The sequence below is a fragment of the Gossypium hirsutum genome, chromosome A01 (genome assembly GCF_007990345.1).
Source record: "Gossypium hirsutum isolate 1008001.06 chromosome A01, Gossypium_hirsutum_v2.1, whole genome shotgun sequence".
NCBI classification, from domain to species: domain Eukaryota; kingdom Viridiplantae; phylum Streptophyta; class Magnoliopsida; order Malvales; family Malvaceae; genus Gossypium; species Gossypium hirsutum.
In genome coordinates, this window is record NC_053424.1 from 54,975,799 (window position 1) to 55,047,887 (window position 72,089).

At 34.0% G+C, this 72,089-nt stretch overlaps 1 protein-coding gene and 3 non-coding genes across 4 annotated transcripts; all 4 read right to left on the reverse strand.

Annotated features, from left to right (window-relative positions):
• Window positions 1-9,203: 9,203 nt before the first annotated feature.
• Window positions 9,204-10,938, reverse strand: LOC107893403 (40S ribosomal protein S14-3). The gene is made up of 6 exons (XM_016818415.2): window positions 10,742-10,938; window positions 10,200-10,319; window positions 10,067-10,112; window positions 9,770-9,855; window positions 9,550-9,679; window positions 9,204-9,456 (listed from the first exon to the last, which is right to left on the reverse strand). The coding sequence occupies exons 1-6, from the start codon at window positions 10,742-10,744 to the stop codon at window positions 9,389-9,391; spliced, it is 453 nt and encodes a 150-aa protein (XP_016673904.1). The 5' UTR covers window positions 10,745-10,938; the 3' UTR covers window positions 9,204-9,388.
• Window positions 10,939-18,640: 7,702 nt separating this feature from the next.
• TRNAN-AUU (transfer RNA asparagine (anticodon AUU)) lies at window positions 18,641-18,714 on the reverse strand. Its single transcript has one exon. It is a non-coding gene; the product is annotated as a tRNA-Asn (tRNA).
• A 1,356-nt stretch (window positions 18,715-20,070) lies between these two features.
• Window positions 20,071-20,144, reverse strand: TRNAN-GUU (transfer RNA asparagine (anticodon GUU)). Its single transcript has one exon. It is a non-coding gene; the product is annotated as a tRNA-Asn (tRNA).
• Window positions 20,145-26,926: 6,782 nt separating this feature from the next.
• Window positions 26,927-27,000, reverse strand: TRNAN-GUU (transfer RNA asparagine (anticodon GUU)). Its single transcript has one exon. It is a non-coding gene; the product is annotated as a tRNA-Asn (tRNA).
• Window positions 27,001-72,089: the final 45,089 nt, after the last annotated feature.

The following is a 72,089-nucleotide window of genomic DNA, read 5'->3' on the forward strand; positions in this document are numbered from 1 at the left end:
GGCTCTAACCAAGGCTGAAATGTGTAAACACTTTGAAGAAGGCCTATGTAACACCCCAAACTTGGCCTGATCGTTATGGCTGAATCTGATAGTGTCACATGTTAATGTGTTTGAAAACTGTAACTTGGGTTGAAAACTGTAACTTTACCTCAAACATTTTCTATTTAAAATCTTTTCATTATTACTTATTAATTCTATTATCATGTAATTAATCATTCGAAAGCTTTCAAAATGTTTATTCTATATGGAAGCTTTTAAAACAGCTTACGTATTCGTAAGTAATTTGTTAAAACGTTTGGTTCTTTTTAAAACTCGAGTTTTCCTAAAACTAGGAGTTATAATCCATAACTAATAAAAATACCAAATTTAAGAAAAATCCATAAAGGTCATATTTACAATAAAATTCCCCAAACAAAATTTAAAATCATAATTAAGTACGAAACAGAGTCAAATAAGGTTGTGTGGCCATTGCTGAGTCCTCTGCCTCACCGGTCCGCCCACTCCTAGGGATTACCTGTATAGATAAATTAGAGGGGTGAGTTTACAAAAACTCATTGTGTAATCCCCATATAAAACAAGCAGACAAAATACAATCACAGTCTAGGCTTAAGCCCTTTCAGTATCAGATTCAGTTTCAGTTAAGGCCTTAGCCCATTTCAGTATCAGCAATCGGTACAATAACAGATATACAATCACAAAATCCTACCCAGCAAGCCTCTACACACCATCTCCGTCCAAACTTATACTCTATGTGGGGATATAATCAACCCACCCATCCCTACACTCCAAAAAGTACTGAATGTGGCACTAAACAGTGGTTTGCAGCTAAGCTACCAGTAAATTAGGCCCAAGGCCTTTCAGTACACTTCCTCCAAACAATACCAACCCCTAACCCCATGAAATGTAACATACAGTAATAGCATGCTATATCATGGCAACAGTGCATACAATATTAGTTCATTAAACATCATCATGCTTACTAACATGTAAATATATATATCAGTCATATAGTCATTTCAATCAATTAGGGGGCTAGGTAAGCTTATTGACCTTACAGTAGGTTCACAGTCATCTCAGGTGACCCGTGCCACCTTAGCAACAAAACAGTAGAGATAGGCTTACACACCTATATTGTTGGCCTGTGGGACCTACAAGCCCGTGTGGCCCACAGGCCCAAAGTGGCCTTGGCCATGTGGATCACACGGCTTGACCCAAAATCCCACACGCCCGTGTGGCACACACGGGCTAATTCGGTCTGGCCCATGTATCGCACACGACTTGTCCCGTCGATCACACGTCCGTGTTCCATTACACAGCCTACCACATGAGCGGCCACATACCCGTAAGCCGTCGACAACCCTTAAGCCGTCGACAACCCTATTTTTCGTCTTTTTATCGATTACCATTTTCAGTGTTGTGGTTACACACACCTGGTTTCATTTCACAACCAACGCAATTCTGAGAACACTAGCACATTAAATGATTCGATGCATCCTAACACTTATCACGTTGAAAGACTAAATGCTTAACAAGATTCACCTAAACTAACTAAAGAACTAACAGTCAATCCCACTTGATTACTATCGAATTTAATCGGCCAAAGTAGATAATACGAATAATAAAAATCAAACTACAATGGTACTTACGAAATCCATGATAGCATATTGATTAAAAAGAACAATCCATAACGAACTCACATTAAGGCTTCACCCACAAGCGACTAACCTCTCACCTTCAATCAATGAACAGAATTTTCCACACGATATAGAACTCCAATTGGTGACCACAGATGCTTGAAAACCTCCCTCTAACATCATATACGAAACATATCAAAAGGGGAGTTATCAAAAAGAAACAAATTTCCTACTAAGACTTACCGAAACCTTGACAATCAAAAATTGGAAGACTTGATTTCGGCAAAACTTAATGCGATGAACGAAGAAGAAAAAGGAACAACGACAGAAAGGGAGGAATTCTTAGTGTAACTCCAGCAAATGAAAAGAGAAAAGGTAAACCAAAGGCCAAAATCAGCAAGAATGGAGAAGAAAAAGAAACTTCGGCAGAGGTTCGGCAGAGCTGGGGAAAAAACGGCAGAATAATGGAGGAACTTTGGGAATTTGAAAATAACACAATAAAAAAATAAATATTCGGCCCTATTATCTCTAAATCCCTCAAATTTCTCCTAAAAATCGTCTAACCACTCCCACTATCCAAATCCTTAAATTTTCTCTCCACACTTCCCACTTCACCTCTACCACTTGGCATTTCAGTCCATTCAAACACTTCACGGCACCACTAGCAAAAATAATACTCAAGCAACAGCTCGAACCCAAGACCTCTAGCATAATGGCGCTCCACTTATCCACCAGACTAACAAGCCCATTCTGACATGTTTTTACAAACAATTAATTAAAAGCCTACTGTCTAGAGATAGGGCTTTATTCATATAAAACAAAAAATCTGCCAAGGTTAAGGCTTAAACCTAGGACTTCTCAGACATTCTTAGAACACTTAACCACTAAAGCAGACAAGTATTTGTGTCATTCGATAATAGAAACATATATAGAAAATTTTGGGGCGTTACAATACTACCCCCTAAAAGAAAATTTTGGCCTCAAAATTTTACCTGATCAGAACAGATGAGGATACTGTTTACGCATTGTATCTTCAGGCTCCCACATGGCCTCCTCAGAGCTATGATTACGCCATAGAACCTTATCTAGTGGGGTGGATCTTCTCCTCAGAATCTTTACATCACAATCCAATATCTAAATCAGCTCCTCCTCGAAAGTTAGATCTGGCCTAACCTCAATCTCTTCCATTGGAACAATGTGCATTGGATCAGAGTGGTAGTGCCTCAACATCGAGACATGGAAAACATCATGAATCTAATCCAACTCTAGAGGTAGCTCTAACTGGTAGGCAACTGGTCCCACTCGTTTCAGTATGCGATAGGGTCCAATAAACCTAGGGCTCAACTTGCTGTTATGACCAAATCTCAGTACCTTCTTCCATGGCGAGACCTTAAGAAAAATAGAGTCTCCCATTGAATACTCGATCTCACATCGCTTCAAGTCCGCATAAGACTTTTGTCTATCGGATGCCATTTTCAATCGATCCCGTATCAATCTGACCTTATCCTCAATATCAGAAACTAGTTCAGGACCCAGAACTCGTCGGTCACCCAACTCAGTCCAACATAAATGAGTGCGACACTTACGACCATAAAGTGCCTCGTAAGGTGCCATCTGTATACTAGACTAGTAACCTATTATTGTAAGCAAACTCTGACAACGGCAAATACTCCTTCCAATTGCTTTAGAAGTCAATCACACAGCTCCTCAACATATCTTCTAGTATCTGAATCACCCTCTCAGATTGACCATCTATCTAAGGATAAAAAGCAGTATTGAAGTCTAAAATTGAACCCAAAGCCTTATGTAGTTTTTTCTAGAACTGAGACGTGAAGCGAGGATCCCTATCAGAGATGATAGAGACCGGTACCCCATGTATTTTCACTATCTCAGACACATACAGTTTAGCAAGCTTCTGCAACGAGTAGTTAGTACGAACCGGTATGAAATGGGTGGACTTGGTCAATCGATAGGTGTGAGGGGTAACCCACTAACAAAGTCCATAGTCACCTGCTCCCACTTCCAAAGTGGAATCTTAATTGGCTGCAACAAACCTGAAGGTAACTAAAGCTCAGCCTTAATCTGTTGGCAAGTCAGACATTTAACCATAAAATCGGGTATAAAACACTAGCTCACCAACACCTATACACCTCAGCAGAATGGTTTCAATGAGAGAAAGAATAGAACTTTGATGGATATAGCCAGATGCTTGATGTTTGAAAGGAATTTGCCTAAGAATTTTTAGGCTGAGGTAGTTAATACTGCAATATACCTTCAAAATAGGCTACCAACTAAATCACTACTTGAAAAAACACCATTTGAAGCTTGGTTTGGGTTCAAGCCATCACGTGCTCACTTGAAGGTCTTTGGATACATATGTTATGCACATATTTCTTTAGTCAAAAGGGAAATGTTGGTTAAGAAGGTTCAGCCTAGTATTCTAGAAGGCTATAGCAGTGTCAAGAAAGGCTATAGCATTTTGGATCCTACAACCAACAGTCTTTATGAGAAGAGATGTTGTATTTGATGAGAAGTCAAGCTACAATCGGGATAAAAGTGAACCAGAATGTACTGCTGAAGACTTGGTGACAGATCAGACTGAAGTTGATCAAAATGATCCTGAAATAGACATTGATCATGAGCCAGTTAGGGGAACCACACCATCATGTGAAATATATGAGAAGGCTGATGTGGCTACTATTGAACCAACATGTTTTGAAGAAGCTCAAACTTAACAAGGATGAAGGTAAGCCATGCTGGATGAGATGAGCATGATTCACAAAAATCAAACCTAGGAGTTAGTTGCAAGACCAATTCACAAGAAGGTTATAGGAGTAAAATGGGTGTTTCGAGCCAAACACAATGCTGATGGAACTTTGAACAAGCTAAAAGCAAGGTTGGTTGTGAAGGGGTTTAGTCAGAAATATAGGATTGACTACCTTGAAACATTTTCACCAGTGGCAAGACTTGATACAATCAGACTACTAATTATATTGGCTACACAAAGCTAGTGGAAAATACATCAACTTGATGTAAAGTCTGCCTTCCTCATTGGCTTTCTTGATTAGGAGATCTATGTTGAACACCTTGAAGGTTTTAAAGTTGCTGGTGAAAAAGACAATGTTTGCAAGCTGAGAAAAGCCTTGTATGGCTTGAAACAGACACCAAGGGTCTAGTATGATAGAATTGACTCCTACCTGGCAAGCTTGAGGTTCGAGAGAAGCATTAGTGAGCCAACACTGTATGTGAAAAAGGAAGGTGATTAAACACTGCTCATAGTGTCCTTGTATGTGGATGACTTGCTGGTAACAGGAGGAAACAATGCTTTGCTAACTGACTTCAAAGGCAAGATAGTGAGCATGTTTGAAATGTCAGATTTGGGTGAAATGTCTTACTTTATTGGCATGGAAGTGTCTCAGACTCAGCAAGGAATTTTCCTAAGTCAAAAGGCATTTGCCTTGAAAATTCTGAACGAATTCTCCATGCAAAATTGCAAGGCAACTAACACTCTAGTTGCTGTTGGAGAAAAATTGTCAAGCCAAGGTGATTTTGAGAAAGTGAGTGAATCAACCTATAGAAGCTTGGTGGGATGTTTGTTCAACTTAATAGCCGCAAGGCCAGACATAATGTATGTAGTTAGTCCCTTATCCAGGTTCATGCATTGCTGCAACATTAACCATTTTCAAGTTGCAAAGAGAGTACTGAGGTACATCAAGGGAACTCTGTACTTTGGAGTCATGTTCACCAGAGTTGAAAGCATGAAGCTTCTTAGTTTTGCAGAAAATTACTGGGCAGGATCGATAGATAACATGAAAAGCACCTCAGGGCATCTGTTTACCCTTCGTTCAACTGTTTTCTTTTGGAGCTCAAAGAAACAATCCATTGCAACTCAATCAACAGTTAAAGCAAAATATGTAGCAGATCTAGGAGTTGTTAACCAAGCAATTTGGCTAAGGAAGATGATGGCTGACTTCAATTTACACCAAAGGGAAGGAACAGTGATCAGAAGTGATAATCAATCTACTGTTGCAATTGCAAAGAACCCAGTGTTTCATAGGAAAGGAAAGCATTTTAAGATCAAATTTCATTTTGTTAGAGAAATGGAACAATCTCAAGAAATCAATCTGGTTCATTGCAGTTCAGAAGACCAATTGGCCTATATATTGACAAAGGCTCTTGATGTGTCAAGGTTCAAGAATTTGAGAGCTAGATTGGGTGTTCGAAGTATATAAGCCAAGGAGGAGTGTTAGAAGTTGGCTTACATGCAACCCTTGGGATCGAGCCATGCAGTCAGCAGATGAAGCACATGCAGCTGTCATTTTGATGTTTTGGTGATGTCTTGATTTAGTTACAATTGAGCTAAGTTTGTAATGAACTTGTTGTAAGTTAGTGCTGATAGATTTGATAAATCAGCATAACCAAGTGTGCAAGCAATGTTTCATAAGTTTCAAGACATTGTTAATGGAGTTAGGTGTGATTAGGTGACTTTTTTTTTAACTAATTTCCACAAGTTAATCACTTGATATATGTAATGTTTTGCTTTTCAAAAATCTAATGAATCTTTTTCATCAAATTTTCTACTTGTTTATGCTTAAATTCAGCTATCTTTTTTGTTCTTCAAGCCCAATTTTTCTTGTTTGTTCAGCAAGTCAATATTGCTTGAAGCTTAGGACTTTGCTGTAACTGCTTAGCTTTGTGTCTTAACTCCAACATATAGATTTGTTTAACCAGGCCTGATATTGCTTTTTCAGTTAACAAGGTTAGTCAATACATGCAAGCTCATTCAATCAAACACTGGCAAGCTGTTAAATGAATACTTAGATATTTGCAAGGCACAATGACTCATGGACTATTGTTTATACCAGTAAACCAGTTTACTCTTCCTACTTTCTCTGGTTCTGATTGGGGCAGCTCCCTTGAGGATAAACAATCTACTCCTGGATTTTGTATCTATCTCGAAGGGAACTTAGTTGATTGGTCATCCAAGAAACAAACAGTTGTTTCACAATCCACCTCAGAAGCAGAATACCGTAGCATAGCTAATGCTGCAGCTGACTTGACTTGGTTTGGTTATTTGCTAAATGAACTTGGATAAGAAATTGTTGGCATTCCTAAAATCTAGTGTTATAATATGGGTGCAATGCAAATCTCAACCAACCCTATTTTTCATGCTAAAATGAAGCATGTTAAAGGAAAAGGTTGTGCAAGGTCAATATCAAATCAATCATGTTCTTACTCAAGAACAAGTTGTTGACCTATTAACCAAGCCACTTTTTGAAGTTCTGTTTGTTGGATTGAGATCAAGACTTGGTGGGTGTTTTATAGAGAGATCGAGTTTTAAAAGAAAAGAATGCAGAGGAAATATTAGATAATAAAACACATGTTTAAGCTGGTGTACAGCTGTTAAATAAGCTGATGGAATCAACTAGCTAATAGAGGTGCTCATGGGCTGGGCCAGGCCGGGTTCGGGTCGGGCTCAACTTAAAATTTAGGCCCATTCATTGGACTCGAGCTAGGCCAGGCCTAAAAATGGGCCTAAAGTTTTGCCCAAGCCTGGCCCAAATAAAAATGCTAAAACCCGAGCCCAACCCGGCCCGCCCATATTAATTTTTTATATTATTTTATATAATTTTAAAATATATATAATACATCAAAAATACTAAAAAATTAAAATAAATATTTTCCAACAAATTGAAAATAAATTTTAAAAAATATGTAGACTTAAATAGCACTAAGATAGATGCAACTTAACAAGCAAATACCTCTAAAATAATAACAAAATTAACAAATGCCTTTAAAACAATAACAAAATTAATAATAAAATAAGTTTTATACAATATCCAAACAATAACAACAAAATAGTAGCAATATAATAGTAATATGATAGCAAAATAGGGAGAAAACAACAAGAAAATAACATTAAAAAACAAAAAAAAAAGCAAATTTCTTTTTTCATTTAGTGAATTCGGGCCGGGTCGGGCTGGGCTCGAGCCAAAAATATCTTACTCGAGGCCCGGCCTGTTTTTTAAACGGACCTTATTTTTTTATCTAAGCCCGTTTTTCAGGCCTATATTTTTGCCAAAACCCTCCCACATTTCGGGCGAGCTTTCGGGCCGAGCCGAATAGCCCGACCCATAAGCAGGTCTACTAGCTAACTGTTACTCGTTAGCTATAAGATTGTTACGTTTGTTAGTCTATTAGTCAGCTACTTTTGTGTATATTAGTTGGTGAAGACTCTTATTTTCGTGATTGAAAGTTGATGAATATTATCTCTTATTTTCAATTGCTTTTACTTTGCTATTCATCTTTGCACTATTATATAAAATAATATAAATATTAAGAATACATCACTGGTTTATGTTTATAAATTTAAAAAAATATATATATATATTAAATTATTAAATATTAAATAAAAACTAACATAATTTTATATTAGATCTAAAAATATAATATTAATGAAGTTCAAGTTTAAGATAATTATTTATGAATATAAACTTCAAAAAGGATCGAAAAAACAGTAACCTATAAGCACATTATGAGACCATATGTAAAATCAAGAGTAATAAAAGCTTTTACTTAAATTAAAGAGTTCCATTCAAAAGATATATTAAAAAAAAAGGTTAGAAAAGGTATATTAGTTCTTAAATTTTTCACGAAAAAATCAATTAAGCTCTTCTGTGAAAAATACACTTAATCAAACCTTTGAACTTTAAAATTACATCAATTAAGCTTTCCGATCAACGTTTTTCGTCTTTGACCATTATAGCGTTGACGTAACATTAACAACACTGATATGGTGCTTCATGTCAACGACAGTTACTGACATGACAATATCAAATTTGGACTAGCTCAAGTGCTACCTATCTTATTTATAAATCTTTATATAAAATTTGAAAAATAAATTTATTTTTATTTATTTATTTTCTAAAATATTTATTTATTTTTTACATATCTTAAAAGATACCAATAAAATTTAAAAAATTGATATACATATCATATTTTCAAGGAAAAATAATTTTTAATACTTCTTAAACTATATATACTTTAGAAAAAGTATCTATGAATTTGAACAATTGCCGTGAATTTAGACAATCATATGTCCTATTTCATTTTGGACTTCACTTTTAAATGATTTTTACTAATTTTTAACTTTTTTAAATTTTATTTAATGTTTTTATAAATTATAATGATACATAAATTTATAAAAAAATTTAAAATTATTTTTTTAAAATATTGTTTTAAATTTAAAAAATAGATAAATTTTGAAACAACCATCCAAGTTCATTTCAGTAAAACATTAAAAATATTTCTTTAAAATTCTTTTTAAATTTTTGAAAATTTTTTATTTCTTATGCTAACATGGCAACTAATCTTAACACTGCCACATCAGCAACTGTCACTAACATGGAGTTCCATGTTAGCACCATTAACAGCCACATCAGCACCGTACCAATCAGCGGGCTTAATTGCCGCAATAGATTGAGGACTTAATTAACCGTGTTTTTCGCGGAAGGGCTTTAGTCAAAGTTGAGGGCTTATATACCCCCTTTAGCCAAAAAATTTGAAGAGTTCCACAACATTTTGTCCAATTTAAGATTCAAGGATCAAAATCCATTCAGGAACTACAAGTGTGCAACATAAGAACAGAGCAAAGCATACTTGAATCTAATCAGAAAATTGTTTCAAAAGCAAAGAGAATTCCTAATGTCAAACCGCCAGCAGCAGCGGCTGAGTAGCAGATATGAAGCAAAGAATCACAGCCTTCTTCCGCGTCTGCCACCCTTTCTACGAGTACTATCGGTGGGAATGGGGGTGACATCCTCTAAGGTAATGAAAAGCTTACATGTCAGTTCACAAGAGTTGGAAGTAAATTCACCGAATGTAAAAGAGAAACAAAAGGGTGAAAAATTTGTACCTATGCGTCCAATTTTCATGCCAGAACGAGCGAGGGCTCTAAGTGCTGACTGGGCACCAGGACCAGGTGTCTTGGTTTTGTTCCCTCCAGTAGCTCGAAGCTTTATATGAAGGGCTGTAATACCCAACTCCTGCAGATGACAAACATGAATAAACATAAATTCAAAGCATTTAATCACACATAGCACCATAACTTAAAAGGTAAAGCAATAACTACTCACCTTGCAGCGTTGAGAAACATCTTGTGCTGCAAGCATGGCGGCATAAGGGGAAGACTCATCCCTATCAGCTTTCACCTTCATACCACCTATGGTAGTAAAATATGCAGGGATTAAGTAAGAAAAATACTTTTCATAGAAACACCTCCGAGCAGGGGTATGAATACCAGCACAAATTGCAAAGTCTAACTAACATTTTATTATAGCTTCGCAAATTTCATTACTGTTGCCCAGTAGTTTAATTAATAAAATAAGATGTCAAAAGAACCATTTTTGAAATACAAGCAGCATAAACCATACCCGTAATGCGAACCATTGTTTCCCTTCCAGACAAATCTGTTACATGCTGCGAATTCAATGATATCATTTTAAAAGGGATGAACTACCAGGAAAATAACAAAATCAAGGAGAAGCCAATAAGGCTATTACTTACAATAAATGTGTCATTAAATGAAGCAAAAATGTGAGCCACCCCGAAAACATGTTCGCCGTCTCGTACAGCCGGCCCAAGGGTAGTATTCTCCTCCTTGGGCTCCCTAACCTTTCTCCTCGACTACAAAATATACCAAAAATCATTGAAAATGCCACCTAATCCTGCCTTAATCTAACAAAAAGAAAACTTAAAGAAACCCATTAATCTAAATAAACACCATTGGCAGAGAACACACGGTTAAATCTAATTCCAATATGAACTTTCCCTTTACAAAACTACGACAAAGCTTTGCGCGTTTCCAGTATCTATTTAGCTTCAGTTTTTTTACAAGCATGGAAACATAACAAATACAAAAAAAGAAAAGAAAAGAAAAAGAGAGAGAGACTACATAGTTTATTACATTGTTACAATTAGTATGTAAAATTCCACTTCCTTTAAATTTCTATTTTCTGTATACCCAAATCCTAATTTCTTTTTTCTCAGCTACCAAACAAGACTTAGATTAAGATTGACAATCGAAATACATGGAAAACGAGACTTACCATGGTTTTCAGGCAAAATGAGAGACTGAGAGAGCTGTCAAATTAGGGCTTTTCCAATTTCAGCTTTCGAAGAGATGCTGCGACATTAGGTGCACTTTTTTATAGTTAGGGTTTTGATAACATTGAGAGTGAATGACGAAAAGAGCCTTCAATTAGTTTAATTTTTTATGGCTTTTGCAATTTAATCCCTTTACCATACTCAACTTAAGAATATAGTCCTTATATTTTAAATTCTTATATATTTAAAAATGTTAAAAGTCCCTATACTCTAATCAAATTTAAAATCCAGTCCCTTTACTTTAATTTTAAGAAATTAAGACCCTTTACTTGAAATGATTTAAAATTTTTTATCAATTTAATTGATAGCACTGTCCAAATTTATTACTAGTAACCTTAACATAAAAAAAAAGTAAAGTATTTTTTTTTGACATAATGATATATTTGACCCTCTAACTATACAAAAAAAAATATTTTATTCTTCCATTTAATTTTTTGCATTTTTTGTCCTTGAACCTACGTTGTTTGCTAAATTACCCAATGGAAGGAAAAGTTAACATTTGTTAACTTTGTTAACGTGGCACACACGTGGATTGCCATGCGAATATAATTTTGAGATTTTTTATCGGGGCGCAATTGGTTTCTAAGATCGCTTCCAGCTCTAGGCCTTTTACTAGTTAGTCTCTGTAAAGCCCCCAGACAGTGTATTTTTTTTTGAAACGAGGCCCTCGTTAACGTGACATAAAGACTCCTTATTAATTTGAATTTTATTGAAATTTCATAAACTGAAATTAAAACTGAACTAAATGAAGCGAAATCGATTGAAGGATTATACGTAGGGTCTTCCAAAAGTGGAACAAGTGTTAGAAGTGCGTTCGATTGATTCAATATCGATGAACTTAGAAAAGAGAATTGAGGGTTGGAATGAATGTATAACAAGAATTCTTGGAATTCCTTAGGGATTCATGATTGGTGTTGAGCTAACTATAGTACAAAGTCGTCTCCCTTTGGTTAATAAGATCCAAAAGGTTTATCGATCTTAGGTGTACAAATCCATAATAGGCATATAGAAATTATTGTACGTCAAATAACATCAAAAGTATTGGTTTCAGAAAATGAAATGTCTAATGTTTTTTTACCCAGGGAATTGATTGGATTATTGCAAGCGGAACGAATGGGGCGTGCTTTAGAAGAAGCGATCTGTTATCGAGCTGTTTATTGGGAATAACAAGAGCATATCTAAACACTCAAAGTTTTATATCTAAAGCAAGTTTCAAGAAACTGCTCGAGTTAGCAATTAATAAACTTTTTTAAGATTTAAAAAAATTTATAGAAAATATATATTTTTTTAAAATTTTTAAAAAATTAATTAATTGCTAATGTGGCAATCCACATATATGTCACATCAATAAAGTTAACAAACATTAACTTTTCTATCATTTTTGGATGATTTGACAAATAATGCAAGTTCAATGATTAAAAGATGTGAAAATTTAAATGAATTAAAATGACTTTTTTATAAAGTTGGAGGACCAAAAAATCATTATGCGTGAATCTTTTAACCATCAACTTTTACTATTTTTTTCTCAATTTAGTTCTTACTCTTCAAAAGTATTCAGTTTAAAAAAAAGCACTACAAGTTTTTTCATTTTTCAATAAAAATCCTTAAAATATTTTAAACAATTTATTTATTTTCTTTATAAGTTTTTCAAAACTATGAAAAATATAAAAACCCCTTAAAATTATAAAAATTTAAAAAACTAAAAAAAAAGAAGTATTATTTACTCTTTGAATTGTATCGTCCCCTTGGATATCCATTGGTAGATAATGTGCCTCGTTAAAACCTTATTAGAAAAAACCCTGTGTGATAAAAACCTAACGAGGGAAAAAGAGTACACAATCTATAATACGCATAATATGTTGCCTCATTAAAAACTTACCAGGAAACCCAATGGGACAAAACCTCGGTTAAGGGAAAAAGAGTACAACGCGTATTTATTCCCCCTCATGAAAACATCACATACTTTCTCATATTCTACGTATTCAATCTTGAGTACTAGTTTTTCAAATAACTATTTGAATTTATTGCTAATCATTTATATAATCATTCTTTTAAAAGTCATGAGTAAAGGAAATTTGGGGAAATATATTTTGATATCTTCAGGAGATTCAACAATAACCATAACAAACTTTAATCATGATTCTTTTATAAAAACTCAAATAGGTATTTTGGATCATTTTATAATCCTATTTCAACTACTATTCACTAGGTCAAATTTACTACATATATTCAAATTATTTTAATTCATATAAATGAATAATTTCCCAAGAATTTCAATACGATTCTAGCATTCTAAATCCTTCAAGGATTTTAATATAAACTTTACTATATAGTGATTTATAAAGGTTGTAACAACAACCACTAGACGCAAGTTAAATCTTTTATGAATTGTCAATTTAATAATATATCTAAAGGTTTTTGCATCCACAACAAAAGAATATTATATCTTTTCATAATCAATACCAGGACCAAGCAAAAAACATCATATTTTTATTCTACTTTTGCAAAACTATTTCAATTGCACCCTCATTGGCTTTATACCTTTTAGATATTTGGACTACTAGTCCAAAAACTCTACGAATTTAATTGTACTTGAGTTGCTTCTTTCTATTTTGATCAATTTATTCCATATCTATATTTCTCAATAGATTTATTCAAGATCCTCATTTTATTTCATTATTTCAATAATAATATTGCATGCAAAATCATTGCTGACCACTATTATTATTCAGTTCTACATTTTCGAATTAGCATAACTTATCGGGATCTCTTATTTTCATTATTTTAAAATTTAGTTTCAGGTACCTAAATCTCTTCTGAAGTTTTACTTATTAGTTATGTCTTAGGTCTCTTCTGGAGCACCCGCCTCCACTATATGACAATTTAGAAGAATTTTCATATTTGGAACCGATCAATTTATTATTTATTCCAACTAACTGTCCTACTGGGACTTTGATTCAAATTAAACTATTAGATGGTATATAAAACTTGGTTATTCTCATTAAGTTTGTAAATACATCTAACAGTTAACATGAAATGAGTTATCCTTATTGAACTTCTGGTTCAAATTATTCTCCCCCTAACTCATTACAGGTTATTGTTTCTCTCCCCCTAATGTTGGGAAAACTGACAACTCATGTCACAATTAAATCTCGAATTAATTGCTCAAAAATATTATAAGGAGACTCATATAAATATATATTCCCAATCACTTATTATGATCTGTGCATTGTGGTGGAGTAGTTGGAATATATACCGCACATCTAAAAATTGTAAGATGGAAAATATTTGGCTCTTGACCAAAAATCAATTATAATAAGGAGTATTTATAATTTATTGGGTTGACGTGTACAACATGTAAATCAACACAAGCATGAATCTCATGCTGAAATAGAAAGTTTTGTTTTCATAAGTAATAGTTTAGCTATTAGTTGGAGGCATTTGATAAATAATTCAGCTAAATAATTTTGTGTGTGAACATGAGTTACAGGATGTTCAACTTTTATCCCAATTGACATGCAATAATCATTGAAAACTTGGGATGTAAACTCACCAACATTGGCAAGATGAATTGTTTTAATTGCATAATCTGAAATTAATCATTTAAACAAGCAATCTTGCAAACGACAGGTTGCAAATTGATAACAAATATGTGATTATTTTGTAGATGCATCTACCAAAATCATATAATATCAAAACCATCCACATGGTGGATGAATGAGCCCATATTCATTTTAGAAATGCATGACATTAAATCTCAACTTTAGCTAGTGAGTTTCTAAGAATCAATTTTCATTGAGAACAAACAACAAATGAGAATTCTTTAAATTAAAGAATCCTCTAGTTTTTTAACAAATGTTCATATGAATTCTCAATTAATTTTCACATCATATATGATCCAGGATGGTCTAACTGATCATGTCAAGTAGTAAATGCATTTGTATCAGTAAACTTCTGATTTACTCTAACATGCATTTCAATTGTACTAACAATGTCAATATAAATTGTGACAAATTGATACTTTTACTTTTTTTTTCTTTGTATCCACATATAAGTAATATTGTGACATTTACTATTGGAAATGTCTAAATCAATGTGAAGTCTATAATACCACTAAGTCAATAAATATAATTTCCAAATAATTATATGCAGTATTCGCTTCAGGGAATATGCCAAAATCTTCAAATGCCCAAAAAACTATTAATATCAAACTTTGAGAGTGAATCTTATTTTCCAGGTGTACAACAGGTACATAACCAATGACTTTTCATACATAAGTTTCTCTTGCAAGTTCTCATCGGTAATATTTTTCCATGTAATTTTAATTGAGAACTTATTCTGAGTACTGTAAAGTATAATCAGTTTTTAAAAAATCTTGCAACTTTAGGTGCATCCAACCATAACGAACTTTAGATAGAAGTATCATATTCTATTACTCATAAGTAGATTTTTCACAATCAAATATTTTACTTTCAACCCCTTTAATAGGGATGATGACAAAAGAATATCACAAAGATTATAAATTAATAACCCAATCCCCTTTTTTTATTCATATGAAATATAAAATTTTTCTCATTCACAATCTCCATATGAGATCTATTATGAATATCTTTTAAAACCAATGGATTAACCATCACAAGGTATTAATATATTAGCTCTTCTGGAGCTTTCGACTAATTTTGTACTACCAAATATTAGAATAATATTGGTTTGTTTTAGTACCAAATAAGATAAATATTTTCTATTTGTAATAATAGAATTCATTACTACATTTTTATATCATTCCCCAAAGAATATTAATAGAAACAAGATATTTGGGTATACGCCACATATGTGGCCAATAATCTTTCATATCACATTGATAACATAAGTTACCTTCACCATTTGAAAAGTTATCTTGAGAACTCTCATTGTTCTCTTATTTATTATTATGTTCCCACTTTTAGTGGTCCATTAGTATATATTTTATTTTCTTTATGTTTACATTCGCTTTGGGGAATGCAACAAATATAGTAGGACGGACTTATAAACATCCCAATAGATTCTTTATTTCATAATCAGCATCGCAAACATGCGTGGATTTTAAATTAAAATCTATCTATTCATGTTGTCAAGATTAGTTTCTAATTATAATAAATATGATATAATAAATAAATCATAGTAAAATATACCTGAAGATCTTTAACATCATCGTCATCAATAGAAGGTATTGGATAGTTCGAAAATATTCTTGATTTCATATAGATAACGGTATCAAATCTTTCACCATCCTTAAGAACAAAAAGTAAAATAAGTTAATCAAAATAATGATAACATATAATGAAAGAAGAATGAAAAATAATAATCAGATATGAAATATTAAATAAAAGAAACTTCCTGTAAAAATTTTGCATTTTGCTGTCAAAGAAATTGAAAATCATGGAGGATAAATTTGATCGTCGATAAAAGGAACTATCACTTTGAGCAAGATCGTGCTGATAACTTGTTATAAACTAAAGAGAGATGGGGAGAATAAAGAACAAAGAAAATATGAAAGTAACAGAGAAAATAATTTATTGATCATAAGGGGTGATTACAATGTTTCACCAGAGTCTCTATTTATAGGCATAAAAAGTATAAAAGAAGTAGAGATCTAATTCTGATAGTATACTAAAACTTTATTTTGATCATGATGGACATCTATTTAATAAGATATTCATAACAATTATTTATTTGTTTCAAGAATAGTAGTTAATTATAGGAAACCTCAAAATCCTTTTATTTCTACCATAGTTGGCCATTACCTTTCAAATCTAGAATGGGTTTGCTGTCAAAAGCTCTTCAGTTTTACTCCAAATGACCTTCTATGTTAATTTCTTTACCAAAATTATCTACATTATTTTATATATAATATTACCATTATATATTATTTTCCATTTCTTAATTATCAAATTTTAACCTATTACTCACATAGGAGCTGTAATAGAATAAATAACAATTTCAAACAAATAAATTGATTAATTATTTTTTTACAAAATACCTAAATTGCCCTTATTAAATTTCAATATCTAATTTATCTTTGTTGGCTTCTAGACTAATAAAATATCTGTATTAATTTTTTATAATACCTAAAATGCCCCTATAACTTCTAAAAGCTCCATTAAAAGTTGGCTTTATATAATATATAGATGTAAGTTCATATATCTACCTTAAGTTGTCCTTAATATAAAATAAATTTAAAATAGTAAAATTATTTTCCCTTCAAAATTTATTTCTAATTTTTTTTTAAAATTGTTATGTAATGATTTTTAAATAATTCACTTGTTATCTACAACAGTATCCATATTACAAACAAAAATTAGTCAACTATTTTTTATTTTTTTTTTCATAAGTCAAGTTTATGCTTTTACACTTTTTAGAATAATAAAACTTTACTTTCTAAACACTTATATGTTAAGATTTTGATTCATTAATTATATATATATATATAACCACATTTTATAACAATTTTATCTTTCAAAATTTCTTCCTCATAATGCTTTATTATATTCGTAATATTACAAATTTATTCTATTATATTTCAAAAGTTTAAGTATATATATATTAAATTTGTTTATATCTTCAAATATTGTTTCATCAATAATTTTAATTAATAGGTTATTATTTAAATAATAACAATTTTATAAATCACACGAACAATTCGTGCACCACATAGGATAGAAAATTAGTGTATATATATGTGATGCTCCTTAATTTTATAATTAAGTAAATAGATTTATATATAATTTAAATAACCACAAGTTAAGTAGTTATGTTAACTAAGTTAAGGAAGGGAGAGATTGGAGTTAACACTTTTCTTTGAAAATATACATACTTTTACAGAGAGTTTTGAGAGGTCCCCAATAGACACACTCTTTCAACTAATTTCATCCCTTCCATGATTGTGATTTAATAACAGTATACATGTTGAAAACAACTATATAAAAGTATAGAATTTTTAGTACAATTTTAATCAACTCTAGACCAGCACAAAACTTTTAACAACTTACTACTTTAGATTCTTAGCATATAAAATTATTAATTATGTTTTCATTATTAAATACAACTAGCCCGCATATGAAAACGGTAAGAGACTGTATACATCTTTGTTTCTTACGACAGGGAGTTCAACTTTTAATTCTACATTTTTTGTAATTGGGGTATTTAGGTTTATTTATAAATATTTTTACTTTTAATTAAAATCAAGATTTTTTACAAATGAAAAAAAAAAGCTTATATACTTATAGGAAAAAGCATAAGAGGTTACTTCAACAAAATTTACTAGTTTAAAAAAAATTGTTTGCATTTATATTTTGTTTAACACGGTAGATTCAAGTCAACCATACAGTAGGTATCCATGTTAGATTTGATCTTAAAGCCTACAATAATAGTTAGGTTGATGAAAATACTCGATTGATACGATAGTATTACACTGTGAAGACTCAATTAGAATGTTTTGAAGTTTATGAACTAATTTAGAGTAATTTAGATCTATAGGCTGAGGAAAAGACTTGCTTGATACGATACTATTACTTTGAAGACCCAATCTAAACATTTTAAACTTTAGGTATTTAAAGCCTAAGCTTACAAATAGGCTGACGAAAATACCTAATAGAAACAATAATATTAATTTAAGGACTGAATTAAAATGGTTTGAAGCTTAGTAAGCAATTTAGAGAGACCATTGATGCAACTTTTAATAGGTTTGGAAATTTAGAAACCAATATAAAACGACCATACAGAATTCAACGCTAGAGAGCAATGAAATTAAAGCAAAAGGCAATTTAGAGGGACCAAAGATGAAATTGAACCAAAAGTAAAAACACTAGAAGGAGGGCTTGAACCTCCGACCTTGTGGTTAATAGCCACACGCTCTAACCAACTGAACTATTCTAGATGTGCTATTAAATTTTTCAATAAAAACAATTTTCAACATTGAAAAGCATATTCATGGAACCTGGCTCTGAACAGTCGAGTCTCTTTTGTAGCTATATTAACTCAAATCTTGAGAACTAATGCTTGATTTGTTAAGCAGATGAGGAGCATGTTTGAAGCTACTTGGGTATCCACCCTACACTCCCACAACTTTGAATAATATTTGGAAAAGGATTGAGAAACTCTATAATTTGAATATTGCAGTTTGAGTTGTTGTGGAGTCAATATAAAAATAGAGGTGTATACACTTAGGCGCTCCCCCCAAGAAATCACAAACAACTTTGGGTTGTTGAAATTTGGTTATTGAATTTATTGGATAAGTTTTAAGAGGCGAGGCTGAAGTTGAAGTCTGTTTTAGCCCAATTACACATCTCCTAATTAATTGTCAATTTGGGTGTTGGAAGCCCACTTTAGGCCGAATCAAAATTACAAGTACAGTATTTTGAGATCATCTTTGGAATTAAAACGGATAAAACCAAAAATAAACACCAAGATTAGCTCTAATATCAATTAAATAGAAACGTTAGCGGTCAGTGATGTTAGAAATATACAACAAAGTTAGAAATTTGAGTTGTTTGATTTTCTTCCCTTTTTTATTCAAAATTTTCCTTTTAATTCTTCTAATCCAAAGTATTATTTCCTCTTTTCTATTTTTGTCATGCATTTTAGTTATATTAATTACACATTAATTATGTTTTGGATATAGCTTCTCATCTCTCCTTTAATTAATTTTTTGTTTTATTTTTTTAATAGTTTTTTTTTTTAGTTTTTTTAGGTTTTGATTTAGGTTTTGAAAATTTACAGGATTAAGTGTTGCTTGATTTAGAATATCCTATATTTTAAATTTAATTTAGGTTTTGATATTAAATTTTAGTTTTTTTTAGATTTTAAAATGTGGATTCAAATGTTAAGCTTTTAGCATATAGGTTTTTTGGAAGATTTTTTATATATATTTTAAATATTTAGATTTTAATGTTTTAAGTTTTAGGTTTTAGTTCTTGATTTTAAATATTAGGTTTTAAATTAAATTTTGATTTGATTTTATTAAATAATATATGTTAGGCATTTCAATAGTAAGTCTTAAATTAAATTTTGATTTAGATTTCTTAGATTTTAAAATAAAGTTTTTAATTTTAGATTCCCCAATTTAAACACAAAATCCTTTTCACTTGAACCCAAGGAAAATTACTTTCAATAGGTATGGAAATTTAAAAACCAATATAAAACGACCACACACAATTCAACGCTGGAAAGCAATTAAATTAAAGCAAAATGCAAATTAAAGGGACCAAAGATGAAATTAAACCAAAAGTAAAACCGCTAGAAGGAGGGTTTGAACCTCCGACCTTGTGGTTAACAGCCACACGCTCTAACCAACTGAGCTATTCCAGCTTGACGAGGCGTTATTTTTATTGAAAGCATAAATTTAGTATAGCTTAATTATATTCCTCCCTCTTTTTATTCAAAGATGTTTACATTGAAATTTATTCAGTTTAGGAAAGATAAAGAAAGAAAAAAGGCATTGGCATTTTTTTCATTTATGTTTTTTTATTATAATAACTATGTACATTTTTTAAGATGTAGGCTGCTTAAACAATGTTCTTATACTCTTAAATTATATTTTAAAAAAAACAATTATGTGTAGAGCCAAAATGAGTAATAATCGGAGAAAACTATGGAAATTAAGAAGTCATCGAAATGTGAGAATATGAAAGTAAAATTGCTTCCACACGACCCAGAGCTTCCCACACGGTCATGTGTTCTCTGGAACTTGGAAATTATAATTTTGACCTAAAATTTTATATTTTGATTAGATTAGTCCCTTAATAGGTTCTGAACTATTTTTAGTGAATTAAATTATGCAAATAGGTTCAAGATATGCTAAAATCATGATTGATCAATTTTATATGGTATTTAATTAAATTTATGAATATTTCATAAATAATGAATAATATATAGTACCTTTGTATCTATATACTTGCAATTGAATGAATAACGTGCTCTATATTATTATCAATACTGAATACATGCATAGCTTGAATTGTTACTGATTGACCATGTGATAGATTATTTATTATGCCTTAAATGCATTGCATGGGGTCGGTTGATATGATCGAAGGAAGTAATAACAATATATCTACATTTAAATGTTTGTTGTGTACCCATAGCCAAAGCAGATTCCAACTGCGTCATTTTGTTGTAAATTCACAACCATCTGACAGCTTTTATCTACGAGTATGTTGTGCTTCCACGACCATTGACAAGTTTCATCTGTAACATTTTGTTGTGTACCCACAGCTAAAGTAGATTCCAACTACGTCATTTTTTTGTGTGCCCACAACCATTGGCAGTTAAGGCTGCCATCTAATGGTGGTTAATCCACAAACTGGTGTTATGGTGGTTGGAGTTCTGGAGAACTCCTAATATGGTGTGTAGCGGTGGGGGTAGGATAAATCCTGTTTAAATATGAAATTGTATAACATCTTTGATATCATGTTCATACAAATCTAGAAATAATGTTATGAAATTTATGAGCATATGAGTGGATACACATATTTAAATGTGTGTATATTTTTATATGGTTATAGTGGGCTAATATGAGAATTTGACTATTTTGAAATCTGTGATTGTGAGTTCTAACGCTTAAATGATGATTACATTTAAAAATCGTACTCTGAATTGAATTGCTATATATGATAATTACTTGCAATGTTATTTAATGTGTCCTAACAACTGTTTTAATTGATTTTATTGTAAATGAACTCACATTGAGTGTCGTAGCTCACTCCCCCTTTAATTTTCATTATTTCAAATAACCTACTAGGTTAGGACATGGGCGTGACATCCGGAGGGACTCGGCTTAGTTCATTTTTTTATCTTAATATTTTAAGTTTCTTTAAATTTCTTTATTTCTTCAAAAAGATTGTGTTATTTATTTATAAACCATGGCATGAGACTTAGGATTTAGGTTTGATTTTATTTTGCATAATATTAAAACATAAATTTTAATGAGGTTAGATTAAACTATTATTATTTGATGAACCCTAATTTTATTAAAAACATAAGTAATTATCTCCTTTTTCACAGTTAGATAATAAACTATACTTGAGGAATAATAAATAATGTATTTAGCAAAGTTTTCTAAACAATGAAAAAAAAAGTTTTACAAGGATAGTTTTCAAAAACATTGATAGATTATTGGGCCACTTTGGTGACTAATGTAATCTTCTGAACTTGTGTCTAACGTCTAGGCCGGATTGGAGAAATTACAAAAAAATATACAATAAATGATCATATTAAAGGAAAATATACTCAAAAGAAAATATACTCAAAGAGAAATTAACTAAATTAAATGTGTTCAATAACAATATAAAAGTATACATTCATTAAATCATTTAAAAGTTAGAGTTGAAAATATTTTGTATAATAAAATAGAGTTGAAATTTTATATTAAAACAACGAGTTGAAAATATAATAAATATTATTGAATTTAATCTTTAAACACTTTAAAATAATTTAACTGTATCTAAAAAATAAAAAAAAACTTTGTTTTCATTACCACCCTAATGCGACCCTAGTTCGAGAAGTCACTACCGAATCCATTGAGCTGCCACGAGGGCCTATAACTCGGTCACGAGTTAAGAAATTTCAAGATGCATTAGCAAGCTATGTGGATTGAGCTTGGGAAGAGCAAAAAGCCAAATCCAATAGTCATGCTTTGTGACAGCCTTAATTTGACCCTAGTCGGGAAGTGGTTTCGGGACCACAAAACCGAGTCACGAAAAAAATTAAATGTTATATTCTATGTTTATTATATGTGGAAGTGCATGTGTGAAAGAATCGTGTCTTAATTTTGTCGTTTGAATGTGGAATTAGTTAAAAAGGACTTGTTTGAGAAACTTTGAATATGTGGTAGGTGAATGTCCAAGTGATTAATTTTGTAAATTACTAAAGTAGAGGATTTGCATGTCTATTTTACCACTTTATTTAAGTGTACGGTAGTGGGGTTGGTTTAATGCATCATGTGCTTAATAATAATAAAAAATTATAAACTTAAATTATGGTATAAAATAATATATGTTATTTTATAACATAAAATAAGGTGATAAAAACAAAGTTAAGCTTTATTTTTTTCATCACTTGGCCGAAACTAAAGAAAACAAAAAGAAGAAGATAAGCTCTTGAATATTCAGTCATTTAGGAGAGATAAATTCAAGGTAAGTTCATGGTAGTTTGGTTGAAATTTCATGTTTTTGAGTTACTCTCTTGGTTCTACTTTAAACCCATGAATTAATTTGTTAAATGTTGGTCATTTGTGCATTCGGTCATGATAGGAAATTGCAAAAATTTTGTATTTGATGATAGAAATTGATGAATGAAAGTTCGATGGACTATAATGTTAAAATCCATGTGATTGTAAGTTTATAAGTTTAAATTTGAAATTTGAATTATGTGTGGCTCAATTGTTTGGAATGGACATTCGGCTATAGTATGAAATGCAAGGAAAATTTGGTGTTGAATGTTTTAAATGATTTAGATAGTTATAAATTAAGTTTGAGGCTTGGTACTTATGTATAGATGGTCTATTTAGATAACTTGGTTTGTAAGTTTAATGGTGAAATTTATGCTTTGTGAGGATAAATGGTTTAAAAAGGAGCATTCGGCCATGATGTAAAATTTTGATGAAGTGATGTTAAATGCTTTGAATATTGAGTATATATTGTTATAAGTTGAATTTAAGGTTTGTTAAATTGTCTTTGTCATTGCCGAATGTGTGTTTAGTTAAAGAAAATTTGTTAAAGTGCTTAGTTAATTGATATTAGGTTAATGGTGTGTGTATAAATTATTTAAAATATAAACTTTGTATGAGCATTAAAGGTTATATATGAATTCGGCCTTGGGAGGAATTTTAGTATAAAATGCTTGAATGTTAAATAGATTATTACTTTAATGACCGAATGTGCCAAAGGCTAATGCATGGTCTAGTTGATCAATATGTGATATAGGAACGAGAATAAATATCTATTTGATGAACTATATATTCGGCTATATGGTTGAGATATGTATATGAAAATATGATAAGCTATATGAGTTTTGTGTTTGTGTATGTGAACTAGGTATACAATGAATATTCGACTATGAAGGTTAAAGGTTAAGTCATAGGAATTTTGGTGATATACATATTCGATCATTAGGGTTATATGTACTTTGGCTATGTGGGTTATGTGTTAAGGTAAGTTACTTATTTGATATGTGTATTCGGTCATAAATGTGTACATGAGGAAATATTAAATTAATTGTATTAAATTGCTTAATGTGATTAAAAATGTGTATGACCATTTTGTATTTGAGCTAAAAGTAACTATATGACCTATTAAATTTCTTGTTATATTCGGCCATAAGCTAGCATGATGGGACTTTAATAAGTTAAATTTGTTTGAATTAGCTCAAGAGCATAGAGAACCAAGGTTGGACAGGGGAAAAGAGAAAGCAGTTGAATAGCCGATCCGAGACTGTTTGAAAATATTCGAGGTAAGTTTTAAGTAGTTAAACATAAATAATATTCAATAATGACATGACATATTCTGAGAATTAAGTATTACTTGTAATGTATGTATATGGCCGAATGGCAAATATAATATGGAAGTAAAATGTGATATGCTTTTATGATCAAATGATAAGTGTTACATGAATATGAGTGAGATGTTATGTGTAAACTATCAAATGATAAGTATGAATTATGAAATGAAATAAAAGTGAATAAAATGTAGGATGATATATTCGAATGATGCTAGTACCTAATTCGGTGTGATTGTGTTATATGAAACTTGTTGATTTGAATATCATACGGTACTAATCGGGCATTTGAGCCTAGCAGGCTATAAGGCCGGTGAAATGATATCGGGCCATTGAGCCTAGCAGGCTATAATGCCGATGAAATGATATCGTGCTTCGAGCCTAGCAGGCGAAATGCCGGTGGATGAATTCGGGTTTAAAACCTAGTAGGCTAAATACCGGTGATTTGATAAAAGTCTAAGACTAAGATACCTCGTGTTAGAATGACAAATGAATACATTGAATACGTTAAGTTGGTCAGGTACGTATTATGTATTTATATGTGAGTTTGATTTGAATTGAATCATAAGTGTATAATGTGATACATATGTGAATAAATGTTATAACTATATCTATAATCATGATACATTCAGTCAAGGTGTGAAAGTATGTGAAAGTATTTGATTTATTTATATTATATGCATTTAGATTAGGTGAAATAAGAATACTAAATGTGCATGATGTGCTGTGTATATTCGGCCAAATGGCAATATACCTAGAAAATGACCTTTTGAGAAATTGAATGATCAAAGTATGGTTGAGTTTATTTGTTTGCATTGCTTAAAACTTACTAAGCTTATGAAAGCTTACTCCGTTTGTTACGTTTCTCTGTTTTATAGATTGTTGACTCTAGTCACCTGCTTGGGAGGGGATCGTCAACAACTCGTCACACTATCTATCATTTTGGTACTATTATGTTTGGAGCTAGTATGGCATTTATAAAATAGACTTAAGTGAATGATATTTTGAGATGTTGTTGTATATAAGCCATGTGAATATGGAAACTTTTGAATGTCGGTATAAGTCTGAATTTCGATCTTTGATTGTGTTTGACTATGCATATAATTGCTAATGAACTTATGTAAATGTGAATGTGCAAATGTAGTGTTTTAAATTGGTAACACTTCATAATCCACTCCAGCGACGGATACGGGTTATAGGGGTGTTACATGCCTGGACTAGCCCAATAGTCATCACTTGCAATTTATTGCAAGTTGAATTTGATTTTTAACAAACTCATCTTAGATTAATAAATGAGTTGTTGAATTTTAATTCAACTCATATTAGTTTAAATAATTGAGTTAACGAACCTGTTTAAGTTGTGCTTCTCTTAAATTATCTAGTTGCTGAAATAATTTAAGATGCATGTGTTTTTAAGTTTTAAGTTCATTTACTTAAGTTAAGTATTTAATGTGTTTTATGTGTTTAAATGTGTTTAATATGTCTGTTTTAATGTGTTAATTGCAGGTGTCTTTTTAGCTGGAAACTGTTACACCAAAGGGCTGTTACAAATTGATTAAAGAGAACTTTCAAGTGAATTTTGGTTACATTCAAGGGGAAGCATTATTCTTCATTAAAAGGAGCTGTTATCATCCATTAAAGGGAGCATTATACATCCTTAAATTTGGTAGCAGCCTCTTTCATCTTCCATAGTCGATTGTTGATTAAAGTGATCACTTCATTAGTTAATTTTTCATTAAAATTTTCGGTGTCCATTCGGCTGACCAAGGAGACTTCAAAGGTTTTTCCTAAGCATTCAAGACCATTGATTCAGCTAAATTAAAGTGTATTGAAGGTTGGAGTTATTTAGTTCGGCATTCCAAGAGTTTTTGAGCTTTATTTCAGCTCATTATTAGCTCATTAAGATGATCATATGTGACCATTCAGCTAGACCTCATTGGTACTATAAATATGTGTAATCAGCCTATTGTAAAAAAGGACCTTTTGCTGAATTTATGTTAAAATTGAGTATTGTGAGTTATCCAATCCTCTTTGTTCTTTTAGAACTGATCTGACTTATGAAGCATTGCTTGTGGCGTCTATCCTTTTCTTGTTAACTGAACTTATTATTTTTCTAAGTGTGGCGTTCCAATTTACCTTTGGTTCCTATCTTGCATAGATAGCGGGTCAAGGTTTTTATCAAACTTTTCCTTATCATTTCCATTGATTTCAACCTAAGTGCTTGTCTAAGTTTAAGGTCAACAATCCGATAATTGTTGGTTCACTCTTAAGCCTTAGTCGAACTCCATTCTTTAATTCCATAACCATTTTGAAACTATTTCATTTGAGCCTATCTTTCATAATTTTAAAACCACTTTTTGCCAACCGTTCAGATTTACTCAAATTCACAATTAGGCAACATTACGACTCGAATCATCACCAAAACGAGTTTGTATCACACCCTAACCCTCCATGCCACAACAATAGTTGGTGCTCTTTTTTTGACTACCACTATTTCTTAAAGCAAAAGGCAATTTAAAGGGACCAAAGATGAGGTTAAACCAACGCCAGAAAGCAATTTAAAGGGACCAAAGATGAAATTGAACCAAAAGTAAAAATGCTAGAAGGAGGGCTTAAACCTCCAACCTTGTGGTTAACAGCCACACGCTCTAGCCAACTGAGCTATTCCAGCTTTGTTGTTGAGCTTTTCAATAAAGTCAATTTCAATATTGGAGAGCATATTCATGGAACCTGGCTCATGTTAGTAGCCATGACTGACAGAAGCTTTGTTGTTGATTAGAACAAGAACTTAGTTTGTGCCTACATAACTGCTTTAGATGAATCCAAGCTATGGCACAAATGGTTGGGCCATGTCAACTATAGGTCTCTATTTCAGTTGTCCAAAAAGGACTTGGTTGAAAATTTCACAAAATTAGTTGAAAAGGAAGATGTTTGTGAAGTATGTCAACTAGGAAAGCAAGCTAGACTACCATTTCCTGCTAACAAAGCCTGGAGGGCCTCTAAAAAATTGCAATTGGTGCACACTGATGTGTGTGGTCCTATGAATACGGAATCTTTGAATGGCGCAGGTACTTCATTCTTTTCATTGATGATTACTCAAGATTCTGTTGGGGCTACTTTCTCAAATATAAATCAGAAGTATCATCAGTCCACGTAGGCTTAACCTGAAGCTCAGCTAGCAGACTTCTATCATCAAATAAACTGAGGTGAGCAAACAATGCCTTCAATTCAGTCATAACCTTACGGCTCAGTGCGTCGGCCACCAAATTGGCCTTACCAGGGTGGTATTCAATCGTACAGTCGTAGTCCTTAAGCAGCTCAATCCATCTACGCTACCTAAGATTTAGCTCCTTCTGAGTGAGGAGATACTTAAGGCTCTTGTGATCTATTAGATGATACACTTTTCACCATATAAGTAATGCCTTCAGATTGTCAATGCGAACACCACTGCGGCCAAATTTAGGTCATGCGTCAGATAATTTGCCTCATGAGTCTTAAGCTGACGAGACGCATACGCTACCACCTTACCCTCTTGCATCAACACACATCCCAAACCGACATGTGATGCATTGCTATAGATAGTAAACTCTTTTTTAGACTCTGACTGTATCAAAATAGGGGCCTTAGTCAGTACAATTTTGAGCTTTTCAATGCTCTCTTGCTGCACATCAGTCCAGTTAAATGGCACACCCTTATGTATCAACTTAGTTAAGGGTGCTGCAATCAGCGAAAAACCATCTACAAATCGTCGATAATACCCTGCCAGTCCTAGAAAACTGCGAATCTCAGATAAAGTCTTAGGTTATTTACAATCCAACACGGCCTCGATCTTTCGAGGTTTGACCCTAATCCCCTCAGCAGAAACCACATGGCCTAGAAATGTTACTTCCCATAACCAAAACTCACACTTACTGAACTTGGCGTATAGTTGTTTCTCTCGTAAGATCTGCAGAACCACTCTGAGGTGTTCATCATGCTCATCCTCAGTCCTCGAGTACACCAGTATGTTGTCAATAAATACCACCACGAACCGATCTAGATAAGGCTGGAACACTCGGTTCATCAGATCCATGAAAGCCGCTGGTGCATTCGTCAGTCCAAATGGCATCACTAGGAACTCGTAATGACCGTATCGGGTCCTAAATACTGTCTTGTGTACATCAGTCTCTTTCACCCTCAACTAATGATATCCTGATCAGAGGTCAACCTTGGAAAAAATCGAATCCCCTCGGAACTGGTCAAATAGATCATCTATCCTTGGTAAGGGATATTTATTCTTGATTGTCAACTTGTTCAATTGTCGATAGTCGATACACATACGCATGGATCCATCCTTCTTTTTCACAAACAGAACTGGTGCTCCCCACGGAGACACACTAGGGTGGATGAACCCACGATCTAGTAACTCTTGAATCTGAGCCTTAAGCTCCACAAGCTCTTTTGGTGCCATTCTATAGGGAGCGATGGACATCGGAGCTGTACCCAAAAGGAGCTCAATCCCGAACACTACTTCACGATTTGGAGGTAGCCCAGATAGCTCTTCAGGAAAAACATCCAGAAAGTCCTTAACCGTCCTGATATCCTTAACTGAGGAATCTCTAAAATTTGAAACACTGATGTAGGCCAGATACGCCTCACATCCCTTACAAACCAACTTTTCCATCCTCAATGCAGAAATCTCATTTGATAAGTAGTTCTGATGTTCCCTAATTACAAATACCTTGCTATCCTCCCCAGTTCTCAGTATAACCTTTTTGTAGCACAATCTAAGCTCACTCGGTGTTTAACGTGTGACAGTCCTAATTCGACCCTAGTCGGAATGTGGTTTTGGGGCCACAAGACCGAGTCCCAAAATTTATTTAAAATTTGGTTGCATATCCTCTATGTGTATTAGTGCATGTGTGAAAATTTGATCTCTTAATTTAGACTTATGAATGTGAATTTCACGTGATTGACTTAGTTGAGAACTTAAGAAAATATGATAGGGGAATATGTAAGGATCAAATAATAACAAAGTGAGGAAACCTGGGTTTGCATGTCAAATTGCCCAAAAACCCAAGTAGTGGCCGGCCAAGCCATGATGCCCCATCCACTAGGTTGAATTTCAATGCAATTCTTTTATTAGTTAACAATTAAAATAAATTAAAGAAAGGAATTAAAAAGAAAATATGAATAAAATAAGGAAGGAAGAGGGAGTATTCATCTTCTTTCTTTTTTTTTTTGCAATTGCCGTGAGTTAGGAGAAGGAAGGAAGAAATGCTCTAGACATTCGGCCAACTCAAAAGGGGGTTGATTAAGGTAGGATTTATGTTACTTTTACTAAATTCTTGTGAAAATCTAGTTAGTAGCCAATGGCTTATTACAACCCATATGTTAATTTTCTACCTAAAGGGGTACTTAGATGGCATATGGTTAGGAAGAGGTAAATGCTAAGAGTATGGTGCTTTTGATGTTATGAATGGAAGTAGTGGAAAAGTGAAAGAAAATTTATGTAGAAATGTGGTATATGTGGATTTATAGGATGTTACAAATAGATGTGAAGCCATGCTAGATTAGGAAAAATTCGGTCAAGTGTTCATGAGATGAAATTTTGTGTTTAGATGAATTAAAGATGATAGTATAGTTGATATCATATATATATGCATATTCGGCCATCAAATTAAGAGCATAGGTGATGTTGAGTCTAAGTTTTGCACATTCGGCTATATATATATAAATGTATGCCCATTCGTGATATTACTTTTGGATTATATATATAATCGACTAAAAATGAGTAATTAGCAAGGGTGGTTGCCGAATGTCCAATTATATATATATGCATGTGTGATTGGATTATTGATAGTAGGGTGATAGCATATGGTTATTAGCCGAATAGCTCAAAAACATATGGTAGGAAGATAAGAATTAGTCATGTATCTCCTATGATATGAAATCATTAATATTTTGATATAAATATTTAGCAAGATGGTTAAACTAGTTAATTTATTGATTAAGCTCAAGAAGTTAAAGGAGGAGAATCAAGCAAAGGCAAAGGAAAGAACATCGAGTAGCCGAGTTGGAACTGTTTTACCCAACACAAGGTAAGTTATTAAGCATATATTTTGTATTGATTTAAATAATCATAATACCTATGTACTTATGCCGAATGGAATGATATATAAATGCATGTAGTGACAAAATTATCGAGTGTAAAAAGAAGTGAGATGTATTGAGTTCTTGATTTCGGCACTAAGTGTGCGGGTATAAACATTTACGATAATGAGATTGGCACTAAGTGTGCGAGTTTAATTGTATAGCACTAAGTGTGCGAGTTTGATTATTAAGCACTAAGTGTGCGGACTTACTATATATTTTCGAATAATTATTAACGTTAAGTGTGCGACTTTATCGAGTAGATCATGGACAGCGGAATGAGTAGATACTTTGAGTTCATGAGGAATAGATGTTATGTTTATATTTGGAACTGAGCTTGGTAAGTCTTGAACCTATGTGGTGATTATATTTGAAGTTAGGAACATAAGATTATTGTGGAATAGATGAAATGCTATTATTAGTATAATCTAAACGAAAATAAAATGATGTGTGGAAATGCATCAAATATCATATCGAATATCATAAGAGATGTCAATGGAGGCTTGGCTAGTTGAGAGCATGTAATGATAAATGTGCGTGAAATTATAGCATAGTCGGTATGGATGGAGTACCTAATCTTGCATTATTTGTTTTCTTTTATGATACTTTATAAATGGACGGCAGTGTAATGCTTATGACTTACTGAGTTATATACTCATTTGGTGTGTTTATTTGTCACTTATTTAGGTTCCTTTGATCCATTTTTGTGTGCTCGGGACCATCGTCGAAGTCATCACACCAGCTTGCAACTTTTTGGTATCTTCTTCTTAGTTGGTCTAAGAGAACATTTCGGCATGTATAGGCTATTATGTTTTGTTTGAACTTTGGTATGTATACTTTTAGCCATGCGAAAATGGCATAAATGTTAAGTTGGATTTGGTCTTATGATACTTAGTTATAAGTAATAGTTAAAGTCTATTTGATTATTATGCCGTTTGTCATGGCTAATCATTTCCGGTGTTGCACTCATGATATGGTTATTGAGTAGTAAGGAAATGCTTGGTAATGATTAGCCTTTGGTATGGCTAGTCATGATCATACTTGGTGATATGTATGTTAAATTACTCTAATAGGTAAAATTTACTCTAATAATAGATGCAGACAGCAGTAGTGATATGAAATTGAAAAATCACTAAAAATAGTAGAAATGGAATTAAATAATGAATAAATTATGTAATCGAAGCTGGATGAGCCTATTTTCATATGGAAGGAACGAAACAACCATTTGAGCTATATTTTATGAGATGTTTAAATTTTTGTGAAACAGGGCCAGAGCGCTTTTTGGATCCCCTGTTCTGACTTTGGAAATTCACCATAAATTTTGTAGAGATAATTAGAAGTCATCCTTTATATGTGCAGATTCATTATTGAGTCTAGTTTCATTAGAAAGAAGTGGCATAGGCATTGAAGCCCTGTGTAGGGAGATATCTAAGTCGTAATGCTCAGAGGTCAGAGTAGTCGAACCCTGAAACAGGGGAGACTTTAACAAATAAACTGTACTAATTGGCCCAACCAAAAATTCTAAAAAAATTTTCTATATGAGTCTAGTTTCAGGAAAAATTTACGAAATTTGATTTCGAGTTTCGGAAATCAAAATACGAATTTTTAAGTGACTATAACGCAGATTGACAGCTTGTCTAGGAGTTTTAAAATAAATTGTTTGAGCTGTATAAATGATGAATTAAGCCCGATAACACCTCGTATTCGACCCCGGTGACGGCCACGATTTCGGGGTGTTACATAACGAATCAGTCCATTCCCAGTATCAGATCAAACTCTCCAAAAGGCAGTTCCATCAAATCAGCCAGGAAAATAGCCCCTTGAACCACTAAAGGAACGTCTCTAAACAACTTATTTACCCTAACTGATTGTCCCAGTGGGCTCAGTATAGCCACCTCACTCGTAGTGCTCTCAACCAAGATACCCAAGTTCTCAGACACAGTATAGGCTCTATTGGGGTGAGTGGATCCTATACCTATCAGTGCAGTATAAGGTACATTATAAATAAAGAATGTACCCGTGATAACCTCTGGAGCATCTCCATCTTCTCGGTGACGTGCAGCATAAACTAGAGCCGGCTGCCTCACCTCAGTATGACCAACACCTCTCCCTGGTGCCATTTAACCATGACCCAACCCATTACCACCTGATTGGACCTCTGCGAACACTTTCTAATACGGTGCTCTAATGAACTGCACCTCAAATAGGCCCCGGTTTTTTTCCAACACTCGCCCTAATGGCATCTAGCACAACCAGTACACGTTGGCTATCTAGTAGTAGCAACAGGAGCCCCAATGATCGGCCCATCAACTCTGACCTTTTTCTTAGGCCCCTGAACGGAACTCGAGGGCTCCGAATCCCTCTAGCTCCTACCTCTCTCTAGGTTCTGGTGCTCAGCGCGCTTCACTTCCTCGGTGATCTTTGCCTTATCAACTAGTGCAATAAAGTCTCGCTCCCTCTGCAAAGATATCAGAACCCTCACATTATCCTTGAGGCCATCCTCGAAGCGAACACATTGCTCATACTCAGTTGCCACCATACCTCACACATAGCGGCTCAGTCTTAAACATTTGGCCTCATAATCAGCCACCGATCTATCTTCCTGAGTTAGATTTAGGAACTCTCTCCTACGAGCATCCACATAACTGGCCCCCACATATTTCCCCTGGAAGGCAATCTTAAAGAATTCCCAGGTCAGACGATCGGACCGAGTGCCCTCTTTAACAGTGAGCCACTACTGATATGCCTTATCATGTAGCAAAGATACATCACCCTTTAATTTCTACTCGGGAGTGCAGTCCAGATCATCCGTAATCCTCTCTATGGCCTCTATCCAGTACTCAGCCACATTAGGGGCAACTCCAGCAATACCTCTGAAAAGCTCAGTTCCGTTAGACCGAAGTCGTTCCGTAACCGACCTGTGGCTTCCAGCTCTAGTATTAGGCCTAGCGACCCTCTCTAAAATCCTCAACATGGCCTGGGACAATGCGTCGTCCCCAGCTGCTCGATCATGAGATCCAGTCTCAGTCATAGGTGAAGCCAGTGTCTCACTAGTACCCAAATTAGACAGATTGCCAAATGACGAAGACCCAGCTCAAGCACCTCTACAGCCTCTGAAACACCCCTAATCCGTATCCGTCGCCAGATTGGGGTTATAAGGTATTACCGGACATAACATAGTTCGATACAATTACTCAATTAAAAAATATTTATATAGAGATCTAATGCTTAACTTATAACCCGATACAATTCATTTCATATTCAAATGGAATATGTGAACTCAACATTCAAAGCATACTAATAGTTTATAAATAAATGAATCAGTCAACTTGCAAATTTATAAAGTTACATATCATTATATTCATATAAGTAGCATATATTTCAATGTTAACCAAAATTTGTATACCATTCTCCACAAAAAAAAAACCTAGTATATTAAATAATACACATATACCAAAATAAATTCTAGTCACATGAATATATAGTCAAATACATTTTAATACCAAAACATAATAATAAATATACTTTTTGGAGATAATTAAATCATCGATTATGGATACATATGTATATTCAAGACACAACTTCCATGAACCATATTTAAAAGAAACATACAATATATCTCCCATCATATTCGCTCATTATAATATGTCCTTTATTACCAACTCATTTATAGCATGTTAACTTAACATAATAACCTAAATTTAATATATAACTTTTTCTATACAAACTGCGCCCAAGTTGAGCAAACATATTTATACATGTATTATGACCATTTCATTTATCAACCAATTTCAATATGCACACACACAACACAAGTTCTAATCATCCAAGGTATAAGACATAATATCTAAAATAGACTCAAACCATTATTTAATTAACCAAAACATACCCAAGCATAGAGATTAAGCCATTTTCGCATGGCCTTTGTACATAAAACAAAATACAGCATTCCAAAATGCATTCCAGCCTATACATGCCATAGTTCTAAAATGTAACTTATAAAATACCGAAGACGGTTGATAGTGTAATAGAATTTGCCGACGATCCCCGAGCTTGTAACTTGAATCCAAAATCTATAAAACAGAATGAACATGAAAATACAAAGTAAGCTACAATAGCTTAGTAAGTCATAAGCAATTTAAGCAAATTAATATCCTCAATAGATCAATAAAATGAATCGAATCAAACATATATTTATACCCAAAATATACCATGGCCGAATATACACATATATAAATTATCAATATATTCTCTAATTTCAAAGTCATAATATCATAGATAATCAATTATACATATGTATCCATATATACATACTCATGAATCAAGTTTTTAAATCACATACTTATACCTATCATAAAACCGAATACACTACTCATAATTACATACATTTTCAATAGCATCACATAACATTTTTATCACATATCTTTCAATCAATTTACTTTCATTTCAAATAGGTAAACCACATTCACATACCTGGTCACTTTAGCTCATTTAATACATTTGATTACTTTCACCGTTGCTCACATAAAATTTATTAGGCATAAAGCCTAGTATAATACACCAGCACATAGCCTGCTAGGCAATAAACCTGAGTTAATACACCGACATAAAGCCTGCTAGGCATTAAGCCTGATATCATACACCGGCATCAAAGCCTGCTGGGCAATAAGCCTGATATCATACACCAGCATCAAAGCCTGCTAGGGAATAAGCCTGAGATTATATCAATATTACAAAGTTTATCTTACTCATAATTCACATCTCAATTGAACCGAACTTATTTCTGAATCTCATAAACATTTATGCATTCGACTATAACTATAAAAATTCATATAATTAAATTCAGCACATAAAGATCATATACATTCAAATATAACGATGTTTATTGCTTATAGACTTACCTCGGATATCGACGAACGATGTAAATTGACTATTCGACTATTTTTGTTTTTCCCCGATCCAAGTTCTATTTCTTTTGTTCTTGATCTATACAATTTCTAATTAATCTCATTCTAACACAATTTCATTCAATTTAATCCAACAACACATAAATGGGCAAATTACCATTTTACCATTGATATTTCATACTTTTACAAATTAGTCCTAATTGCATAAAACACAAAATACACAAAATCTCACAACAACATAGCTAGGCTGAATCTTCCTTATATTCATACAAATCCATACATTTCATTTATTTCACATTTTAGTCACTCAGTTTATTATTTTTTCAATTTAGTCCTAATTACTCAAATTCATAAAAAATTCCAATACAAAACATATTAATCCAAAACATATCTTTCATAATTTATCATCAAACATCACAAAACACAAATATTCATCAACGGCATAACTCAAAATATTCTTCAAAATCAGAAATTCTAGCCTGGGTCAGATAGTATTCAAAGCAACGATCTAAAAAACGTAAAAATTAACAAAAACTGAGCTAGTTACATAAATTAACAAAAATCGAGCTAGTTACATACCTTAATTTCGGACAACAATGGCCGAATAACTAAAGCTTTCTTTCTTTTCATTCTTTTTGTGTTTTGGTCATGCCGTTAAAAATATGAAAGCATGTTTTCATATTTTATGTTTTATTATAATATAACAGGTTTATTAATTTACCTATTTAACCTTTATTAACAAATATTCAACCATTATAAAACATGGCCACTACCATCCATCTATTTAAATATGGTCAAATTGCCACTTAAATAATCCAATTTAAAAAGCCACTAACAATTCAGCCCTTATACTTTAAACTATCAAGTTTTCAATTTACGCGATTAAGTCGTTTTATTGAATTAAACACACAAACAATCAAATTTTCATACGAAACTTTCTCACATGCAAATTCACACATAATAAACACAAAAAATAATTTTGAAATATTTTTTTAACTCAGATTCATGGTCTCAAAACCACCGTTCCGAATAGGGTCTAAATCGGGCTATTACAACTCTCCCCATTGGGGATTTTCATCCCTGAATATCTTACTGGTGAATAGGTTTGGATAGCATTTTCTCATTGCATCTTCTGGCTCACACGTTGCTTCCTTAATTCCGTGTTTATGCCACAGTACTTTAACCAATGGAATCTTCTTATTTTGCAATTCTTTAATCTCGTGAGCTACAACACGAATCGGTTCTTCTTCGTAAGTCATATCGGGTTTAATCTCAATCTCAGATGGACTAATCACATGTAAGGGTCAGATCGATATCTACGAAGCATCGAAACATGGAATACATTGTGAATCTTTTCTAGCTCAGGTGGTAACAACAGTCTATAAGCAACCGGCCCGATTCGCTCGATAATCTCATACGACCCAATAAATCTCAGACTCAATTTGCCTTTACGACCAAATCTGAGTATTTTCTTCCACGGTGAGACTTTCAGAAACACTCTATCTCCAATCTAAAACTCTATATCTTTACGTTTCAAATCTGCATATGATTTCTGACGATCTGATGCTGCTTTCAGACTTTCACGGATCACTTTCACTTTTTGTTCGGTTTCTTTGATCAAATCGATCCCGTGTATCTTATTTTCACTAAGCTCAGTGTAATACAATGGCGTACGACATTTACGACCGTACAAAGCCTCGTAAGGTGCCATTTTGATACTCAATTGAAAGTTGTTATTATACGCAAATTCAATCAGAGGTAGATATCGTTCCCACGTACCTTCGAACTCAAGAATGCAACATCACAACATATCCTCAAGTATCTGAATGATTCATTCAGACTGACCATCTATTTGTGGATGGAAAGTAGTGCTGAAATGTAATTTAGTACCTAGTGCATCTTGGAATTTCTTCCAAAATTGCGATTTAAACCTCGGTTCTCTATCTGAAACAATAGGTATAGGCACACCATGTAACCTCACGATATGAGAAACATACAATTCAACCAGCTTATCAAGCGAGTAATCTGTATGAACCGAAACAAAGTGAGCAGATTTAGTCAATTTATCTACAATAATCCAGATTGCATCTTTCTTGCTCGGTGTCATTGGTAAACCAGATACAAAATCTATCGTGACTCTGTCCCATTTCCATTAAGGCATCATGATCGGCTGAAGCAATCCAGAAGGCACCTGATGTTGGCTTTTACTTGCTGACAAACTAAACATTTCGATACAAAGTCAGAAATGTCTCGTTTCATACCTTGCCACCAATAGTGCTGTTTCAAATTATTATACATCTTCGTACTAACTGGGTGAACAGATAGCCGACTGTTATGAGCTTCATTCAAAATCATCTGAATCAACTCTGTATTTCTCGGAACGCATATCCGGTTTCTGAACCGTAAACATCCCTCAGCATCCACTTGAAATTCTAAATCAACATTCGAATCACATTGAACCTACTTTACTATCAAATCATTATCAACCTTCTGAGCTTCGCAAATCTGCTGAATAAATAACGGTCTTGCTTTTAACTCAGCTATTATCACACCATCATCTGACATAACCATATGTGCATTCATTGCACACAAAGTAAACAGAGATTTTCGACTTAGAGCATCAGCAACAACATTAGCCTTTCTCGGATGATAGTCAATCACTAGCTCATAAGATTTTAGCAACTCTAACCATCGACGCTGTCTCAAATTCAGATCTTTCTGAGTCATCAAATACTTCAAACTTTTGTTATCTGAATAAACATGACATTTTTCACCGAACAGATAGTGGTGCCATATTTTCAATGCAAACACAATAGCTGCCAACTCTAAATCGTGGGTCGAATAGTTCTTTCCATGCGGCTTTAACTGTCTCGAGGCATAAGCTGTAACTCTGCCTTCTTGCATCAAAACACATCCCAAACCATTTAAAGATGCATCACTATAAATAACAAATTCTTTACCCAATTTTGGCTGAACTAGCAATGGAGCTTCGGTCAAAAGGGCTTTCAACTGATCAAAACTTTTCTGGCACTTTTCTGACCACTCAAACCTAACATCTTTCTATAGTAGCTTCGTCATTTCACAAACGATCTATAGTAACCAGCAAGTCCCAGAAAACTTCAGCCTTCAGAAACGTTTCTCGGAGGTTTCCAATCAAGTATTGCTAAAATCTTACTCGGATCAACCCAAATACCTGATGCTGAAACAACATGCCCCAGAAAGCTAACTTCTTGTAACCAGAACTCACATTTACTAAACTTTGCATACAACTATTTTTCTCACAAAGCCTATAACACAAGTCTCAAATGCTCGGCATGTTCGGTTTCATTAGGGGAGTAGATCAATATATCATCAATAAACACAACCACAAACCGATCTAAATACTGTCTGAAGATCCAATTCATCAAATCCATAAAAATAGCAGGTGCATTAGTAAGTCTGAATGGCATAACCAGAAATTCATAATGTCTGTACCTCGTTCGAAAAGCAGTTTTTGGCACGTCGGAGTCTCTGCCTCGCAATTGATAATAACTCGATCTCAAATCTATCTTTGAAAACACTAAAGTCCCTTTCAACTGATCAAACAGGTCGTCAATCCGTGGCAACAGATATTTATTCTCTATAGTCACCTTATTTAGCTGGCGATAATCAATACACATTTTCATAGTTCCATCTTTCTTTTTCACAAATAGAACTAGCGCACCCCAAGTAGAGAAACTCGGTCGTGCAAAACCTCTATCAGTTAACTCTTGCAACTGTGCTTTCAACTCTTTTAATTCAGTAGGTGCCATCTGGTATGGAGCTATTGAAATCGGAGTTGTCCCCGGTACTAATTCAATACCAAACTCTACCTCTCGGACAGGTGGCAAACTTGGCAATTCTTCAGGAAACACATCCGGATACTTGCACACAACTGGTACGAATTCAATCTTCTTTTCAGTCACTTTAATATCAAACACATAAGAAAAGTAGGCTTCACAACCTTTTCTCACATACTTTCAAGCTAACATCGAGGAAATCATTGCCGGTAAACCATTCAGATCATTAGATTCAATTCGAATAATCTCATCATTCTGGCACCGTAAATCAATAGTCTTTCTCTTGCATTTTACAACAGCATCATGCAAAGTCAACCAATCCATACCGAAAATTATGTCAAACTCATTAAATAGCAAAAACATCATATCAGCCGAAAAAATGAATCTCGAATCATTAGGGGATAATTCTTACATACTTTATCAACCATAACACACCTGCCCAAGGGGTTCGATACTCTAATCATAAATTCAGTAGACTCAACAGGCAAAATCTTACTGAATACTAAAGTCTTACACACATAAGAATGAGTCAAACCAGGATCAATCAATGCAATTACACTAGTATCATAGAGAGTGAATGTACCAGTAATAACATCTGGGGATGAAGCCTCCTCGCGTGCACGAATAGCATAGGCTCTGGTAGGTGCATGAGCCTCAGATTGAACTGCTGTATCTTTTGTCCCCCTTTGACTGCCACTCACATTACCCGAATGCCTGGGTGGTTTACCTTGTACTGACATATTACTCGGTCTTGCATTCTAAACAGTGTTTTCCTCAGCTAACATCGGGCAATCTCGGATAAAATGATCCATCGATCCATATTCAAAACAAGACTGATCATGCAATCTGCAATCTCTAGAATGCCATTTACCATAATGCTTGCACTCGATTCTAATTTGTCAAACATTGCCAACACTAGCAATCGAAGTAGTTCGTGAGCTCACAGGAGGTCAGTCTCCATCTCGTCTAGAAAAGTCTGAAGTATTCTTAGATCAACTAGAATCATCTCTGAACTTCTTCGATGCTGAGTGAAAATTCTTACCCGATGATCTTTTACGGGAATCTCTGGCTTCAAAATCAGCTTTTCTTTTCTCTTTTCCGATCTCTTCGGCTTTGCAAGCTCGCTCAACAAGTACCATGAACTCTTTGATTTCAAGTATACCAACCAAAAATTTAATGTCTTCGTTCAAACCATCTTCGAATCTTTTACACATGATAGCTTCAGTTGAAACACACTCACGGGCATATCGACTGGGTCTCACAAATTTCCGCTCATATTTTGTCACAGCCATACGACCCTGTTTTAGTTCGAGAAATTCCTTGCGCTTCTGATCAATGAATCTCTGGTTGATATATTTCTTACGGAACACAGTTTAAAAGAATTCCCAAGTCACTCGCACTTTCGGAACCATCAATACTAGTGTATTCCACCAGTGATATGCGATGTCTCGTAGCAGGGATATGGCGCATTTTAAGCACTCATCCGGGGTACAAGATAACTCATCAAACACACGGATAGTATGATCAAGCCAGAATTTAGCTCGCTCAAAATCATTATCATCAGTAGCTCTGAATTCTTTAGCCCCGTGTTTTCTAATTTTATCAACAGGAAGCTTGATAAATCTCATCGGATCAATCATCGAAGGTACCACAGGTATCGAGATGGATTATTCGAGGGTGAAGGTTGTTGTGTAGCTGGGTTAGTTCGGATATATTGAGTAAACCAATCATTCATCATTTAATAGAAGGCTTGTTTAGCCTCCCCCTCATGGCTACTCAAGATCGGCCGAGATTCAACTGGCGCTGTCCCTTGCGCGGGAGTAGGCACTACAATCTCAACATCATCAGCTACAGCTCTGTCGAGATTCATTTACTATACGAAAACACATTTTCAAATGTCAGAAGTCATCACACTATCACAGTAAATCTTATGGCATGTATAGCTAGACTTACACATGCTACGTTAGTTCTAGAATCGACTAAATTGTAGTTGTGATACCAATAAAATGTAACACCCCTAACCCATATCCGTCGCAGGATTGGGGTTATAAGGTATTACCGGACATAACACAGTTTGATACAATTACTCAATTTAAAAATATTTATATAGAGATCTAATGCTTAACTTATAACCTGATACAATTCATTTCATATTCAAATGGAATATGTGAACTCAACCTTCAAAGCATACTAATAATTTATAAATAAATGAATCTGTCAGCTTGCAAATTTATAAAGTTACATATCATCATACTCATATAATTAGCATATATCTCAATGTCCCATTCATTTCAATGTTAACCAAAATTTGTATACCATTCTCCAAAAAAAAAAAACTAGCATATTAAATAATACACATATACCAAAATAAATTCTAGTCATATGAATATATAGCCGAATACATTTTAATACCAAAACATGATAATAAATATATTTTTCAAAGATAATTTAATCATTGATTATGAATACATATGTATATTCAAGACACAACTTCCATGAACCATATTTAAAAGAAACATACAATATATCTCCCATCATATTCAGTCATTATAATATGTCCTTTATTACCAACTCATTTATAGCATGTTAACTTAACATAATAACTTCAATTTCATATATAACTTTTCCTATACAAACCGCGTCCAAGTTGAGCAAACATATTTATACATGTATTATGACCATTTCATTTATCAACCAATTTCAATATGCACACACACAACACAAGTTCTAATCATCCAAGGTATAAGACATAATATCTAAAATAGACTCAAACCATTATTTAATTAACCAAAACATACCCAAGCATAGAGATTAAGCCATTTTCGCATGGCCTTTATACATAAAACAAAATACAGCATTCCAAAATGCATTCCAGCCTATACATGCCATAGTTCCAAAAATGTAACTTATAAAATACTGAAGACGGTTGATAGTGTGGTAGACTTTACTGGTGATCCTCGAGCTTATAACTTGAATCCAAAATCTATAAAACAGAATGAACATGAAAACACAAAGTAAGCTACAATAGCTTAGTAAGTCATAAGCAATTTAAGCAAATTAATAACCTCAATAGATCAATAAAATGAACCGAATCAAACATATATTTATACCCAAAATATACCGTGGCCGAATATACACATATATAAATTATCAATATATTCTCTAATTTCAAAGTCATAATATCATAGATAATCAATTATACATATGTATCCATATATACATACTCATGAATCAAGTTTTTAAATCACATACTTATACCTATCATAAAACCGAATACACTACTCATAATTACATACATTTTCAATAGCATCACATAACATTTTTATCACATATCTTTCAATCAATTTACTTTCATTTCAAATAGGTAAATGACATTCACATACCTGGTCACTTTAGTTCATTTAATACATTTGATTACTTTTACCGTTGCTCACATAAAATTTGTTAGGCATAAAGCCTAGTATAATACACCGGCACAAAGCCTGCTAGGTAATAAACTTGAGTTAATACACCAGCATAAAGCCTACTAGGCATTAAGCCTGATATCATACACCGACATCAAAGCCTGCTAGGCAATAGCCTGATATTATATCACTGTTACAAAGTTGATCTTACTCATAATTCATATCTCAATTGAACCGAACTTATTTCCGAATCTCATAAACATTTATGCATTCGACTATAACTATATAAATTCATACAATTAAATTCAACATATAAAGATCATATACATTCAAATATAACGATGTTTATTGCTTATAGACTTACCTCGGATATCGACGAACGATGTAAATCGACTATTCGACTATTTTTGTTTTTCCCCGATCCAAGTCCGATTTCTTTTGTTCTTGATCTATACAATTTCAAATTAATCTCATTCAAACACAATTTCATTCAATTTAATCCAACAACACAAAAATGGGCAAATTACCATTTTACCCTGGTATTTCACACTTTTACAAATTAGTCCTAATTGTAGCATAAAACACAAAATACCCAAAATCTCACAACAACATAGCTAGGCTGAATTTTCCTTATATTCATAGAAATCCATCCATTTCATTTATTTCACATTTTAGTCCCTTAATTTATTATTTTTTCAATTTAGCCCTAATTACTCAAATTCATAAAAAATTCCAATACAAAACATATTAATCCAAAACATACCTTTCATAATTTATCATCAAACATCACAAAACACAAATATTCATCAATGGCATAACTCAAAATATTCATCAAAATAAAAAATTCTAGCATGGGTCGGATAGTATTCAAAGCAACGATCTCCAAAACGTAAAAATTAACAAAAACCAAGTTAGTTACATACCTTAATTTTGGACAACAATGGCCGAATAACTAAAGCTTTCTTTCTTTTCTTTCTTTTTGTGTTTCGGTCATGCCATTAAAAATATGAAAGCATGTTTTCTTATTTTATGTTTTATTATAATATATCATGTTTATTAATTTACCTATTTAACTTTTATTAACAAATATTCAACCATTATAAAACATGGCCACTACAGTCCATCTATTTAAATATGGTCAAATTGCCACTTAAATACTCCAATTTAAAAAGCCACTAACAATTCAACCCTTATACTTTAAACTATCAAGTTTTCAATTTACGCGATTAAGTCGTTTTCTTGAGTTAAGCACACAAACGATCAAATTTTCATACGAAACTTTCACACATGAAAATTCATACATAATAAACACAAAAAATAATTTTGAAATATTTTTCTAACTAGAATTCGTGGTCCCAAAACCATCGTTTTGAATAGGGTCTAAATCGGGTTGTTACAGCCTCTACCATGGCCTCTTGTACCTTGTCGGCGAGTACCTCTGATGATCATTGTCTAATTGTGTTTTATCTGTATTAATAGTTTTATGCATCAGTTTATAGTTCTAGTGTTTATTAATAGATATTTTATGAAAACAGTATCAGAAGTGTAAAGTTTGTTTCGTACATCGCAGTGTCAATCAATGTTTACCTGTTTTACTACAGTCTTAGTATACCCTATTTTAAGTGTTTTCAGTACAGTCTATCTATAGTAGTCTCAATATATACTACCTATAGTAGTTTTAAGATATACTATCAAAAATAGTTTTGTAATACCCCAAATCCTAAAAACCCTGCTAAATTTTTTTATGTGTACACGGCATGGATGTATGGTTGCCTTAGTGATTTAGTGCTCTGAAAGAGTTTGGGGGGTAATGGGTTTGAGCCTTGGCTTGGGAAAATTTTTGATTTTACTTGAAAAAACCCTGGTTGTTTGATAGTAGGCTTCTTTAATTTTTGCGGGTAAGGCATGTCATGAACTGCCTGCTAGTCTGGTGGTATGTGGCGTGTTGGGGTTTGTAGAGGTCTTGAGTTCGAGACCTACCACATCCAGGTGTGTTTTATTTTGGCATGTTGCCGTGTGGATGGTTGAGTATCACTAGAACTCTTCTACTTGGTCGGTTGGATTGTTGAGGGAAGTAAGGGATCATGTAGCTGAATTTTAGGTGTAGTTGAAGGAGTTTGAATCGGTCAAGTGAGGAAATAGAGGAGTGATTTGGGGAGAAATTGAAGGAGTGGATCAAGGAGTGGGAGAAGTGATAATTGACTGCCGAAAGTGGGACTCTTGGCGCCAAATCGGTCTTAGGCACTTAATGACTGAAACTTTGCTCTCTGGTTGTTCAAAAGCTATTGCCCTTTTGCTCCTTGTTTTCACTCTTCAGTTGTGTGCTTGTTGACAGCCGAAACCTTTTGTTGACCATTCAAGTATCTGGCCTTTCAGGTCTTTCGCGGATTGCTCATTCTGACCAAATCTATTTTGATTGAATTCTTTTCTTACTCATAGTCGAATATCATTCTCTCCCTCATTCGATTTTCTTCAATCATATTTTCTTATTTAGGTACTTTGGCCGAATACTACTTGTTCTTTCTCTCACAAACCCTTTTCGATTTAGACTTGATTGTGATCGTTTACTTCTCTTCTCTCTCTCAAAAATTTTATTCTTCTTATGTTGGACATATTTGTTAAGGCCTAAACATTTTCTTCTCTTCTTCCCTAGCCGTTTATAGTAGAGGTACTGATGAAATATCTTCGATTCATTGGTAAGTGTCTGCAGTTTGGTTACTCTAGCCGAATCTTATTTGGGCCTCTTTCTCTAGGTTTATTTTTTGGGTCTCTTAGACCGAAAGGCTGTTTTCTCTTTGTCTATCATGGGATTATGTTCATCTAACATCTTATTCTTTTTCAATGGAGTGTTGTTAGGGGCTCGTTTCCCTTAACCAAGGTGTAGACCGTTTGCCTTCCCCTACAAGGAATCTTTTATTCGTGGTAAGTACTTTAAGCATTGTATGTTCATGTAGGGTTGTAGATTCTTATGAATCGGTTAACTATTCTTGTGAAGTAAAAGAATTGGAAGGAGTACGTGGAGTGGAAGCAAGAGAAGGTTGCAATTATTGTTTGGTAAGTAGCGACGGTTTGGCTAAAGCATTTTTAGTATTATGGTATTGGATTAACGAAGGTTTGAGACTAATAAGGGGTTTGTGGTTGACCATGGGTTCTCGATCTCGGAGGCATTTTCAGCTACAACTCCATCACAAATGTGTGAACACTACCATTAGATGTGTAACAGCAAAAGCCAAAATGCTGAAAAGTGGGCTAACGGTACCACATGGGCGTGTGGCCACTCGTGTGGCAAGCTGTCTAATCAAACATGGCCGTGTGGGTGATGAGATGGCCATGAGCATTCTCATGGACCAAAATGGTACTGGGCCACATTAGGCCAATGTAACACCCTTAACCCATATCCATTACTGGACTAGGGTTACGAGGCATTACTAAACACATCAGAACATTTCGTAATCACTTTACAATCAAAAGTCAAACATTGTCATATTAATAATCAAACATAAACATTAAGTCCCTTTCTTAGGTCAATGAAACTATAAACATGCATTGGTAAGTGGTCGGGACTAAACTGAACACATTCAGAGATTTCATCACTTAGAAAATTTTTCCATTCTGTTGAGGTCACACGCCCGTGTAACTAGGCCGTGCCAAAACAGAGTGTACATGCTGACTTTTTCCCACGGCCAACAGACACGCCTATGTGCTATGGCCATGTGGTTCTTACCTAGCTACTGACTTAAGCCCACGGACAACAGACACGCCAGTGTGCTATGGCCGTGTGGCATAATTCAGGCTTAGTTTAAGCCAAATTGCCACCCCTTTTTGAGTCAACCTACAAGCATAGAAACAAACATATATGTACAATCCAATCAACTAATTTTTCATGCTAAAACACATACATCATTCATGCCATAATATTATCAACCATTTACATACGTATAAACCTTACCTATTCATACTAAAACATAATGTAAGATTATATCAAAAACATCATTCATTCTCAAACCATGAACTCACCAAACTTACCTTTTCCTTTATCCAGTTAAAACATGCCACAATTTCAAATTAACATCACATATCATAAGTCTTTCTCAACCATAAGTTCAAACACAAATTAGCCAAATCACATGGCTAAATATATACATCCCAAAACATACTCCATAACTACTAGCCTATACATCCCATACTTTAAATATATATACATTTCCAAAGTACCAAAATGAGGTTCGATAGTGTGGCTACAATCCTTGACGATCCCCGAGCTTGATAGCTTCGATATCTACAAAACAATTCAAACAGACACACAAAGTAAGCTTTCAAAAGCTTAGTAAGCTCGTACTCAAATCATCAATAGTATATGAACATAGAATAACAATATATGAGTATTTGCACAATTTCAATCCATAAAACCATATCAACTCAATGAAATTCACATACATACATCATCTATCACTTAGGTATTATACATACCTGAATCTTTCCGTACTTATTCACTTTCGTACTTACCTCTTGTTGAATGTTATAAGACTTTCCATAAGTTGTTCGTAATTTAGACATCCGCACACTTAGTGCTATAATGTTAGCCGAAGCTAAATATTTCTGCACACTTAGTGCTATCTCATATAACTGAGACTAAGTCAGAATCGCACACTTAGTACCTCAAGTAGCCGAAGCTACTTTAAATTGCACACTTAGTGCCAAAACTTCTGATTCATCACCATATTATCCAATTCAACTATATGCAACCCATGTATAATAAAGGCATTAAAACTTACTTATCATCATATTTTAAGTACGAACTTACCTCGTACTCAAAATTTGTCGATTCGGACTGTCTACTTGATAACCTTCGACTTTCCTCGATCTAAGTCCGGATTCCTCCTTTCTTGATCTATATATATTTTCAAAATTAACCCTTTTATTCACCAATTAATTCAATTCAATCCATAAACACTTATTTAGGGTATTTTACAAACTAGCCCTCATATTATCACATTTCGACACTTTAGTCCCTATTTCACAAATTCACAAAATACACAATTTTTTTTTCACACAAGCTTAGCTGAATTTTCATGGATCTCATACAAGTTCACACATTTCATTTATTTCACATTTTAGTCCCTCAAAATAACATTTTCACAAATTAGCCTAATTTGCTCAAATTCATCTAAAATCCAAAGACAACACATGTAAACCCAACATCAAGCTTTCATATTACAACATATAACATCATCAAGCTCATGAATTCATCAATGGCACATTTCCAAATCATCAACAATTTCATGAAATTAAGCATGGGCTAGCTAGAGCACTTAAAAACGATCACAAAAACGTAAAAATTATTAAAAACCGAGTAAAAAATCATACCTAATTGATGCTTGTAAGTGCCGAATGTTTAAAGCTTAAGAAACCTAATTCTTCCTTTAAAATTTCTGCAAGAATGATGATAATGGATAAAGTTTATGTATTTGTTTTATTAAATTAACATTTATTTATCAATTACTAAAATAACCTTTTTAATTTCATTCTAAATCCACTAACTCATGTCTATACTTGAACATGCAAACTTCCAATGGTTAAATAACCACATAAGGACCTCATAATTATAAAGCCAAGTCAAATAAGAACTTTTAACATTCAACACACAGCTTTTACCTTTTACGTGTTTAGGTCCTTTTTACAAATTAAACATACAAACAGTTAAATTTTCACACGAGACTTTCACACATGCTCATTCACATACAATAGGCACGGAAAATAATATTAAAATATTTTTTCAAATTGGATATGTGGTCCCGAAACCACTATTCTGATTAGGGTCAAAACCAGACTGTTACAGCCGAACTGGGACGTGTGTGCCCCACACGAAAAAATTGTGATAAATATGGAAAATTGTGAGCCAGGTTGTGTGAACTACATGGTTGAGGCCATTTTGGGCTATGTGGGCCATACGAGAGTGTGTGCCTATACGGGCCCGTAATATGGGCTATAGGCCCATTAGCACTGATCGATTGTTAAGGTTGCGCGAGTCACTTGAGGCGACTGTGGACCTACTGTTGGGTCAGTACGTACACTTAGACCCCATACTGATGAAATGAGCATTATATACCTGTGAGGTAAATTGACTAAAATACCCCTATATTATATATGACTATTTTGGACATGACATTTCTGCATACACGTATGATATTATGTTGCATTTCATAGGGTGGGATACATGATTTTAGAGGAAGTGTATTGAAAGGCTATAAGCCTATTACTGGCAGCTCTGCTGTGAATACTGTTTTAGTACCGAAATCGGTACGACTTGGTGTGTAGGGTTAGGTGGGTCGATTATATCCCCACATGGTGTGTAGGGCTGGTACAGAGATGGTGTGTAGTAGATGAATTGGCTAGGATTCTTTGTTTGCATACTGTACTGAAATGGGCTAAGGCCAGACTACCTCTGTTACTGAAATGGGTTCAGGCCCAAACTGTTACTATTATTGAAAAAGGGGCTAAGGCCTTAATTGGAACTAACGGGCCTTGGCCCAGATCGTGTTTACTTTGATTGTTTGATATTTTAGGATTTCACACACTGATTTTTCGTAAACTCACCCATTTGTTATCTGTGTAGGAAATCCCCAAGCTTAGATGGATCGAGGTGACGAAGGACTGAGTGGTGGCCACTCGACCTAGTTAATTATTTTATTTATATAATTAAGATTTATATTGGGTTTTTATTATGTAATAAGGCTGCTTTAATTTTTACTTAATTTGGGAGATTTATTTATCTAATTATTTGATTTCACCTGTTCGTGAAAATATAAACAAATGTTTTTCTGAGGACATCACGCTCATGCAACATATTTTAAAAGCTTCCGTAACAGACATGGTTTTAAAATTAGTGATAAATTGGTTTAAATAATATTTCACCTAAACAACTTGGGTTTTCACAATGAACTAGGCCTTCTAACCTTTTGTTATGAATCCAAAGAAGTGTTTATAAGAAACGAATTTTTCATCAATTAATGTTTTGGAAAACACTCCAATGTGATATCACAGATTCGACCATAACGTCTAGGCTGGGTTTGGAGTGTTACAAGTTTCAATTTCAATTTAAACAATTCATAGTTTCAGAAAATTTATTGGATCGGTGCGGAGACTCGGTGTACCACACTTTCAGTAAAAGTATTTAGAAATCAGTTTTCAGAAATCACGTCTTAAAAACCCACATCCACAGCTGAGTTTTGCAACTAGACTTTGATACCATTAAATATAACACCCCAAACCCGGCCTGGTCATTATGGCTGAATCTGATAGTGTCACATGCTAATGTGTTTGAAAACTGTAACTTGGGTTGAAAACCATAACTTTACCTCAAACATTTTTTGTTTAAAATCTTTTCATTATTACTTATTAATTCTATTATCGTGTTAATTAATCATTTGAAAGCTTTCAAAATGTTTATTCTAGGCGGAAGCTTTTAAAACAGTTTGCGTATTCGTGAGTAATTTGTTAAAACATTTGGTTTTTTTGAAAACTTGAGTTTTCCTAAAACTAGGAGTTATAATCCATAGCTAATAAAAATCCCAAATTTAAGAAAAATCCATAGAAGCCATATTTACAATAAAATTCCCTAAACAAAATTTAAAATCATAATTAAGTACAAAACAGAGTCAAATAAGGTTGTGTGGCCACCATTGAGTCCTTCACCGTATTGATCCCCCCACGCCTAGGGATTACCTGTATAGATAAATCACAGGGGTGAGTTTATGACAACTCAGTATGTAATCACTATATAAAACAAGTACACAAAATACAATCACAGTCTAGGCTTAAGCCCTTTTAGTATCAGATTCAGTTTCAGTTAGGGCCTTAGCCTATTTCAGTAGCAGCAATTAGTGAAGTAACATATATATAATCACAAAATCCTACCCAGCTAACCTCTACACACCATCTCTGTCCAACCCTACACTCCATGGGGGGATATAATAAACCCACCTATCCCTACACTCCAAAAAGTACCAAATGTTGCACTGAATAGTGGTTTGCAGCTGAGCTGCTACTAAATTAGGCCCAAGGCCTCTCAGTACACTTCTTCCGAACAATACCAACCCCCAACCCCATACAATGTAACATACAGTAATGGCATGCTATATCATGGCAACAGTGCATACAATATTAGTTCATTAAATATCATCATGCTCACTAACATGTAAATATATATATCAGTCATACGGTAATTTCACTCAATTAGGGGTATAGGTAAGCTTACTGACCCTACAGTAGGTTCACAGTCGTCTTGGGTGACCCGTGCCACCTTAGTAACAAAATAGTGAAGATGGGCTTACACGCTGAAGTTGTTGACCTGTGGGGACCCACACGCCCGTGTGGCCCACATGACCCAAAATGGCCTTGGCCTGTGGATCACACGGCCTAACACAAAAATTCCACACGCCCGTGTGGCCCACACGACCCAATTCGATCCAGCTGTGTATTGAACACCTCCTTTCTTATCGATCACATGCCCATGTTCCATTGCATAGCCTACCACACGGGCGGCCACATGCCTGTTGGCATCGATAACCCTATTTTTTTGGCTTTTTGCTGATTACTATTTTCACTGTTGTGGTTACACACACCTAGTTTCGTTTCACAACCAATGCAATCTTGAGAACACCAGTACCTTAAACGATTCGATGCACCCCAACACTTATCACGTCGAAAGACTAAATGCTTAAAAAGATTCATCTATACCAACAAAAGAACTAACAATCAACCCAATAATTGAGTGATTACTATTGAATTTAATCAGTTGAAGTAGATAATATGAATAACAAAAATCAAACTACAATGTTACTTACAAAATCCACAACAGCATACTGATTAAAAAGAACGATCCAGAACGAACTCACATCAAGGTTTATGTAACACCCCCACGCCCAAAACCGTCGCCGGAGTCGAGCTTGAGGGGTTACCGAACATAATTTATCAAATTAAGAACTTCAAATCATTTGTTTCTACATTCACAGCTTTCTAACTACCCGCGTCACAGTTACAAGAAAAATCATATCTCGAGTTACGAAACTAAAAATCAAGATCCGTAAATTTTCCCTAAATCTAGACTCATATATCTATTTAATAATTTTTTTCTAGAATTTTTAGTTGCGCCAATTAGTACAGTTTATTAGTTAAAGTCTCCCCTGTTTCAGGGTTTGACTGCTCTGCCATCTATGTATTACGGATCAGATATCTCTCTATAAAGAATTTCAATGACTACGAGGTTTGTTTTTCCTAAAACTAGACTCAATAAGGAATCTGTACATATAAAGAAAAACTTCTAATTATTTTTTAAAATTTATTATGAATTTTTAAATTCAGAACAGGGGATCTAGAAATCACTCTAGCCCTATTTCAAACAAGTTTAAATATCTCATAAAATATAATTTATATGCCTGTTTCGTTCAATGCACATGAAAATAGACTCATTAAGCTTCAATTTAATAACTCACTCATTATTTAGTTCCATTTATACTATTTTTAGTGATTTTTCAAATTCATGTCATTGCTGCAGCAATATTCTGTTTTAAGGCAAGTTTCATCTTTCCATGAATTTTTATGAACTAGATAACCTATTAAACTTCCATAATATCAAAGATGATCTAAATTAGCCATCACCATGACTTATCAATATCAAACATTTTCTCAACCAAACATGGCCATATCATAAAATTATTTACACAAAATAAGTATATTGCTATACATGCCATACTTAAGTAGTTGTACAAGCCATTTACCAAGATAAAAGTCCTTTGGATAGTGTGATCGAACCTTTGACCCGTCCCGATTCCCGAGCTGGCTTGTTCAAAACTACAGTAAATAAAGAGGAGGGAGTAAGCATAAATGCTTAGTAAGTTCATATGTAAATAACAAGTAACATAACAATACAAATATACCAAACAACTTTAGCGTGGTATCACCAAAACATATGTCATATTTCTAAACATCATTCATCATCTTACCACCTTATCGTTGTTGTATCTATTTTCAACCCGAGGGTTAAGAACATACCTGTCCAAAGTGTCCATTTCACAACACTTACCAAAACGTCACTTGCATCTTAAGTGTTCTTCCATTTCACTAGAAATTTCACCCGTTGAACACATCGGAATATAACTCGGATACATGGATAATTTGCACATAAGTGCCACATATGTAATCAAGAAATCATGTAACCCGCCCCTAAGTGAACTCGAACTCAACTCAACGAGCTCGGGCGTTCACATCCATAAATGAACTCAGACTCAACTCAACGAGTTCGGATGCCTAGTTACATCTCACGAAGTCGGACTCAACTCAATGAGTTTGGATATTCGCATCCATAGGTGAACTCGGACTCAACTCAACGAGTTCGGATGCTCAACCATCCTAGTGACATGTCACTTGTATCATAATCTATTCCTAAGGTTCAAACGGGCTTTTTCCCTCGATCTCACATTTGTCGTCTTCCATGGAATATCGGAACCGATATTCGGTAGCAATTCATATTTATCAAGTAGTAAACATGATTTGCATATTACTCAACATTAAACACAAAGCATAATATTTCACGATTAAAAATCAGCGTATCATATAATTAACATCAATAACTTAAAAATAACAATTATGCTACATTATTTACACATGAACTTACCTTGGTACCAAAATATAAAGATTTTACAATTTAGTCCACAATCTTTTCTTTTCCTCGATCGCGACTTGAATCTCGTTTCTCTTGATTATGGAGCTTGAAAGCTTGAAACAAACCCTAGCTATGGAGAACCCTTGAAATTTCGGCCTAATGAAGAAGATGGACAAAAATTGGCTTTTAATTTTGTTTTTAATTCATTTTAATAACTAAATGACCAAAATACCCTTACTACTAAACTTTCCAAAAATTCCTTCCATGTTCTAATTTTGTCCATGAACTTAAAATTGGTCAAATTGCTATTTAAGACCTCCTCATTAATATTCCAAAACAATTTCATACTAAAAACTTCTGGAATGCAAGTTTTGCAACTTATTCGATTTAGTCCCTACTTTCAATTTAAGCACTTTAGGCATAGAATTTCATCACGAAATTTTCACACAATCATGTAATCATATCATAATCATCAAAATAATTATAAAATAATTATTTCTATCTCGGATTTGTGGTCACGAAACCACTATTCCGATTAAGCCCTAATTCAGGATATTACAACTCTCCCCCCTTTTAAGGATTTTCGTCCTCGAAAATCTTACCGGTAAACAGGTGTGGATATTGGTTTCTCATAGTTTCTTCAGGTTCCCATGTAGTCTCTTCTACCCCATGCTTTTGCCACAACACTTTCACAAGTGCAACACTTTTATTTCTTAGTTGTTTGACTTCTCGAGCTAAAATCTTAATCGGTTCTTCTTCATAAGTCATATCCGGTCGCAGTTCAATTTCTGTCGGTGAAATTATATGTGAAGGATCCGAACGATACCGGCGTAACATAGATACGTGAAACACATCATGAATCTTCTCTAATTCGGGTGGTAATGCTAGCCGATATGCTACCGGTCCAACTTTTTCAATTATTTCATACGGTCCAATAAAACGCGGACTTAACTTGCCCTTTCGTCCAAATCTAAGGACTTTCTTCCATGGAGACACTTTCAAAAATACCTTATCACCAACTTGAAACTCCATTTCTTTTCGTTTCAAATCCGCATAGGATTTCTGTCTATCTGAAGCAGCTTTCAAACAATCTCGAATCACTTTCACCTTTTCTTCGGTTTCTTTTATTAAATCAACTCCAAAAATCTGATTTTCCTTGAGTTCAGTCCAATACAATGGCGTCCAACATTTACGACCATATAATGCTTCATAAGATGCCATCTTCAAACTCGTCTGATAACTATTATTATAAGCAAATTCTACCAATGGTAAGTACCTTTCCCAACTATCTTGAAATTCCAATACGCAACATCTGAGCATGTCTTCAAGAATCTGAATTACTCTCTCTGATTGTCCATCAGTTTGTGGATGAAAGGCAGTGCTAAAATTTAACTTTGTACCTAATGCCTCTCGCAACTTTTGCCAAAACTGTGAGGTAAACCTCGGATCTTTATCCGAAATGATTGACAAAGGTATCCCATGAAGTCTAACAATCTCTCGGATATACAATTCAGACAACTTATTAAGAGAATAATCTGTACGTACCGGAATAAAATGAGCCGATTTAGTTAGTCTGTCAACTATTGCCCAGATGGCATTTTTCTTCCCTGGAGTTAACGGCAACCCTGATATAAAATCCATAGTAATCCTATCCCATTTCCATTCAGGAACCATAATAGGCTGAAGTAATCCCGAAGGTACCTGGTGTTTAGCTTTCACTTGTTGACAAACTAAGCACTTTGATACAAACTCGGAAATATCTCTTTTCATTCCACTCCACCAGTACATTTTCTTTAAGTCATTATACATCTTCGTACTGCCTGGATGAACCGCCAAACAACTATTATGTGCTTCATGCAAAATCTTTTGAATCAACTCATCATTTTTCGGTACAAAAATCTGATTTTTAAACATCAAACAACCATCAGAACCGATTCTGAAATCTGATCCCGTATCAGCTTCACACTGTTTTCTTTTGGCTAGCAAATCTTGATCATTTTTTTGAGCTTCAGAAATCTCTTGTAAAAACATCGGTCTTGCTCTTAACTCTGCTAGAATCGAACCGTCATCTGAAATTTTCAACTGAGCGTTCATAACTCTCAAAGCAAACAACAACTTTCTGCTTAAAGCATCGGCAACCACATTCGCTTTTCCCGGATGATAATCAATAACAAGCTCGTAATCTTTCAATAACTATAACCATCTTCGCTGTCTCAAATTCAAGTCTTTTTGTGACATCAAGTATTTAAGACTTTTGTGATCGGTATATACTCGGCACTTTTCACCATACAAATAATGTCGCCAAATCTTCAAAGCAAATACCACCGTAGCCAATTCCAAATCGTGAGTAGGATAATTCTTCTCATGAGGTTTTAACTGCCTCGAAGCATAAGCCACCACTTTTCCTTCTTGCATGAGGACACACCCCAAACCATTTAGAGAAGCATCACTATACACCACAAATTCTTTACCTGATTCGGGTTGTATCAACACTGGTGCTTCAGTTAATAACTTTTTCAATTCTTCGAAACTCTGTTGACATTCTTCCGTCCATTCAAATTTAACATCCTTTCGGAGTAGTCTAGTCATAGGAGCACAATTATAGAAAATTCATTTACGAACCGCCGATAATACCCAGCTAGCCCCAAGAAACTCCTAACTTCAGTTACATTTTTTGGTGGTTTCCAATCAACAATGGCTGAAATTTTACTAGGATCAACCAGTATACCATCACTTGAAACAATATGACCCAAAAATCTAACTTCCCGGAGCCAAAATTCACTTTTACTAAACTTAGCATACAGCTGCTTATCTCTCAAAGTTTGCAAAACTATCCTCAAATGCTCAGCATCCTCTGTCTCATCTTTTGAATAAATTAAAATATCATCTATAAACACCACAACAAATCTGTCCAAGTATGGCCGAAATATGCGATTCATTAAATCCATAAACACAGCAGGAGCATTTGTCAACCCGAATGGCATAACTAAAAATTCATAATGACCATACCTTGTTCTAAAAGAAGTTTTAGGCACATCTGACTCTTTTACTCGCAGCTGATAATACCCAGATCTCAAGTCAATCTTTGAAAACCATGTCGCTCCTTTTAGCTGATCAAACAAATCATCAATTCTTGGCAACGGATACTTGTTTTTGATTGTCACATTGTTTAACTGCCGATAATCAACACATAATCTCATAGAACCATCCTTCTTTTTCACAAATAACACGGGAGCACCCCAAGGTGAAAAACTTGGTCTCACAAAGCCTTTATCAGTCAACTCTTGCAACTGCGACTTTAATTCTTTCAACTCTGTTGGTGCCATTCTATATGGAGCAATCGAGATCGGAGCTGTTCTTGGTATTAAATCAATACCAAATTCTACTTCCCTGACTGGAGGCAAACCCGGCAATTCTTCTGGAAATACGTCCGCAAATTCACACACAACTGGCACTGATTCAACTTTCTTTTCAACTTCTTTTGTATTAATTACATACGCCAAATAAGCTTCATAACCCTTTCTCAAATATCTCTGAGCCGACATCGAAGAAATCATACTAAATATTGCCTCTGATTTGTCTGGTTCAACTCGCAAGATTTCACCACTTTCACATTTTAATTCTATAACCTTTTCTTTGCAATTTACTATAGCATCATGCAATGTCAACCAATCCATACCCAAAATAACATCAAATTCATCAAACGGCAACAACATCAAGTCGGCCGGAAAGTAATGACCCCGAATCATTAAAGGGCATTTCTTGCATACTTTATCAACTATCATGCATTTGCCTAACGGGTTCGACACTCTAATCATAAATTCTGTGTTCTCAACAGGTATATTCATACTAGACACCAGTTTCATGCATACATATGAATGAGTAGAACCAGGATAAATCAAAGCAATAACATTAATATCATAAAGAGAAAATGTACCGGTAATCACATCGGGTGAGGAAGCATCTTCACGCGCTTTAATAGCATAAGTTCTAGCCGGAGCTCTTCCCTCAGATCTAACTGCTGCATCTCTGGCTACATTCTTACTGCTTGTTTCACTTTCATCTTTTCTCGGATACCTTCCCCTCGAGTTTGCACCACTAGCTTTTACACTCTGAAATTTTTCTTTCTCAGCTCTCTCTGGGCAGTCTCTAATAAAATAATCTGGAGAACCACATCGAAAACATTCATTTGCTCTGCACGGACCAAAATGATTTCTACCACACTGCTGGCACTCGGGTTTAACAAATCTCGTATTTCCCACACTAGCCGCAGAAGTAGTCTGAGATTTAGGACCCACATTTCGCTTCTTAAAATTTCCATATGATTGCCCAGCTGAAACTTGGGAACGAGGATTCATATTTCTTGACTTTCCGGTTTGCTGTGAGGGTTTATTACTCATTGGCCTTTTCTTCCAATTTCGTGTCTCAGCCTCTACCTTCCTCTCCTCTTTAAGTAGTTCTTCAGCCTTACAAGCTCGATCAATTAGGACTACCATTTCTTTCAGTTCAAGGATCCCGACAAATACTTTAATGTCTTCGTTGAGCCCGTCTTCAAATCGTCGGCACATCTTGGCTTCGGTAGGAACATATTTCCTGGCATACTTACTCAATCGAACAAACTCTCTTTCATATTCTGAGACTGTCATATTACCTTGCTTCAGCTCAAGAAACTCTTTACAAATCTGATCAATAAATCTTTCACTAATATATTTCTTCCGAAACTCTTCTTGAAAGAATTCCCAGGTTACCCTCTCTTTCGGTACCACCGAAATCAAAGTCTTCCACCAATTATAGGCTGAATCTCTCAACAAAGATGTAGCACATTTCAAACATTCTTCAGGTGTACAAGATAATTCATCAAATACCCGGATAGAATTTTCAAGCCAGAACTCTGCTTTCTCTGCATCATCATCAATATTTGCTCTAAATTCTTCAGCCCATTGTTTACGAATTCTGTCAACGGGGGTTCTATGAAATTTTATCATATCCACTCCCCAAGGCATCGGAGGCATAGGTTGAGGAATTGGGGGAGGTGGGGGAGGTCGTACATTGGGGTTCGTACGAACGAACTCAGTGTACCATGCACTCATCATTTGGAGAAAGGCTTCCCGATCCCTTTCTCCTTCTCCCTGACCAACAGTAGGAGGTGGGTTTTCAGTCGGCGCTGCCCCTTCAGCCAGAGCTGGTGCATTACTCTCTACTTCATCTGCCACAGCTGGATCGGGATCCATTTACTATATAAAAATTCATTTAAAAAGGTCAGAAGTCGTCACACTATCACAATTCATACATATGGCATGTATAGCAAAATCCGTACATACAACACGTAGTCCGAGAACTGACTAAACCTGCTCTGATACCACTAAATGTAACGCCCCCACGCCCAAAACCGTCGCCGGAGTCGAGCTTGAGGGGTTACCGAACATAATTTATCAAATTAAGAACTTCAAATCATTTGTTTCTACATTCGTAGCTTTCTAACTACCCGCGTCACAGTTACAATAAAAATCATATCTCGAGTTACGAAACTAAAAATCAAGATCCGTAAATTTTCCCTAAATCTAGACTCATATATCTATTTAATAATGTTTTTCTAGAATTTTTTATTGGGCCAATTAGTACATTTTATTAGTTAAAGTCTCCCCTATTTCAGGGTTTGACTGCTCTGACATCTATGTATTACAAATCAGATATCTCTCTATACAGAATTTCAATGACTACAGAGTTTGTTTTTCTTAAAACTAGACTCAAGAAGGAATTTGTAAATATAAAGAACAACTTCTAATTATTTTTTTAAAATTTATTATGAATTTTTAAAGTCAGAACAGGGGATCTAGAAATCACTCTGGCCCTGTTTTACAAAAGTTTAAATATCTCATAAAATATAATTTATATGCCTTTTTTGTTCAATCCACATGAAAATAGACTCATTAAGCTTAAATTTCATAACTTACTCATTATTTAGTTCCATTTATACTATTTTTAGTGATTTTTCAAATTCATATCATTGCTGCAGCAATATTCTGTTTTAAGGCAAGTTTCATCTTTCCATGAATTTTTATGAACTAGATAACCTATTAAACTTCCATAATATCAAACATGATCTAAATTAGCCATCACCATGACTTATTAATATCAAACATTTTCTCAACCAAACATGGCCATATCATAAAATTATTTACACAAAATAAGTATATTGCTATACATGCCATACTTAAGTAGTTATACAAGCCATTTACCAAGATAAAAGTCCTTTGGATAGTGTGATCGAACCTTTGACCCGTCCCGATTCCCGAGCTGGCTTGTTCAAAACTACAGTAAATAAAGAGGAGGGAGTAAGCATAAATGCTTAGTAAGTTCATATGTAAATAACAAGTAACATAACAATACAAATATACCAAACAACTTTAGCATGGTATCACCAAAACATATGTCATATTTCTAAACATCATTCATCATCTTACCACCTTATCGTTGTTGTATCTATTTTCAACCCGAGGGTTAAGAACATACCTGTCCAAAGTGTCCATTTCACAACACTTACCAAAATGTCACTTGCATCTTAAGTGTTCTTCCATTTCACTAGAAATTTCACCCGTTGAACACATCGGAATATAACTCGGATACATGGATAATTTGCACATAAGTGCCACATATGTAATCAAGAAATCATGTAACCCGCCCCTAAGTGAACTCGAACTCAACTCAACGAGCTCGGGTGTTCACATCCATAAATGAACTCAGACTCAACTCAACGAGTTCGGATGCCTAGTTACATCTCATGAACTCGGACTCAACTCAACGAGTTCGAACATTCGCATCCATAGGTGAACTCGGACTCAACTCAACGAGTTCGGATGCTCAACCATCCTAGTGACATGTCACTTGTATCCTAATCTATTCCTAAGGTTCAAACGGGCTTTTTCCCTTGATCTCACATTTGTCGTCTTCAATGGAATATCGGAACCGATATTCGGTAGCAATTCATATTTATCAAGTAGTAAACATGATTTGCATATTACTCAACATTAAACACAAAGCATAATATTTCACGATTAAAAATCAGCGTATCATATAATTAACATCAATAACTTAAAAATAACAATTATGCTACATTATTTACACATGAACTTACCTTGGTACCAAAATATAAAGATTTTGCAATTTAGTCCACAATCTTTTCTTTTCCTCGATCGCGACTTGAATCTCGTTTCTCTTGATTATGGAGCTTGGAAGCTTGAAACAAACCCTAGCTATGGAGAACCCTTGAAATTTTGGCCTAATGTAGAAGATGGACAAAAATTGGCTTTTAATTTTGTTTTTAATTCATTTTAATAACTAAATGACCAAAATACCCTTACTACTAAACTTTCCAAAAATTCCTTCCACGTCCTAATTTTGTCCATGAACTTAAAATTGGTCAAATTGCTATTTAAGACCTCCTCATCAACATTCCAAAACAATTTCATACTAAAAACTTCTAGAATGCAAGTTTTGCAACTTATTCGATTTAGTCCCTACTTTCAATTTAAGCACTTTAGGCATAGAATTTCATCACGAAATTTTCACACAATCATGCAATCATATCATAATCATCAAAATAATTATAAAATAATTATTTCTATCTCGGATTTGTGGTCACGAAACCACTATTCCATTAAGCCCTAATTCAGGATATTACAGTTTAACCCACAAGTGACTAACCTCTTACCTTTAATCAATGAACAGAATTTTCCACAGGATATAGAACTTATTGGTGACCATAGATGCTTGAAAACCTCTACGAAACACATCAAAAGGGAAGTTATCAAAAAGAAACAAATTTCCTACTAATACTTACCGAAACCTTGATAATCGAAATTTGGAAGACTTGATTTTTCCAAAACTTAATGCGATGAATGAAGAAGAAAAAGGAACAATGACGAAAATAGAGGAATTCTTAGTGCAACTCCGGCAAATAAAAAGAGAAAAGGTAAACCAAAGGCCAAAATCGACAAGAATGGAGAAGAAAAAGAAACTTTGGTAGAGGTTCGGCAGAGTTGGGGAAAGAAATGGCAGAATAATAGAAGAACTTTTGGAATTTGAAAATAGCACAATAACAAAATAAAAATTCAGCCCATTATCCCCAAATCCCTCAAATTTCTCCTAAAAATCGTCCAACCACTCCCATTATCCAAATCCCTAAATTTTCTCACTACCCTTTCCATTTCACCTCTACCATTTCGGCATTTCAGTTCTATCTAGCAAAAATAATACTCAAGCAACAGCTCGAACCCAAGACCTCTAGCATAATGATGCTCCATTTATCCACCAGACTAGTAGGCCCATTCTGACATGTTTTTACAAATAATTAATTAAAAGCCTACTGTCTGGAGATGGAGCTTTATTCATATAAAACAAACTGCCCATGTCAAGGTTTGAACTCAGGACTTCTCAGACACTCTTAAAACACATAACCACTGAAGTAGACAGGTATTTGTGTCATTCGATAACAGAAACACATACAAAAAATTTTTGGGTGTTACAATGTAAATGAAGATATCAAGTTATTGATTGGAATTCTCAAAATAAGAGAATTTCAGTGTTAGCCGATCGAGCACATAAAGCTGAGGAATTGAGTAAGGAAAAGAGACAAGATGAAAGAGAGGCCCAAGTTTCTGGAAAAAGAACCGTGAGTAAGTCACAATCATTTGCTACAAAAAAATTAAAGAAGTATTATGATCGTGTTACTACCTCTACGAGATATTCTAGAAGAGAGCGAGGCTCTCAACGTTCTAACCCGAGGTCTTCATCTTCATTTGTGACCAATGTGGGTAGTGTTGGTAAACCCAAACCGTAATGTAAACATTGTAACAAATTTCATCATGGGGAATGTCGGTCTAGAAGTGGAGCTTGTTTTGGATGTGGTTCACTTGTCCATTTTCTCAGAGATTGTCTAGAAAGAGTTGAAAGAGAGATAGAACCAGCTTCAAAGCCTAGTAATCCTATGTGATAGCCCTAATTTGACCCTAGTCGGAAAGTGATTTAGGGACCACAAAACCGAGTCACAAAATTATTTAAATGCTCTTTTCTACGTTTATTATATGTAAAGTTTCATGTGTGAAAGTATCATGTCTTAATTTTGTCATTTGAATGTGGAATTATTAAAAAGGACTTATGTGAGAGACTTGAAAACCTGATAGGTTAATTTGTAGTGGCGAAATATTGTATGGTTTAAAATATGGGGACTTGCATGTCAAATACCCCATTCCTTAAGTTAGTGGACGGCAAGGTTAGTGGATGATTGACATTTTTTGTCTTTTATATTAATTAATTAAATGTTTAATGGATTAATAATATGAAATATGAATTTTTATTAAAAGAAAAGGGTGATAAAAACAAAGTTGGTTCATCTTTTTCTTCTTCCATTGCCGTACCTAAAGAAAGAAAAGAAGACATTGAAGTTAAGGCATTTGGTCACCTTTAAGTTGATTAAGGTATGTTTAATGCTCTTTTATTGAAAATCTTTGTATATTTGGAGTGGTCATCAAGTATAGAAGCTAGCTCATGGCAAATTTTTTTTTATAAATTGATAAAGATGACATTCGGTCATGGATGTTTGTATTTCGTTGATGTTGTTTTTGATGCTTTTGTGTATTGAGGGTTGATAATAGATGAGTTGAGCTTGGTAAAATTGAATAATTGTGGCTTAATTGTTTAATGACAATTGGCTATTCTGGTGAAATGCAAAGTTAATATTTAGTTGCTAGTATTTATATGTGTGTTAGCCGAATTTGAACTTGAATAATGATTTGAGCAAATGTTGAGTATTAAAATGTTAGAAAAAGAATATTTTCTGTTTAAGTGATTTGAGAAAAGGATGTTTGAATGTTTAAAGGTTCAACTTTATGCATTAATGGTATGATTTTGAATAATGTAAGCTTAATGGAATGTGAGTTATGTTTATGCATAGGTGAAATTGTATATTCGGCCAACCTAGATTTCTATGATATTGAAAATGGAAATTAATCATGTTAAGTGACGAATGGTAGTTGAATAAGGATTAATATGTATCTTACATATACATGTTCGGATGATGATTGATAGGTGGGAAATAAGTATAGTTATGAGGTATAAATATGTTAAGAAGAATGAATTATGCATTTGGTCTTAAGGGTGTGTACAAAGGAAATGTTAAATTGTTTGTATTTTAAGGCCGAATGTGTTTAAGGTTAAAGGATGAATTAATTAATTGTATTTGGGATGAAGACATAAAAAAATGCTGAATGTAATATTTGGTCAAGGAATGGTTTAAATTGATGAAAATAGAAAGGTCAAAGATGACCTATAATGTATATGACTTTTGTTTACTATGATCTATATGTGTGAAAGTCGAATATATATATTATATTTTTGAAGTAATGCTTGAATAGTCGAATAATGACTAGTTTAAAATTGTTGAATTTAAGCTCAAGAGCATAGAGGGGCAAATTTGGATAAGGGGAAAGCTAAAGTAGTTGAATAGCCGACCCGTAGTTGTTCGAAAATACTCGAGGTAAGTTTTAAGTATTTAAATTTAAGTTATTTGTGAATGAATCATGACATGTCAAGAGAATTTAGCCATACTTTTAGTATATATACATATATATATGCATAAAGCCGAATGGTATGCATGAAAGTGAAATAAGGAAATTGTTATGATCATATTGCCGTAAGTTATATTCATGAGATGGAAAATATATAATGGTAAATTAAGAAGCAATAGTGTGATAGTTATTAAGTGATTATACGTGAATGAAGTCTAAGTGGACTAATGTGATTAACTTGTGTGAAATGCATAAATACAAGAAGTGCATATGTTATGATTTTGTGAAATTTATATTCAAATTATTATTCGGGCCTATGGCTCAGCAAGCTTTTAGCTGGTGAAATTGTTTCGGGCCATGAGCCTAGCAGGCATAATGCCGGTGAATGAGTTTTGGACTTAATGTCTAGCAGGCCTCGTGCCGGTGATAAGTTCAGGTTTATACCTAGCAAGCTAATTGTCGGTGAAATAATAAAAGTCTATGAATATGAGATTTATGCTATACGACTTCTAGATTTGTTCGATAGATTAAATTGCCCAGGTACGTATAAATTGTTTATGCATATGAGGATAATGTGAATTAAATTACAAAGTGAAACGAGAAGTATATGAAATGTGGTTGTGTATATTTATATTCGGCCATTTTGAATTTAGTACATGAAAGTATATGTTATATATGTGATTATGATCATTGAAATTATATGTGAATGCAGTGCTCTGAATTAACTCTATAAAGTCGAGTCAAAGAATTACTTCGAGTCATTTAGATGGTGTGATTATGTAATTCGAACTTTGAAGAAATGATAAGTCAATGAAATGGATTTAATGTGGCTATGCATATTCGGCTAATTAGTGTTGCATTTCGAATATGTTATATGTGAATAATGTGCATAAATAAGTTTTGTTGTTTAAAATACTTAAGACTTACTAAGCTTAATTGCTTACTGTGAATGTTTTTGTGTTTGTCCTATTTTATAGATCTTGTTTAAAAGCTACGAGCTCGAGGATTCAAGTCCAAAGTCATCCACACTATCGTCACTGTTTTGGTACTTTTTGATAGTTTATATTTTAAAAGATGGCATGTATAGGCTTAGCTCTCTTTTGAAACAAGTTATATTTTGAAATTGTAAATATTCTAGCCATGTGAATATGGCTTGCTTAATTTCTAAACATGAGTATACGGTTCAATGGACTTATGTGTCGATTATTTTGAAATTTATTAGTTATTTTAATTTGGTTAAAATTTGTTCATGATTGAAAAATCAAAGAAACTATATATTATGCATGATTGATTATGAATGGCTAGTCTGATCTGTCTTCTAATAGGTAATACCTTGTGAATCTATTCTGGCGACGGATGAGGGTCAGAGGGTGTTACATCCTATCTCGAGGGATAAACTACCGTGTCATCCCGGCAATGATGGTGGTAGTCAAGGTACTACCAAGGATACTATAGTTAGATCCGAGGCACAAGCACCTACAAGGATATATGTTATTCGTGCAAGAGAAGATGCCTCTGCACCTGACATCATTACTAGTACATTTTCTTTACTTGGTACTAATATTACTGCATTGATTGATCTTGGTTCCACACATTCATACATATGCATGAACCTAGTGTCTGTTAAAAATTTACATGTTGAATTCACTGAATTTGTGGTTAAAGTTTTAAACCCTTTGGGCCAGTGTGTTTTGGTGGATAAAGTTTGTAAGAACTGTCCATTGATGGTAAAAGGTTATTGCTTTTTAGCTGACTTGATTTTATTGCCATTTGATGAATTTGATGTGATCTTGGGAATGGATTGGTTATCCCAATATGACATAGTGGTGAACTGTAAGTAGAAATATATTGTATTGAAATGTCATAATACTGAATTGCTTTATGTTGAATCTGATAAACTGGATGGATTCCTAATGTGATTTCAGCAATATCAGCATAGAAATATGTTAGAAAAGGTTATCACGCTTATCTTGTATATGTGTTGGATACTAAAGTGTCTGAGTCAAAGATTCAGTCAGTGCCGATTATATGTGAATTTCTTGATGTATTCCAAGAAGAATTACCTGGTTTACCACCTGATAGAGAATTGGAATTCTTTATAGATCTTGTTCCTGGTACAACACCTATATCTATAGCACCTTACAGAATGACTCCTACTGAATTGAAAGGGTTGAAAGTACAGTTACAAGAGTTGATTGACAGAGGATTTGCTCGACCTAGTTTCTCACATTGGGGTGCACCAGTTCTATTTGTAAAGAAGAAGGATGGATCGTTGAGGCTTTGCATTGATTATAGACAGCTCAACAAAGTTACAATAAAGAACAAGTATCCATTGCCTTGAATCGATGTTAAAGTGAGCAACTGTATTTTCAAAGATTGATCTCCATTCTGGTTACTATCAACTACAGGTAAAAGAATCGGATGTGCTAAAGGCAACTTTTAGAACCAGGTATAGGCACTATGAGTTTCTTGTGATGTCGATGAACAAAATTTTCAGCTCGTATTTGGTTTAGATTTGTGGTGGTGTTTATAGATGATATTTTGGTTTATTCCCAAGATGAAAATGAACATGCTGAGCATTTGAAAATAGTGTTGCAAAATCTACGAGAGAAACAATTGTATGCCAAATTTAATAAATGTGAATTCTGGCTATGGGAAGTTAGTTTTCTTGGGCGTATAGTATCTACAAATGGTGTCAGAGTAGACCTGAATAAAATTTCAGCCATTTTTAATTGGAAGCCACCGAAGAATGTGTCAAAAGTTCGAAGTTTTCTAGGATTAGTTGGTTACTATCGGAGATTTGTAAAAGGTTTCTCAATGATAGCTTCTCCGATGACTCGTTTACTACAAAAAGATGTAAAGTTTGAGTGGACTAATAAATTCCAGTAGATTTTTGATAGATTAAAAGCTTTATTGATAGAAGCACCAGTGTTAGTTTAGCTAGAATCGAGTAAGGAATTTATAGTTTATAGCGATGCGTCATTGAATGGTTTAGGTTGTGTTTTGATGTAAGATGGTAAAGTAGTAACCTATGCTTCTCGACAGCTAAAACCAGCTGAAAAGAACTACCGATACAGGATCTCGAATTGGCAGACATAGTATTTGCATTGAAAATTTGGCTGCATTACTTATTTGGTGAAAAATGTCACATATTCACTGATCATAAAAGTCTGAAATATTTGATGTCATAGAAAGATTTGAATTTGAGATAGCGCAAATTGCTTGAGGTATTAAAAGATTATGATATTGTTATTGACTACCATCCGAGAAAAGCCAATGTAGTGGCGGATGTTTTGAGCAGAAAATCCCTATATACTTTGAGGGCAATGAATACCCAATTATGATTGTCTAATGATGGTTCAATCATAGTAGAGTTAAAAGTTGGACCAAATTTTTTGCAACAGATCTTTGAAGTTCAGAAAAATGATAATAAGTTACAAGCAAAATGGGTACAAAGTGAACCGAATCCTAACTCAGAATTTCAGATCGGGACTGAAGGTTGTTTGTTATGCAGAGGCAGAGTATGTGTATCAAAAGGTTCAAAATTAGTACAGAAGATTTTGAATGAATTTCACAATGGTAACATGTCTATTCGTCCTGGTAGTAATAAAATGTATAATGATTTGAAAAAGATGTACTGGTAGACGGAACGAAACGAGATATTTCTGAGTTTGTATCTAAATGTTTGATATGTTAGTAAGTAAAAGCTGAACATCAATTGCCTTCTGGACTATTATAGCCCGTTACGATACCAGAATGGAAATGGGAAATAATTACTATGGTTTTTTTATCGGGGTTACCCCTGTCTCCAAAGAAGAAAGATGTCACTTGGGGAATTGTTGATCGGTCGACAAAGTCTGCACACTTTATTCCAGTACGTATGGATTTTCCCTTAGATAGATTGGCTAAATTATATGTTTCTGAGATTGTTAGATTGCACAGAATACCTATCTCCATTATTTCAGATAGAGATCCTCAGTTTACATCTCGATTCTCAAGTAAATTGCAAGAAGCTCTGGGTACTCAGTTACACTTTAGTACTGCATTTCATCCCCAGACAGATGGTCAATCTGAATGGGTAATACAGTCTTGGAAGATATGCTTCGATGTTGTATACTTGAGTTTGAAGGTAATTGGGAAAGGTTTTTGCCCTTGGTTGAATTTGTAATGGCCTGAATTCAGGGTTATCGGAATAGTGGTTTCGTAACCAAAAATCTGATTTAAAAAGAATATTTATTTTAAAAATTATTGCATGACTATTAATATGATAGGAAAGTCGTATAAAAATATCGATAGAAAAATTTTACCGATTTAGTGGTATTGAAAAAATTGGGTAAAAACAAGGTATCGAGACCTTGATCTCATAAAACTGAGTAGAAAATATTTTTATAAATATTTATGGAGTGTCATTTAGTTAGTATTAAAGTTTTGTTAGAAAATTTTAACGTTTGGGTAGTCAATTCAATAGAAATGACTAAATTAAAAAAAAAGGTGTAAAAGTTGCTAGAATAATTAAATAGCTTAAGAGTCTAATGAGAAAGGAATTAAAAAGCAATTAGACCCAAAATTATTTGGGCTGGACAGCAAAGGCATGAAATCAACAAGAAAATTGATGATTTAAGGGAAAAATTGGAATATTGCATAATTAACTAAATAAAGTTAAGACTAAAGTGGAAATATCTTGATTTCGTTTGATTCTTCTTCATTCTCATAAGCCAAAACACCGTAAAGGGGTTTCTTTAAGCTGGTATTTCATAATTTTTGCATCAAGTGATTTAATTCTTGCATTTTTCTTATAATTTTTTATGTTTTTAAGACTTTTACAACTAGATCCTACTATTAAATTCATTCATTTTTTATTTTATGGATGAAATTTAAAGTTACATGTAACATCCCGAATTAGGGCCTAGTCAGAATAGTGGTTTTGGTACCATAAATCTGATGTTAAAATAATTATTTTATGATCATTATGAGGTCTAGGATATGAAAATAAGCATGTGTTAAAGTTTCATGAAGAAATTCTATGTGTAAGGTGTCCAATTGGAAATTAAGGACCAAATTGAATAAATTGCAAATCTTGGATTCTAGAAGCAATTTGTATGAAATTGCTTTGGAATATTAATTAGAGGTCCTTAAAGAGTATTTTTCCTAATTTCTAAGTTTTTGGACAAAAATGGGCATGCAGGGAAAATTTGGAAAGGTTAGTAAGGAAGGGCATTTTGGTCATTTGGTTAATTAGTGAAATAAAAAGGGAAAATCAAGCAAAAATTCACTCATTTTCTTCTCCATGCTGCCGAATTTGGAGGAGTCTCCATATCTAGGGTTTTCCAACATTTCAAGCTCAATAGTAAGTGTTCCCTAGCCCCGTTTTTAATGTTCTTCGTATTTTTGAAACCCTCGTAACATGCTCTATCCATTTCTACCCAAATTTCAAGCTAGGGTTCATGTTAGAAATTTAACCCATGCATGAGATGGTTGTTCTTTGATGATTTATGGAGGGTTAGGAAAGTTAGATGTTGGATAAACATTTTTTGCTAGGTGATTTTTCATGAAAACACCAAAAAGGGATCTAAATGAAAAAAGTATAAAATGTGGGGTAGAAATGTGAAATAGAGGAAGTTGTGGGCTATTATAAGCTTATAATACATTCGGCTAGGCTTGGGTAGAAATTTCATGCGTTTCATTATATGAGCCTTAGGACTAAATTGTAACAGTGTGAAAAGTTAGGGGCAAATTGGTCATTTTTCCAGGGGGTGAGTTTTAAATCTTAAAATGAAAAATGTGATGTATTAATAGTCAAATTTTACTAATATAGACCCCGAGGGACCAATTCCATAGGTCGACCATGAAAAATGAAAGGTTTCGGAATAATCAAAATACAAAACCGAAGCTATTACCAGGTAAGTTCGTATAACCCGAAGTAAACTCTTAATATACTTAAACATGTAGGTTCTTGAATATATGAAAATTTAGATATTCATGGCATGATAACTCATGAAATGTGCTTGTGTGAATGAAAGATGATAAATATCCCGGTTGAAATAGAAAACGAAATCTGATGGATAAATTATGGCTTACATGACATGAGATCCTGCATGTGTTCTAGAAAAGGATTTAGCCCGGACAGGTGTTCCTTGAGTGATCGAGCCTCCCGAAGAGTATGGTGCATTAAGGATTTAGCCCGAATGGGTAATCCGATTGAGGACTGAATTTAGCCTGGACTAACAATTAAGATCCGAGCTTGTGAGAGAAATAGTCATTAAGAGGGATTTAGCCTAGCCTGGTAATCCCGACATTACTCTATGAGTTACTGCTACGGGGGATTTAGCCTTAACTGGTAATCCCGCCGTAAGATATAAGGTTCACGGGAGTGCGTACTTGAGATGATCAGTTTATGAATTGACGGTAATTAGGTTATCCATTGAGATTTTCGAGGAATTCAATGAGATTAACATGAGAAATAGAAATGAAAATATTGAATTGATGAGCTCATCTAAGACTAATGACATGATATATTGTTATGAGACTAACTTGATGATTGAGTGTATGTGATAAGGAAACTATTTCATGGCTGTTGGAATTATTGCCTAAATATGGTTGTATACTAATTAACCGGTAAGTTTACTTTCCAGTTATCTAGACTTTTTAAGCATATAAATGCTTACCCCTTTATCTTTTCCCTGTCTTACAAAGCTCGTGGACTCGTGAAGATTGGAAGACTATTGGAGAATTAACACACAATCGACTTGTCCTGCTTCAGTATATAGATACTTCCATTTTGTTTAATGGCATGTATAGGATTTTTGGTTATTTTGTTATATGTGTCATTTGGCTAGCCAATGTAATGACCTAAATGGTATGCTTATTCTTTTGTATATGGCCACGAGATATGGCTCATATTGATGTAGGTTGTAAAGCTACTAATGATGCATGTCTATGTTTAAATGTTTCATGAGATATGATGATGAGGCTTATCATGAATGGATGATTGAAATGGGACCTAATAATTTGAGAGTGGACATAGCATATAATGGTATATGGTTATAATAAGACCTAAGTGTAAAATGTAAAATGTGCTATGTTAATCTCTAATACAAAAAGGATAATTTAGCGTGTACTAAACCGATGGGATGAGATTAACATGAAATGAGTTATGTCAAGGTTGTTTGAGAGTATAATTAGGCCATGTAAAATTTCATTGAAGTCTCTAAGTGTGCATGGAGGAAAGAGGGTGACCAAAAGCTTGGAAAATAGCCCTAAAAAAGTCCACACGGGTAGACATACGGGCATGTGTCTAGACCGTGTGTGACACATGGTCAGCCCCATAGGTGTGTTGCCTGGCTGTGTGTCCCTTGCACTTAGAATATTAGGTCAGTTTTCATGGTAGTAAACACAGGTAGAGACACAGCCGTGTGTCTCAACCGTGTGAAGGGCACGGCCTAGCACATGGGCGTGTGCCTTGGCCGTGTGCCTCAAAATGAATGATGACATCATAAACAGAATGTCCGAGTTTTTGGACACTGATAAATCATAATTTATGCATATTTTTATCCCATGCTTAGCACATTTATGGATTATTTCTCCTTAGATTTAGTTAATTCAATGCTCCTAAGTCTTTAATTTCATATTTTATACTTAGGTAAGCATTGAAGAGTAAAAAGAGCGAGAAACGAGCCGAAAATAGAGAAAATGGACCGACGTTGGAAATCAACACGGTTTGGACTTCTGCCACGACCGTGTCCATTTGGCAGGATCGAAGCACAACTTACACGGGTAGATTACACGCCCATGCCTATTCAATAGCCTTGACTATGGGCTAGAGTAATCGCACACAGGTGAGTCATACGGGCGTGTCCCTGCTGAGCCCAAGTATAGTCCTATTCGGAAAAGGCCACTTTTGAGGGCTCTTAGTCATTCTAAAGCCTATTTAAATGCTGGAGGAGGCATTTAGAATGGACACGCGGACTAGGAAGCAAGGAATTACTCAAGGGAAGCCGATTGGTCCATCTCAGAAGCCAGATTCATCGTCAAGACTGAAGATCTCCCTTCAATTTTCATTTAGGGGTTTTGGGTTTTCTTTATGTTTTGTTATCTTTATTCTTTTGAGATGTTTTCTTTCTTAGTTATGAACTAAACCTCCTAAATACCTAAGGGGAATGAAACCTAAGACAAATCTTGTTATTATTATCTGAATTGTGTGATAAATATTTGACTTGTTCTTAATTATGTGTTCTTAATTCTTGTTTTAATATTTCAGAATATTGATTCAAG

What these genes read in the sequence shown, in the direction of transcription:
- LOC107893403 (XM_016818415.2), bottom strand. An exon ending in ATGTTTCTCAACGCTGCAAG is followed by an intron (nt 9,680 to 9,769) that starts GTGAGTAGTTAT and finishes TGTCATCTGCAG; the next exon opens with GAGTTGGGTATTACAGCCCT. An exon ending in CATGAAAATTGGACGCATAG is followed by an intron (nt 9,457 to 9,549) that starts GTACAAATTTTT and finishes TCATTACCTTAG; the next exon opens with AGGATGTCACCCCCATTCCC.